This window comes from Urocampus carinirostris, chromosome 17 (assembly GCF_059441175.1).
Source record: "Urocampus carinirostris isolate Australia breed hairy pipefish chromosome 17, RoL_Ucar_1.0, whole genome shotgun sequence".
NCBI lineage: Eukaryota > Metazoa > Chordata > Actinopteri > Syngnathiformes > Syngnathidae > Urocampus > Urocampus carinirostris.
Window position 1 is genome coordinate 10,262,816 of NC_142365.1, and position 71,126 is coordinate 10,333,941.

A 71,126-nucleotide genomic window follows, 5' to 3' on the forward strand; every position below is an offset into this window, starting at 1 on the left:
AAGGAATGGGGGAATAGAACAAAAAAGAAAAAAATATCAAAATGAAAAAGTAGTGAAAAGCTGAGAAAAAAAGAAACAAAAGGAAGAGAAAAAAAGAAGGAAAAATTTAGAAAAAAGCCAGAAAAAAAAGAAAGAAATGTAGGAAAAAAGTAAATAGAGAAGAAAAAGTAACAGCTCGGAAAAAATAAACACAATGAGATTTTTTTTTTAAGGAATTTTTAAAAAAGTAAAAAAAAACACAGGAAAAAGAATACAAGTTTGTGTTGCATTCAAATAATTTCCAATTATATTAAGTGAATCTTGTGGCCAACATTGTACTTCCACTAAAAATGTGATTAAGTACAGTTCTGTATCTTACAACCGACTCAATAAGCCCCCCAAAATGTTAATATTATGCGACAAAATATATCAGGAAATAAAAAGAAATGGATATCTTGTGAAAGAATTGTAAGAACAAACGACGTTTGTAGGCCGTACAACCTTTGCAATAGTACATGAGTCAATTCATTCAAAAGAGAAAAATCATTTTGCATTGCCCGAAACTCAGCAAAATGTAACTTGATGAAGTTTTGGACATGTTTGATCATGAATTATCTTGCCACACTTGGGATTGCTGTTGCTCACTGTTGTTTCAAGCGTTGCTCACCGACTTTGTGTGAACGCTCAGACCTGTGGAAAATTAGAGGGAACATTCGTCCCTTATAATATTGACCGCTCTGCTGCGGTAAAGCAAGTCAGCAATCTCCTCTAGACTGGGCAGAGACCAGCCGATGATCTATTTTTCAATACACGTGCAAAATATCTCTTTTCCACAGTTTCTGTGCTCGAATCCCACCTCGCTGGCGTTCCAGCAACCCTCCGAAACTACAAAATGCCATTGATTTGTAAGCGCTCCACCCAATGCTAGCAAACTGAGCAGCATTTGTTCAGGAAATGAACACGCCGCTTTGTTTGGGCCAATCGGGGGCTCCCAAGGGCTGATAGCGTCACATAGACCCCCTTTGTGGATACACACACGCAACCTAAATGTAAACAGCCCCCTCCTCATTTCCAAAATTCGTCATGTTGGGCCACAAATATTTCCTGTGTGCTGCGCACATTCCTGCACACATGCATGTGGGGCTATTTTTACCCGGGGGGAAGGTGCAAAGAGCGTGGCCCTTACTTGCAGAAACACATATAAAATGCACGCATCTCCAGGGACAGTGTGAGAGGATAATGTTCAAATATTAACAAGCGGCCTTCCGAAAGTCAGTTCTGGATATGAAGTGAAGCGCAAGGCACACTTAAATGTCATGTTAAAGCTGTTTCTTTATTTTCTATTGCGCTTATCTTTCTTCATTACACTTCATTACAGAGCTGAAAACATTAAGCCAGCTTACTGCGATGATTAAAATACAACCATTACGAATGAAGCGCTCTTCAGATTGAGATCTACTTTATTGTCATTCTTGTACACGTGTATACAGAACGAAATGTCGATACATCTGACCCGCACAGTTTCCTTGAATGTACAGATATAAATAAAATGTTGTATTGAGTTGGAGTATTGAAGTACTAATAATATACTAAATAATTATAGCTATGTATAGTATTATACAGTAATGCAAAGAGTGCAAGAGGAGCAGCTAACCAGATGTGCAAAATGGGCAGTCAGGTAAACAAGTCACTATACAATAACAATAACACTGGAGTACGATAGTGCAGAGGAGAACAGATGTGCAAAGGAGTGGCTAGGTATAAGAGATATAACTCCAGCTCATCCATTCTATGGTTAATGGATCTGTCGTCAGGACCCAATTGCGTAACGTTCACCTGACACAAACCAGGACAGGAAACAGGAATGAGAACCCAATTTATTGGGCAGAAGAGGAATGCGCGCACACTCGATCCGGGGATCGATGGTCGCGGAAGTAGATTGAAAACAAACAGATCGGGCCAAAAATAAAACAGGATCAAAACACAGGCAAAAACGGAAATCCACAGCACTAGGCCTATCACACAGAGTCTAGCAGAAGTTTCGCAGACACTCTAACACCAGGCAACTCGCAAAACCGCGTTTAAGTAGTCCGGCAGCAATCTGTCAACGCGTTTCAGCTGGTGTCAGTGGGTGGGGCCAATCGGGCGCCGTGGCAACCGTGACAGAACCTGGCGCCACACGGCGGGGACCAATTGGGCGCCATGGCAACAATGACATTACCGACAGTTTTATTGAAAGAAAGAGGAAGGGTTGCGCCTACTATCTGGTGTTCGCACACACTGCAGAAGGGATCTTGGTATTAGTAATAGCTCATAACCCTCTTCGGGTCAAATTGACCCGCCACTGTATAAAAAAACTCCAAAAACCCGGAAATTATATTTTTTAACTTTAAATTTTATGTGTTTTCCTACATAGCTCCCGACAGGAGAAAAATAATGAAATGTTGTTTGATTCACATTCCCGAGTAAGCTGTACTAAATAAATAACAATGATGGTCTTTGGGCAAAATAACCCGAGAGGCATGGAGTCAAAATCAAGGTCACAGAGTGACAGAATGTGACAATGTTTTCGTTGTGTTAAAAATAGATCAGTAGCAGAAGTAAATAAGACAAATGTGGTGGTGTTTAAGTGTATTGCCGTGCCTTGGTTCCAACTCAGATAAGGAAAAAAAAAGAAAGAAAGTTTAATCATTGAAATATATGAATCCAAATCTCTTTTTCATGCATTGTTTCCCTTTACTTCAGTTGTAGAATTACAAATAAATGGGGAGGACTGTGTCCAGGGTTGGGTAGGGTTACTTTAACTTGATTACTTTCAATGACTTTTGGATTACTCCAATACCAAATATGCTAATAAAAGAAAAAATAAACTAAATATGAAAAAGATTACTAAATTTTGTGCAGGCTTGGGGAGTAACGGAACACATGGAACGGCAAAAATGATGTCGGCAAGCTGTTTGGATTTATTTTCATTTTGTTTCTGTCACATTTTATGTTAGTTTTGCCGGAGATCAAAGAGATCAAAGCCAGGAGAGAAAGCTTACCACGTGTTGTGAGTCATAATTTTATTCATATTTAGTTTCTTTTGTCTTTCATTAGCATATTTTGTATTGGAGTCATCCAAAAGTCATTGAAAGTAATCAAGTTAAAATAACCCTACCCAACCCTGACTGTGTCACATGTATTATGGTAAAGGAGAAGGAGAAGCCATTTTAATTTTGGTGTTTGAAATGCAAATCATTTGTTTGTTTTGCGGGTTTTGTGAAAGCGGGACATTTTGACCCAGATTTCTGAGGTATTTTTCGTATATTTTGTCCATTCTCGCTTTCCGTCGCCAAAGCGGAAGTGGCGTCGTAATCAACAAACCCTTTCGCGGGAACTTTTTGTCTTCTTTATTGCTCCCTGTCAAAAATTATATTTTACACATTTATTAATTTGACAAAAATGAGTTTGTGGGTTGATAAATACCGACCAACGTTGCTCGGAAAACTCGACTACCACAAAGAGCAAGCTTCGCAACTCAAAAACTTGGTGAGATCAGCGGATAGATTAGCATAAGATGGCTAAGCTAATTCAGCACGGATTTCGATCGTGTTATTGTTCCCTAAATCCTGATACTAAATCGACAGATATCTGGATTCCTAACAAATATCTAATAATTACTCTCCTTATTTATTATTACAATTTGCCTCATTAAGCGAAAATATACCACTCACAACGTGTCACCTATCTACTCACAGCGTGTCCATCCATCCATTATCTGCACCGCTTATCATCAGTAGGGTCGTGGGGGTGCTGGAGCCCATACCAGCTATCTTCGGGCAGTGGGCAGGGGGACACCTTGAACTGTTTGCCAGCCAGTCGCAGGGCACACAGAGACGGATAACTCACTCGCTCATTCACACCTAGGGACATTTTGGACTGGCCAATTAACCTGACATGCATGTTTTTGGAATGTCGGATGAAAACCACATAAGCACGGGGAGAACATGCAAACTCCACACAGGAGGTTCGATCTCATGACCTCATAACTGCCGCACACGCGCCAGCCACTGCTCCACCGTGCTGCCCTCACAGCGTGTCATGTAGAATAAAACAAAGACTATTTGTGTAACCAAGTTGTTTATTTACCAAATAAACACATTGGTAGTTTAGGATTTTCTAACTTCTTCATGATTAAAAATGACGTTTTCTACCAGTGCTCGAGACGATCCAGATTAGAGTCGAAATGAGGATGACGAGAGCTGTCTTTTTAATTTAACTTTTCCCCGTACTAAAATTGTTTAATGACGTGCAAATGATTTTAAAAATACTGGTAAAACGTATAAATTGATAGGTATATAATTGATCGGAGAAAAAAAAAAAACTAAGGGTAAAATTAAGAGTGTGTGAGTGATTTATCAAGCATTTTATACAATCTTATTTACGATATGGAATACGTGAACTAAAATCAAGACTGTATCCTTGTTTTCAGGTTCAATGTGGCGACTTCCCCCACTTGCTGATCTACGGTCCTTCCGGTGCGGGCAAGAAAACGCGCATCATGTGTCTGCTGAGAGAACTTTACGGGGCCGGCGTGGAGAAGCTTCGGATTGAGCATCAGACCATCGTGGTGAGAAGATCATGCCATCAGCTATCATTGGTGGAGGGCTTTGCGATTCACCCCTAGGACACCACTTTAAAACGTCACTTTAATGCATTACAGTCCCCAAACAAAACATAGTTTGTGAAACCGCTAAAGTTCCCCACGCCTGCTAGAAGGCCTTCATTTTGCCAACTAGAAATTATATTGTTGAAAGCCATAGCTTAGTTTTATGTCTCAGGTCTGCAAAACTGTTTGTGCAGTTCTCCAGATAGATTTCTGACCCTGACAACAAGTAATGGCTGAAAATTAATTCTTACTTTTTTTCCAACCCCAAGTAGCTTGTTTGAGACTTGTCAAAGTCTGATAAATACTCTATTTACAAAAGTTTTCTTTTTAGGCTCCCTCCAAGAAGAAGATTGAGATCAACACCATCGCCAGCAACTACCACTTGGAGGTCAACGCCAGGTATTGGCTTGGACTTTCAGATTATAGTAGATCTCTGACATTAACCTGTTCTCAAGTGAGGATGGCAAAGTGAAATCGCCATGTAGCGGGGATGGAAACCTATGGTAATGTATCGCTAATGTGTCCCGAATCCCTGGTACCCGAAAGTAAAAACCATAAAAACGTAAAAGTGAATCGTAAAAAATACTTACTTGCTAATCCAAAAGTTAATGATTAAATAACATTTTAAATGAATACACATGTTAAAGAAAATGAAATTTGATTTACCTTTGGTGTAAAGTCACTTAAGATGGTCTAGTGGAGTAATGGGTGGATGCAGAGGAGGGGGGTGAACTAGTGACTGTGGATTAAAAATGAAATTGGTTTAAAACGTTTTAGTTTTGAGGATTGTCAAGCTCCAGATTACCTTGTTTTAAGCGCCTCCCCTAAATATTTGTATTAATCCTGGTTGTCGATTGGTTATGGCCATACAACTTAACAATTAAGGGTAGCAATTTGTGTGCCTTCTTAGTATTTCTTGATAAGGTTCTTTTCAGTGGTTATAGTGTTTTTTCTTCTCCCTTTAACATCACTGTAAGCTTTTTACTTATGGTGAATAAATACGGTACAAAAAATACAGTCTTGTAAAGACTCGCAGTCTTTATGAGGCACACAGGATTCTGAACTGAAAGGCATTGTGGGAAGGAGTTTAGCCGATAGCAACTCGGCATCTCCATGATGGCGTGACACAAACGTGTAGCGGGGCACTTATTACATGGCGTCAACCAATAGCAGACCGGCATTTGAGAGATGTAACTAATTATGCGCTCAAATTCCAGGAAGTTTGATTTTTAAGTTATTCTGCATGCAAAATAATCTGTTCTTGATGCTATATAGTGGAGAAAATGCTGTTCAAAGGAGGCCAAAAACATTGAACTCACACTGTCAAGTGAAAACGCCGTAAGGCAGTGCCGACGTAACCGGGGGGTCGACCCTTCCCCATGCACTCCACCTGACACAACAATTGCTTTTCAGTGATGCAGGCAACCAGGACCGCGTGGTGATCATGGAGCTCATCAAGACCATGGCTCAGTCCCAGCAGATCCAGTCCAGCGCACAGCGGGAGTTCAAAGGTAGGCCTCGTGCGGGGCAACAATTTCAAGCCATTACAAGCACTTCACTTAAAATTTAAGCACAACATTAAAATTCTAGCATTTTCACGGATTTCAAGCATCCGTACGAGCCCTGTATTTCCTTTATGAGACGAGGCACCTCAGGCTGTCACAGGGGTAAGGTCGGGCCTAAAAAATATACATCCCAGCCTGAGCCTGACCACGAAAACCGGGGCCGGGAAAAAATTAAGTCCGTTCATCATTTGGACGGGTTGAAAATTGGGCCATAAACCTCAGCAGCAGTAGGTCCTTAAGAACCTAGCGTTGCACTTGAACTCATTAGGTGCTATAACGTATGGTTTTCAGAAGAATTGTCCCTGAGTGGGAACATCCATCTGTTATCTGGTCCGCTTATCCTCAGTAGGGTCGCGGGGATGCTGGAGCCCATCCCAGCTATCTTCGGGCAGTGGGCAGGGGACACAGGGACGGACAACTCACTCGCTCATTCACACCTAGGGACAATTTGGACCGGTCAATTAGCAAGTTAACATGCATGTTTTTGGAATGTGGGAGGAAACCGGAGTACCCGGAGGAAAACCCACGCAAGCACGGGTGAGAACATGCAAACTCCTCACAGGAGGTTCGATCTCATGACCTTAGAACTGTGCTGCACACACACTACCCACTGCGCCACCGTGCTGCCCGAGTGGGGGGGGGTTTGTTGTGAGGGTCAAACAGAGTTCCCGAATGTTTGATCTTACATTACACAGTCCAGCGTTTTTCCGAATTGCTCAGTCCACAATTAGTAGATTTGGGAGTCCACAATTGAAAGGATTTGGGAGTACAGTCAATAAACATGCCCGATTAAAGTCGCCGTCGACGATAAAGCTCCGTTGGGGTAGTGCAAGCTGATGTTTAGCAGCGGGCAGGAGATATAGCGCTATGCTAACGTTAGCATCTGGTGAAACTGTTAGCGGTGGAAAGATTGTGACCGAAATTATGTGATCACTTCTGTAGAAATGTCGGGCGCTGAAAAGTTCTTGCAATGAAATATTATTTTGCAAGTAAACTGCCTTTGTATTTATAGAAAGCATTATTTAGATATCAGAGGTATCACAAATACAAAAAAAAGCACCAACGTGAAAGTTCTGCTTGAAATGCATCCTTTCACTGAATGCCATTTTTCTCAGTTTTCTTAAAAAAAACGAGTATTTTCAAGGAACTTGGCAATGCTCAACTCTCATTTACTAAACAATCTGATAAAATGTGAGGGCCGAAGCTTTCTTTTGATGTGTCCTATGTTGGGCTGCACGATTCACCAAAATCGAATCGACATTGCGATTGCGTAATCATATGACACTGCGTTTTTTTTTTCAAGGATTTATTGACAGTAGCGCTAACAAAGCTCCCCAGAAGAGGGCGCTGTTTACTTTAGTGTAACCACTTCACAATCCTGTGAAATTCACGTAAAATCTCAAGCTAAGACGTATCAAATTTAAATCAAATGCTTTTGTTGAACCCTTTAGAGCAGGGGTGTCAAACTCATTTTAACTCCGGGGGCCACACGATAACAAACATTCTCTCGGGGGCCGGACTAGTAGATTAGAGTGAAAGAAAAAGAGAAAGAAATAAGAGCGGGAGAGATATAGAGAGGGTGGGATGAAGAAAGAGAGAGAGAGAGAGAGAGAGAGAGAGAGAAAGAATGTGAGAAATAAGAACTAGTGAGAGGGGGAAAGAAAGGGAGATGGAGAAAGAAATCCAAATGGAGAGAGAGGGAGATAATGTGAGAAACAAAAAAGATAAAAAGAGAACTAGTGAGAGAGGGGGAAAGAGAGTGAGAGAAAGAAATCCAAAGAGAAATAAAAAAGGAGAGAAAGAGATGGAAAGAAAGTAAGAGAAAAAGAGAGACAGACAGAAGGAAAGCAAGAAAAAAAGAGAGTGGGGATGAAAGAAAGAGAGAAAAAGCTAGTCAGAAAGAAGGCTGAAGAGAGAAGACACCACCTAAGAATGAAAGACATCGAGAAAAAAGGTGAGAGAGTGAGAGAACGAAAAGGAGAGAAAGAAAGTGAGAATGCAAGTGAAAGGGAAATAAAATAAAAGAGAGATAACGAGATAGAGAAAGAGAGAAAGAAATGAAGAGAGAGAAGGAAGGAAGAGAAAGAAAGAAAGGGAAATAGAAAACAACCAATAGAAAGCAAAATCAAAAAAGGGGGAGAGAGAAAGACAGAAACAGAAAGAAAGAAAGTGCAAAGCAAATAGAGAAATAAGTAGTGAGAGACAGAATGAGAAAGAAAGAAAAATAGAGAAAGACAAATTGTGAGAGAGGAGGAAAGAAAGAGAGAAAGAAATCCAAAGAGAAATAAAAAAGAGAAGGAGAGAAAAGAGAAGGCGAGAAAGAGAAGGGGAAAGTAAGAGAGAAAAAGAGAAAATGAAAAAAGTGCAAAAGAAGGTTAAAAGACAGAGAGAGAGAGAGAGAGAGAGAGATAAAGAGAGAGGGTGGGATGAAGAAAGAGAGAAAGAGAGATAGAACACAATTTTCTGTAGCCCTTCATAAATGAGTCTAATTGGCTGTCACCGACTCCTCCCATTTGAGAGAAACGTCTGACATTGAATGAATTAAGTGAGAGAGAGGCAGAGAGACAAAGAAGAACATTGACAATAAAATAAAGTCAGCGAGAAAGAGGCCTGGCCCGAACGTAATGATTGATATCTTAGGCCTGCTCGGGTCTTGGTCGTGTTCGTGGCTTAAGATCTTACCTGTACGTTGTCGTCCGGCAGTGGTTCTGCTCACCGAAGTGGACCGCTTGACCAAGGACGCCCAGCATGCTTTGCGGCGCACCATGGAAAAGTATATGGCCACCTGCCGCCTGATCCTCTGCTCTACGTCCACCTCCAAAGTCATCGGGCCCATCCGGAGCCGTTGTCTGGCAATCCGGGTCCCCCTGCCCAGCACACAAGAGGTAAAACCACAGAGGATTTTTGCCCCCCCCTCGGTAGACGATCGAGGGGGGGGGGGCATGCCCCACCGGAATTATTTTGGACAAATTTCATCTATTGCAATCAAAATTGGATTCAAGTCGAGCTAGGATATAAAATCTTTCGGTCCACTATATAAAGAGCATACTTCCTACTACAGTTTACAGTTAAGGTGTCACACCAACAGACCCCGTTTTGGCAGTGTGTCGCTTAAAAATATCCTGTATATGGAAGCTCATAAACAACTTAGGTTCACTGTTGAGACACTTAATGATAAAAACCTACAGAACAACTGTAAACAGCCAGAAACGCCAGTCAAGCATACCAAGCGATTTGATTGGGTGGGCGCAGCTATGCATACATAGCGCCGTCTGCACCGAAGGTAAATACTTGTACTCTGTTTTGCAGTATTTTGAGACATTTTTATAAAAGAGCTCTGCTTGCACCATTTTTTATACTGAAAAAAATGAAGGTCCAAATGAGCCTCAACCATCTTAAGTAATTGCGCAAGGGAAACAAGTTTTAAGCTTTCTTATTCCACTTTCATTTCAAAAGAAACGGCTCGCCTCTTCTTTACACTTCACACCAACTATATTGAATGGATGCACCAGATATTGAACGATAAAAAGGTCAAAGTTCTTAGCGCGCTGGAGATACAGTATAGAATGTTTACACACGAACTAGGAAGAGGAAGCCGGATTTCTTCTTCGGGTTGGATGCCGGGTGACCTCTCACAGCGCCACACGCCGGTAGTGGCGGAAAGAAGCACTACAGTTAGGTCCTCTACTTCGAAAAATGTGCACACAATACAAAATCTAACTTACAGGAATGTCCGGATATTTTTCGGAAAATTTTTTTTTTGGTATTTACCGTTTATTGAATGGTCGTTAGTGGGGGAGCGTTTGTACACTATTAAGTATCACTCCCGTTGCTTAGTGATAGACACTGCACCATGTTTTGGAGCCATTAATAATATTATAATATTTTTCCTGCTTCGACTAATTTTGTAAAATATCCCTTTTATCTTCGGTATTGCACTCTTTTTTTTTTTCGAACATTAAAATAAAAACAGGACAAAAACAATGGGTTAACAACAAAATAATGTTACATAACATGTTCGAAAAGGGGTAGTAAGAAGCAGACGCTTATTTTCCCTACCCCTTTATCTACCCTGTTGAATACATTTTAAAAATCCTCTTCTCCTCTTGTGTCTAATATAACAAAATCTCATGGATATACTTATTACATAGGTCAGATCAATTATAATAATAATAATAGTCACAAATTTTATACACTAATCTTCGTAATACCCATCCCTCAACGTCATAATGCCACTAATTATCAAACATCACTAGGGCACCAATGATAATAACAACAATAGAAATAAACATACCGTATTTTCCGCACTATAAGGCGCACCTAAAAGTCTTAATTATTTTCAAAAGCTGACCATGCGCCTTATAATACAATGCGCCTTATATATGGCTCAATATTAAATCGCAAGGTCTCGCAACTTACGCAACATCTGCCGACTCGATTTTCCCCCGAGCGCCAAGTAGTCCGCGGTGTATGCTGGGATTTTTATACCGGCGTTTCATTGGCTAACCAATGTGTCAATCATCATTTGAATCGATCGCTATTGGCTAAAGTTATTCGGAGCCTCAGATAGGCTGGAGGGCCGAAACAAACCCTGCAATTGGCCGAAAAAGATGTGTCAATCCTCAGTCAAATCGATCGCTATTGGCTGAAGTTATTCGGAGCCTCGGATGGCTAGAGGGCCAAAACAAACCCTGCAATTGGCCGAAAAAGATGTGTCAATCATCCGTTAAATCGATCACTATTGGCTGAAGTTATTCAGGGCCTCGGATTGGCTAGAGGGCCAAAACAAACCTTGCAATTGGCCGAAAAAGATGTGTCAATCATCCCTTAAATCGATCGCTATTGGCTGAAGTTATTCGGAGCCCCGGATAGGCTAGAGGGCCAAAACAAACCCTGCAATTGGCCGAAAAAGATGACTGAATAGCAGCTTGCTAAACTACTCCATAAAGAAACACGTTTCATTAGTCTGTATTTGTAAACATTTTACTCTCCTGGATTTACTTCACTCACGGTTGCAAGAAGACCATGATTGCGTATCATTACTGAACGTGAGAACTTCGGTGAGCTATGCGGCTTTATATTTTCCCGGTATCTTGTTTTAGAACGATCTTGATGTTTCTGTGATGAGTTGAGTGAATTAAACTCAATTCCAAGTGTTTAATGTCATATGCACAGTAAAGTTGCGAGCGAAAAAGAAAATAGAAACTAAGGAATGGTTGGCATTTCTTGAATCCCAAGACTTCAACCTTCGAATGATATTTGAAATGACGCATTTAAGTGACATCGTACGGACACCGCATCCGCACGTGTCTACGACACGTATTTGCTTCTTTGCAAGCTTTGGGAATGTTAAGGGGTAATCAGTTTGACTGAATCATCTGACTGTTTTGTCGACGTTCCCATTGTAGAGCCTTATAATCCGGTGCGCCTTATCTATGGAAGATATAGGACCAAAAACTATTTTTGGGGGGTGCGCCCTATAACCCAGTGCGCCCTATAGTGCGGAAAATACGGTAATATTTATAGTAACAGTTATGATATAATAATAGCAACAATAACAACAAAGTTAACCATAGTTTTAAACGCAGTACAGTGGAACCTTGCTAGTTTGCGGTTCCACTTTTGCGGGTTCAGAGCTTCGCGGGTCTAAAAATATACCTTACCTTCTTAATAAAAGCATTTATTGACTTGACGCCATTGAGCGCGAGCTTATGTCAACTGAGGACACTGTGTGGACACTCTTATTGTGAAGGGGAGGGGAGGCCCTGACACAATGCTTAGTCATCGCCGCTTCGCTCACCCTCCCCTCTCCTTCAACTCCTCCCACCTCACCCCCTTCTTATGTGGCGCTCAGTTTATCAAGGAGGGAACTTTTGTTCTCCTGTCTTGCGTCGTTCCTTTGCTCACTTATCGCTTCCGTCGCCCCCCACTGTTCATTGCACAAATTAGTGCGGCTACAGAGAGGATAACACACATATTAACCAATCGGCCAAAAGCCAGTAAATGGATGAAAAAGCATGCAAGCGAGCACACCATGGCGTTTGCTATCTTTGATATAATGAGATATCTGTGTTAGTTTGATTAACTTCATATTTATACATATTTTTTGGGATATTATATTCTTAATAATACAACTTTGAGATTCTGGCGGTCCTCCGTTATGGAAAACACTAAACAAAATGGAATAAATGAATCTTTGTTAGTGATTACAACGAAGTGTCTATGGTTTATAAGATTAGACTTGTCACTCTGAGATAAATATTTCATAAAAGCCGGCAATGGAGAGCAGCCAATGATTTCCTGGGCTGTGTTGATGAATTTGACTAAGGTTATGCTGTTTTTCCTGATCTCCGAGGTGTGTCAAATCCTCACGTCGGTGTGCAAGAAAGAAGGTCTCCTCCTCCCGCCCGAGCTCGCCAAACGGATCAGCGACAAGTCGGGGCGCAACCTCCGCAAAGCGCTGTTGATGTGCGAGGCCTGCAGGGTGCAGCAGTGAGTCCCAATACCGTATTCTCTTACATTAGAAGGACTTTGTCCGGAGTTATCTCTACATCAGGGATGTCAAACTTATTTGAACTTAGGGGCCACTTGGTTGGTAGAGAGAGGTAGAGAGAGAGAAGGGGAGAGGAACATGAGAAAGAGAGAAAGAGAGAAGGGAAGAGAAATGTGAGATATATAGAGCGAGGTAGAGAGGGGCCACTTGGTTGGTAGAGAGGAAGAGAGAGAGAGAGAGAGAGAGAAGGGGAGAGGAACGTGAGATAAAGAGAGAGAAGGGGAGAGGAACGTGACATAAAGAGAGAAAGAGAGAAGGGAAAAGAAATGTGAGATAAAGAGAGCGAGGTAGAGAGGGGCCACTTAGTTGGTAGAGAGGAAGAGAGAGAGAGAGAGAAGGGGAGAGGAACGTGAGATAAAGAGAGAGAGAGAGAAGGGGAGAGGAACGCGAGATAAAGAGACAGAGAGAAGGGAAGAGAAATGTGAGATAAAGAGAGCGAGGTAGAGAGGGGCCACTTAGTTGGTAGAGAGTAAGAGAAAGAGAGGTAGAGAGAGAGAGAGAGAGAGAGAGAGAGAAGAAGAGAGGGACGCGAGATAAAGAGAGAGAGAAGGGGAGAGGAACGTGAAATAAAGAGAGAGAGAAGGGAAAAGAAATGTGAGGTAAAGAGAGCGAGGTAGAGAGGGGCCACTTGGTAGAGAGGAAGAGAGAGAGAGAGGTAGAGAGAGAGAGAAGGGGAGAGGAACGTGAAATAAAGAGAGAGAGAAGGGAAAAGAAATGTGAGATAAAGAGAGCGAGGTAGAGCGAGTGAGAAAGGGGAGAGCCAAAAGTGGGAGAGAATTAGAAAAGAAAAAATGGGGAAAAAGGGGAAAAGGAAGGAGGAGGAGAGAGTAAAAGAGAAAGAAAAAAGCCAACAGAGGGCGACAAAGAGAAAAAAGACAAAGATTGAAATAGAGTGTAAGAAAGGGAGAGGAGAGACAAAATGGGCTAGTCAGAAAGAGAGGAGACAATGAGGAAAAAGAGAAAGAATATGACAGAAGAGCAACTGAGAAAGAGAGAAACATGGAGAACGTAAGAAAGACAGAAGGACAAAGTGAAACAAAAGAGACAAGACAAGAAGGAAAAAAGAGTGAGATACATCGGGTAAGAGAGAAAAAAGAAATGGAGAAAGATAAGGAGAGAAATAGAGAGGGGAGGAAGAGCGAGACAAAGTAGAATGAAAAGACACTTTGAGAAAGAAAGAATAAAGGGGGATTAAAAGAAACAGAAAGGAAGTCTGTAAAAGAGATAAAGAAGGAGAAGGAAAGCGGGTGAGAAACACAGCTTTGTGAGTGGGCTTTGTCGACATCTAGTGGACATATTCAAATACGCACCGTATTTTTCTCTTGTGCTGCACTCACTTTGACACCCCAGCTCTCCGCATTCAACAGGTACCCCTTCTCTCCGGACCAGGACGTCACCGAACCCGACTGGGAGTGCTTCCTCCGAGAAACCGCCAACACCATCGTGAGCCAGCAGACCCCACAGAGGTAGGGGGGGGGTGTGAAGGGGTTGTGAATGCTTGAAATTGCTGCCGTGTTTCTGAACAAGCATGCTTTGCTATTGGCTTTCTTTTTTCTTCGCGATTAATGCCAGTTGGCATTAGTTTGTACGGCATTGTCCTTTTTCTCAGTCCTCTTTTTTTCTTCTTTTGTTTTATCTTTTTTCTCCCTATTTGTTTATCTCTATTTTTCTTCTCTCGTTCTTTTTCTCCCTTTCTCCCCTCTTGAATGTGCTCCATTATGCTTTCTCTTCATCACTCGTTTTCTTCCTTATTTCTGTACTTTTTTTCTTCTTTTTTGTATTTGTTGCTTTCTTTCTCTATTTTTCTCTACTTTCTATTATGCTCGATTATGTTCTTGTTCTTACTGCTTTTCTTCCTCTCTCTTGGTCAAGCTTTATTTTTTTCCTTCTCACTCCTATACTCTTCTTTTTGCTATTTCTTTTTCAATCTTTTTTCTTCTTCTGTCATTCAATTTAATCCCTACTCTACTTCTTGCTATTGTACTCTCTGTACTGTGCTTTCTCTTTCTTTCTCCCCTCTTTTTCTCCTCCTTTCTTCTTTTCTCTCTACTCGTCCAACCCCTGTGAGAGTTTTTGACACCCTCCCTGGGATAGTGTGCCACGGTTCAAAAATAATTTCGGAATCAGCCACTAGAGGGCAGCAGAAACACCCAGTATAAACGATCTGGCCAAGAAGCCAAAGTCCAACGCTTTTGGTAAATGGTCTGCATTTATATGTCTTGCCCAAGGACACTGACATATAACAAGGAGGAGCCGGGAATCGAACCTGCGACCTCTCGATCCCAAGACGAGCGCTCCACCTCCTGAGCTAATGACGCTAATGCTAACGCTTTTCCCTCCCGAACCAGATTACTGGAGGTGCGAGGTCGCCTGTACGAGTTGCTGACTCACTGCATCCCCGCCGACATCATCATGAAGGTAGCGACAAGACCCAAGCGCGCGTAGAAAAACGGGGAAAGGTAAAGAAACACGTCCCGGTTCCTCGGCAGGGTTTGGTGCGGGAGCTTCTGGATAACTGCGACGGGCACCTGAAGCCGGAAGTGGCGCACATGGCCGCCTACTACGAGCATCGGCTGCAACTGGGCAACAAGGCCATCTACCACCTGGAAGCCTTCGTGGCAAAGTTTATGGCCATCTACAAGAAGTTCATGGAGGAAGGCATGGACGCCATGATGTTCTGATGGACACCGACACTCTCAGATAAGAAAGTAGACGTGCATTTCCGACAGGAAACATCAAAAGTGCGGAACATTTTACTGCTATTCTGTTTTTCTGCTAGGCTATGCTAATTCCATTCCTTCCGAAGACTCGGTTCTTTTTTACATTTGGACGGAACATACTTGAGTTGGTAGGAGTTCTGGTATCTTAATGAATGAAACTGCTTCAAATAAATGGAAAAACGCACTTAGCAGTGGATAATATTTTGATTTGCTTGGAAGTTGATGTCATTTTGGCCTAACATCAAATTTAGTTACCTTTAAAAATACCTTTAAAGCAGGGGTGTCAAACTCATTTTAACTCGGGGGGGGGCGCACGATAGACAAAACTTTTCTCGGGGGCCGGACGAGTAGATTAGAAAGAAGCGGAAAAAAAAGGAAAGAAATAAAAGAAAGAGGGAGAGAAAAAGAGAGAGAGCGTGGGACAAGGAAAGAGAGAAAAAATGTGAGAAACAAAAGAGATAAAAAGTGAGAGGGGGGAAAGGGAGAGAGAAAGAAATCCAAAGAGAGGAGCGAAAGATAGAGGGGGGAGAAAGAAGAGGAGAAAAGGAAGAGAGCTAAATGAGGTAAAAGACAGAGAGAAAAAGAAACAAAGGGAGTGAAAGAGAGAGACAGCGAGATAAAAAGAGAGGAAGAGAGAGAAGGAAAGAGAAAGAAAGTACAGCTTCTTTGTGAGAGGCACCTGACATAGTTCGACCTGCAGCTCATTTTTCTCTTGCGCTTCTCAGTGTTGTCTCGCGAGCCGGATTCAATCCCTTTGCATGCCTGATCCGGCCCGCGGGCCGCCCGTTCGACACCCCTGCTATAAAGTATCTAATTCTGGACAGAGATACAGTAGACTCCAGGGTAATGCTTCAAATATGATATTCTTTAGCCCCTCTTTACAGCTCTTACCCCAGTGATGCTAAAGGGAGAAGTAAGATCATAACAATGGAACCAAAGCTTGAGATAGTTATTTTTAATGTCTGCCCTCAGGATGATGGTGCAAGCCCCCCGCCTTAATATGAAAATTAAAGGGACACTGTATTATTAGACCATTAGATATTGCTGTATTGTGTTGTGCAAATGAAAATAAGTGCTAAAAAACAGAAGGATAACGACAAAATTACTGAGACTTTAAAGTAATCTAGACAATTCTAGCTGCAATTGTGAGAGTTGGGGCTGGATTTAGAAGTTATTATATAACCGTTAGCATAAAGTTGTTAGCATGTAGTCGATAGCAATAAGGACAGTATAAAAAAATAATAGCTATAGTAATAACTTAGTAATAACACTGTTATTACACTTTGTAATAACATTTTGAATGGGCCCTTTCGAAATGCATGGGTTCCATTCATTTCAATGTGTCACCATGGTACCAGGAGTTTCCAGGGGTGGCGCTAGTGGGTCACTGTCTTCCATCAAATTTAACCATAGGCAAATGGTAGATGTCAACGAGTGGACGACATGTTAGTACGTAGCCGTTAGCATGACTTGTTAGCTTGTAGCCACTAGCATTTAGTAGTTAACATAACTCGTTAGCATAAAGCTGTTAGCATAATTTGAGCATGGAGCCATTAAAATTTAGCTGTTAGCATAATATGTTAGCATGTATCCGTACGTCTAATTTGGTAGCACGTAGCTGTTAGCATTACTTATTAGCATGTTTCCGTTTACATGTAGTTATTAGCATCACTCGTAAGCGTGTAGCTTTTATACTGACATGTTAGCATTTAGCCATTATCATGTGACAGTTAGCATAGTTTGGTAGCATGTAGCCCTTAGCATCACTAGTAAGCGTTAAGCTGTTAGCATAACTTGTTGGAATGAAGCCTAACTCGTTGGCATGACTGGTTAGTATAAGGCGCTAGCATGTAGCCGTTAGCGTGTAGCTGTTAGCGTGACTTGCTAGCATGTAGCTTTGAACCACTATGCTTACAGCACTGATGGCAATGAGGGAGCCTGGAATCAACCTAGCACTCGTGGTATTGAGTTGGGGCTGGTGAAGCGAACAGCACTTTATTCATTTAAAAAGAAGAAAAAGGGAAGAAAGGAAGGAATAGAGAAACAAATGAAAGAAAGGGAGAGATAAGATAAAAAGAAACGATAAAAAAAGAGGGGGAAAGCAGAGAAATACATTTAAAAAATTGTCGACCTACAAGCATTTTTATGCGGTGAGTTCATGTCATTTAGCTTATTTAAATCCATAGTGTCATTTTTCTTTACCAGTATTTGGCACCAAATATTACACACTGTCTCTTTAAGTGCAGTCCACACAAATAATGCATTCATTTATTACAGATGAATTCTCTACAATGTTTTTGGGGACGGAAAACCGGATTTTGGCCCATCTTGACCCAGACCTTAGCTCCAGCGCCCCCAGGAAAATTAAGTTTAAGACCCCCGACCTAATTGAAGCACGGCAATAAATAACGCACGAAGCACATTCTTCTAAAAAGCTTCTAACGCAGGCATGTCTCATTCAGTTTGGCCCCAGGGGCCAGATCCAGACTTGCTGTTAAAATGGAGAATCTTACCTATTTATCTTTTTTTTCTCAGTACTATCATTTTCAGTGAATGCAGTTTTACACCTGAACCGACTCACCGCGCTATACAAACTCACCGCTGCCCTCTAGCGGCCGGTGAAAGTGTTTGCTTTGCGTTCATTTGAAAAGGAAATTATAACTTTTGATTGGAATGACCTAGGGGAAGGGGTGTCAAACGTGCAGCCCGTGGGCCGGATCGGGCCCGGCAAGGGTTTTAATCCAGCCTACGGGATTTTTGCTAAGAGAAAAACTAGCTGCAGTTTTAAATATGTCCATTTGATGTCACTAGAGTTAGGCCAAGCCACTTACTAAGCAACTGGAGACGTATTTCTCCCCGTCCTTTTTCTTTTTCACTCTTTCTTCTCTTCCTCTTCTTCCCTCGATTTATCTTCCTCAGTTTTCCCTCTTCTCTCTCCCTATTTCTTTTCCTTTTTTTCTTTCTCTATTTTTGTCTCTCTCACTCTTTCTCTCTTTGACTATTTTCCCTTCTTTCCCTCTCTTTCTCCTCTCTCTCACTCTTTATTTTTTTTTCATTATCTCGTTTTTCTCCTGTCTGTCGCTCCTTGTTCTCTTTCTGACTTTTTTCTCTATGTCTCTTTCTTTGGGCCTTTATGTCTCTTTCTTTTTTCACTCTCTTGGTCTGTCTTTCTCGTTGTTCCTTTTCTCTCTTTTCACTCCGTCTGTTTCTCTCTGTCGTTCTCACTATTTCTTTCTCTCTTTCTCTCTTATTCTCCCTCATTCTTTTTTTTTTTTTTTTTTCATTATCTCGATTTTCTCCAGTCTTTTTCTCTCCGTGTTCTCTGACTTTTTTCTCCATGTCTTTCTTTGGGCCTTATGTCTCTTTCTTTCTCTTTTTTTTCTCTTGGTCTTTCTTTCTTGTTGTTCCCTTTCTCTCTTTTCACTCTGTCTTTTTCTTTCTGTCGTTCTCACTATTTCTCTCTCTCTTTTCACTCTGTCTTTTTTTTTCATTATCTCGTTTTTCTCCTGTTTTTGTCTCTCCGTGTTCTTTCTTTTGGCCTTAATGTCTCTTTCTTTCTCTTTTTCACTCTCTTGGTCTTTCTTTCTCATTCCTTTTCTCTTCTCACTCTGTCTTTTTCTTTCTCTGTGTCTCTCTTTCTCTCTTATTCTCCCTTTTTTTTTTCTTTCTTTATCTTGTTTTTCTCCTGTCTTTGTCTCTCCGTGTTCTGTTTCTGACTTTTTTCTCTATGCCTCTTTCTTTGGGCCTTTCTCCCTCTTCCTTTCTCTCTTTTTCACTCTCTTGGTCTTTCTTTCTCGTTGTTCCTTTTCTCTCTTTTCACTCTGTCTTTTTTTTTCTGTCGTTCTCTTGATTTCTTTCTCTCTGTCTCTCCTTCGCTCTTATTCTCCCTTTCTCTCTCTCTTCATTTCTGCCATATGGCCTCCGAGCTAAAATGAGTTCGACACCCCTGACCTAAAGACCAAATTCATTTTCAACACACTCAAAATCACAGCAAGCCGGATTACGTCACCCGACGGGGCCGGATCCGGCCCCCGGGCCGTACGTTTAGCGTTCCCCTTCTAGTGTATCCCGAGCCGTCAATCTTCAGTACGCGTCCTGGCGCCCCCTGGTGGCGTAGTAGATAACCAGAGCGAGCGTGAGCAAGGCGGCCGAGCCCACCAGCGTCAGGAAGGCCGCCACGGGCCCTTTGAGCAAGACACGGCAGCCGGGGCAAAGGCGTTCGGGGCGGGGACAGCGTCGCGCCGGCGCCTCCTGCAGGGGGAAGCCGTTGTGAAGGATGAGGTTGCGGTAGTTGGCCAGCGAGGCCTTGGCTACCGCTTCCTGGTGGACGTGGCCGTACAGGCCGAAGCCCGGGTCTCGCAGGTCGCTCAGGGCGTAGGCAAAATAGCCTTTCAGGTTCACGCCGTCTAAAACCCAAGCTGCCGGAAAATGTGAAGGAAAAACTGATCAACAGACATGGTAAGGATAGAGCACAGGTGTCGGACAGGCGGCCCGCGGGCCAGATCGGGCCCGCTAAGGGGTTGAATCCGGCCCGCGAGACAACACTCGGAAAAGCGCAAGAGAAAAACGAGCTGCAGGTTGAAATATGTCAGCTTGATGTTGCCAAAGCCAGGTGCCTCGAACAAAGACACTGTACTCACTCTCACTCTCGCCCTCTCTCTCTCTCAACTTTTTATCTTTTGTTTCTCACCGCTCTCGCCCTCTCACGACTTTTGATCTTTTGTTTCTCACGCTCTCGCCCTCTCTCTCTCTCACGCTCACTCCCTCTTTTTCTTTCTTTGTCCCGCCTTCTCTCCTTTTCCCTCCCTCTTTCTCTTATTTCTTTATCCCTCTTTTTCTTTCTCTTTAATCTACTAGTCCGACCCCCGACAGAATTTTTGTTCTATCATGTGGCCCTTGAGTTGAAATGAGTTTGACACTTCTGGATTAGAGGTAAGATCTTGGGCCCGGACCCGAAACTTTTTTCACTCCAAATCGCGAAATCCAAACAAATCTTTCTCCTCTGTATTTAGGGAAAAGGATGCACGGCTTCCTCCCTTCACCTCCCTTACGTGATTTCTGCTCGTTCGTCAAATCCAGTTAATCCGTAAGGTTTTGTTAGGTTCGGGTTACCATACTCGTGATTCAGGTCGGGTCGGGCTAAATTATGTAGGCCAGATCTTACCTTTAGGATGTTTTTACCGCACTACTACATAAATATTAATGCAAATTGACTCATGATCCGCTTGATTAAGATCAACAACTACAGACATGGAGTCTTTTAAGCTAGCTTTACACAGCTTGATGCTCAATTCCGATTTTCGGGCTGAAATCCAATGATTTTGTTCACATTTTCAACTAAATGCGACTTCATCTTCCTGTGTGGATGCCACAACAGTCACGTATATGAAAAGGAAGACACATGACATCCCACGCAATCCACTCATGTTTGCGGAAGTACTCATGGATGTCATCAGCCGAGCACTGTCCCCACAAAATATTATTTAAATGCAAGATCTCGCTTCCCTTCCTTTGGATGCCGTCCCTGTGGTGGGGTTTGAATGTAAATATTGTTAAAACTAAATCAGGGGTCTTCAACATGGTGCCCGCTGGCAACAGGGTGCCCCCTATGGACATTTGAGGTGCCTGCCAACCTTTTCATAAAATAGACTGGGTCTATATAACCCTATTTTTAAAAATTCAACTGGTAATAACCTGGTAACAACATAATAATTACAAGTTGATATTTTTATACATTCCAGTTCATGTACTTTGTGGACCCCAAAAAATCAAATAGTGCTAACTTATTTTTAATCAAAAAATGAGAGTAAAATGAGAATGTATGAAACATAAGTATTTATTCATCGTTTGATTGATTTATTTTACAGGAAATCCAACAAACTAAATTCCAATTTATGGGTTTTATGACATGAATGAGCAAAATCTTTTAGCTAGCTATCTGGCTACCATTTTAGCTTTGTAACTTGCTATCTTTTTGCCTTTTTAGCTTTTTGGCAAGCTAGCTAGCTTGTTACATTTTTCCATTCTAGCTAGCTGAAATTTTAGCTATCAAGCCAAATTTTGGACTCCTTTCAAAATAGCCAGCTAGGTTTTTTTTTAGCTTCCTATCTGGCTATCAAGTTGGATTTTTACTCTTTGAGCTTGCTGTCTAGCTCCCTATTAGTTTTTTTACCGGTTTAACTTTTATAGCTTATTAGCAAGCTACCTTTTTAGAAACCCACCCAACTTACCGTATTTTCCGCACTATAAGGCGCACCGGGTTATAGGGCGCACCCCCAAAAAATAGTTTTTGGTCCTATATTTTCCATACATGAGGCGCACCGGGTTATAAGGCACTCCAATGGGAACGTCGACAAAACAGTCAGATAGTTCAGTCCAACTTATTACCCCCTTAACATTCCCAAAGCTTGCAAAGAAGCAAATACGTGTCGAGAACATGTGCGGATGCGGTGTCCGTACAATGTCACTCAAATGCATCGTTCCAAATATCATTCGGAAGGTTAAAGTCTTGGGATTCAAGAAATGCCAACCATTCCTTAGTTTCTATTTTCTTTTTTGCTCGCAACTTTACTCTGCATATAACAATAAACATTTGGAATTGAGTTTAATTTAAAAATAGACACTCCATTCCATCCATTATCTGCACCGCTTATCACAGAAACATCGAGTTCAGTCTGAAACAAGATACAGGGAAAATATATAGCCGGAGTAGCTCACCGAAGTCGTTGTGTTCAATAATAATGTGCAAGTATGGTCCTTTTATATCCGTGAGTGTAGTAAATCCAGGAGAGTAAAATATTTACAAATACAGAATAGTAAAAAATGATTTCTCTATGCCGTCAACCCAACGTGCTATTCACATTCATCTTTTTCGGCCAATTGCAGGCTTTGTTTCGACCCTTTAGCCTATGCGTGCCTGTAAATGATAAAAAGGATCCGCCCCCTTTACCTCCGACTAACTTTAGCCAATAGTGATCGATTCAAATGATGATTGACACATTGGTTAGGAAATGAAATGCCGGTATATAAATCCCAGCATACACCGCGGACTACTTCGCGTTCGGGGTAAAATCTATTCGGCGGCTGCTTGCTTTAGTTGCAAGACTTTGCGACTTAATATTGATCCATATATAAGGCGCACTGTATTATAAGGCGCACGGTCAGCTTTTGAAAAAAATAAAGGCTTTTAGGTGCGCCTTATAGTGCGGAAAATTGCTATTTTAAAAATTCATATCAAACTGGGTACCCTTTGCGCTTATTCGTCACAAAAAATAGATCTCTGCTTGTAAAATCTTGGAGACCCCTTCACTAGAGGATACAATAACTTTAAGAACAAACTCGAGCGACATGTTGTGAATCAGCGATGCGATGTTGGCTGTTAATATTCATCTTCCATGAATGTGTGATTTAATGACGCTGCGTGTTCGTCCGCCGTGGTTGTTGAATTACCCGCCTCCTCCCACCTGGTTGAAGGAGGAATAGTGACGTGGGATGCCTATTGACACAAAAGTCGCATTCCAAAAATCGCATATGAATCGGATTTAGGACCGCATATTAAATTGTTCTGGGTCTCACATTTGACGCTACAGACCTCCAAAATCATCGGCTCTTCTGGCGCTGAAGAAACGAAGATAAGCTAGTCGTCACGTGTTTGCATCGACTTTGACTCTCGAGTGTTATTGTTTGCTTTGCCGGCCGACGACCTCGCTGATGTCACCTTTGAGCGCCTCGTTGATGTAGTTGTACAAATAGTAGACCCTCAGGGTGTCTTTGAAGCGGGCCGGGTCCTCCTCCACCCCGTTAGCCATCACGTAGACCGCCACCTTCGGGTAGTGCTCCTTCACCTGTGAAGATCGAGTAAGGTGAGCCTGGGTGGATGCTTAGAAATCCCCCCGATTTGTCCACAGAAGCATTTTCCCACAAATGCCAAAACATAAAAATAGGTTTCTTTGTTTACCGTAAATTCCGGACTATAGAGCGCACCCGATTATAAGCCGCACCCACCACATTTCGGGAGGAAAACCGATTTTGTACATACACAAGCCGCACCTGTATATTAGCCGCATGAGCCCACGTTGAAAAGCGCAATACAAACACGAAATTAACCCATACCCGATACAGTCCAAAAAACACAGCCGGCACAATGAACGGAAAATGATACCGGTACTTAAAAATTAATGCAGACCTGCAGAGTCCGGGTGCCCGGTGAAAGTAATCCATGGGAAAAAGTGTATATTTCCAAAGGTAAGGGTGGGAAAAATATATATCCACTATTGTCGGCCGCGTCCACAAACACTTCTCACCTTTACTATACTTCCCGTCAGCCCACGTTTGCCCCTTCTTTCTCATTTGCTCGTACAAAACATATCAGAATAAGTTTCTAAAATAAAAACATTCCAAAAATATACAGTTGCAAATACATATTATACATGGTTACACATATTTACAAAGAAAGACGATACACCGAGTTTTTAAAGCTTTAATTATAATATTCTAACTTTCATCCCAAACCCTGCCTGTGAAGGGTAGCAAAACGCTACTAGCAACACGCTCGCAACACAGTAAACAGCTCTGTTAAGAAAACATACCGTACTTGTAGTAAGCACGGTAAGCCGTTCTTATCTTCCTCCAGTATGGGAAAGAGACTTTGTCATGTAGACGTCGTCCCACGCTCCCTTACTCAAAAACACGCTAGCATCACGCTGTCAAAGTAAAATTTACGTGCGGTAGCTCTGTTTCCTTCTGTGCTCGATTGCGTTTAGCTTGAAAGTTGCGTCATGTGCCTTTCTTTTTGCAATTTGCATGATGAGGATATGTCTACGCTAATTTAATTTGTGCATAAACTAAGGAGTTGCAGTCTTCCTCTGCGCATATATTCCACCGGTCTAAATCTTACCTTTTGTACTCGAGCGCCGCTGGCGGCTATTAGAAAAATTACATAAATTGGCCGCATCACTGAATAAGCCGCAGGGTTGGAAGTTTGGGAAAAAAGTAGCGGCTTATAGTCCAGAATTTACGGTAATTGGAAAAAAAAACTATTTTAAAGTCTTTGGCCCAGCTAATCTGTAAGTATAAAGCCTCTGGGAATGGTGGCAGTATGAAAAATCATCGTACAAAGGCAGGATTGTCTACACATCAAGGGAACCCCTGCTTCCTGCGCCTCACCCAGTTGAGCGCCTTCCTCAGGCCCCAGGGCACCACCGGCCGGGGAGACATGATCCACGTGGTGTCGATCATGTGCTGCACCTCCAGCTCCGAAGTGTACGTATACCTAAAGAGGAATCGAACAGTCGTCAGCCGACACGCGAGGCGGCTGAGCGTTAGCGACGTTAGCTCTCACGGGTCCTCCTTGGCGTGCGTCACCAGTTCGGTGCTGAAGTGGCTCAGGGCGAAAAAGTCATAGGTTCCCTTTACCAGCAGACGATCTTCCTCATGGAACACCGGAAGTCTGAAAGTCACATTTTTTTTAAGCAAACTTCTAAAACGTGCAAAATGTGAGAATATAGTTCGTGTTTTTTTGCATAATATCTATATATATATATGTCATTGGTATATTCCAATTAGTTTCCGAGATAATGCATTTGAACACGGGTGCGGCACGGTGGGTGAGTGTTAAGCGCATCTGCAGTACAGTTCTGAGGTCATGGGGTCAAATCCAGTTCCGGTGCGGAGTTTGCATGTTCTCCCCGTGCTTGCGTGGGTTTCCCCCCATGTTCCAAAAACATGCATGTCAGGTCCAAATTGTCCCTAGGTTTGAATAAGCGAGTGCGTTGTCTGTCCCTGTGTGCCCTGCGACTGGCTGGCAACCAGTTCAGCGTGTCCCCTGCCCACTGCCCGAAGATATCTGGGATGGGCTCCAGCGACCTTAATGGATGGATGCAATTTAAGATAGTCTGTCTTGTCTTTGACTTCCTGAACTCTGACGTCATGTGAAGAACACTTAGCAAGCCAGTCACCATATTGGTTTACATGTTAGTTAGTCGAGAAGGTTTTAAGTGTTTTAGGCCAAGTTTTGGTCGTCTTTGTTGAGAACGCCTAGGTGTTGTATTGCAGGTGGGTGCAAAAAAGACAAGAGTGCTAGCAGGGTCTAAATCAGCCAGGACACAGCAGACTAGCTGGCTGCAAGAAATGGCTAACAGGACCGTTCAGCGGAAAAACTGACTGACCAAGAACATGCAGTAAGCAGCCAGGATAACCAGAAGCAAACAACAAAAAAAAGGATTATGGCAACAAACACGAACCCAAAACAAATGAGCACAGCAGGCTAGCTAGCTAGCCGACTGCTAACAAGGCTAACCTGGTACCCTTCTGAAGTCCGTATAGTAATGGGGAAACTATCTGGACAATATGATATCAATTGCAAGACACAGCGAAAGACACAAAAGGAAAAGTCACAATCACATACCTAAAAGGAGGGAAAGGCAAAAAATACTTTGGCAAGGCACTGTACGTTTACCATATCGAGTTCTTCTGGGTTGATACGTACTCGAGCGAGTTGAGTTGCCGCAACCACGTCCTCATTCCCAGAGGATAATCTCCGTTGCCGAAGACGGGCTCGGAGAACCATCCCACCCGGAAGTCCAGAACCCTCTTGGCCGGTTCTACGTCCTCTCGACTGAACGAGAAAGCCGGTTCCACCCAGTCCATGTGCAGGGCCAGAGAAACCTGATGAGGGATAATGGACCCGTCACCGCCGGGACGTTTTCCGCCTACTCGGGTCTGGAGGTCGACTGACCTGACCGGCCTGAGTGTGCCTGAAGTCCCGATCGTAGGCCCTCCAAGCTAGCGCGTGAGCACGTAGCATCTGATGCGCTTCCTGGTAGCTAACCATCTCGTCATTGGGCTCGTTCAGCGTGATCCACATCTTCACGTGAGAGCCCAGCTCGCGGAAACACAGGCGGGCGTAGTCGGCAAAATAGTACGGAGTTTCCCTGAACGCAACGTTGGGGGGGTAGTAAAATCACAATCCCGGTTCTATCATTTTGTAGCGATTAGCATTTTTCTCAACATAGAATTGAATGTTTTCATTTCTCATTAAAATTTGCATCGTTAAACATTTAGCAATTAATGCAAGGACATTAGCATTAGCGGCCATGTCTAAAATGCTAACATTTGAATTAGTAGATAAGTTTCGTAAAACTGGGATTAGCTGCTAAATTATTTAACGATGACAAAGTGAAGCTAGCCACCAATGCGATGCTATTCCCCAATGCGGCTAACATCTCCTGTAACAACGAAATTAGCATTAGTGGCTAACAGCTGTGTCCACAATGCTAGCCCCAATGGGTAATTTTCGACCACTAGATGGCACTGGTTGTCTGGTGCGAGCGAGGGCCAGTGCCTTAGAGCACAGCGTAGCAGCAAGATGCCAAACATGGCAACGACCACTATATATGGTTTCCACGGGGTAAAATAAATTCTATGCTTTTTAATAATAAAAAATTGGTATGATAGCCCATGTATTTTTTTGTCTCGTATCCAAATCAATGTTTGAAAGTTTTTTGTACCACTAGGAGGCACCAAATATTACACACTGTCCCTTTAAGGTCCACGAGACTGGCATTAGCTGCTAAAATATTTAAGATGAACTGCTAAATTGATGCTAGTGGTCCACCAAAGCAGTGCTATTCCCTAATGCGGCTAACATCTGTGTTAGCGAAAACATGCACTAAATCCAGGAATCGGATAGAATATAAATTCAATCTTTTTTTTTTTTTTTCAGACGATCAAGATCTTGTTTTAGTCCTTTACGATGAAATATTGTTACGTTTCCCATCTCTATTTTGTCATTAGCAAACAGCGATCAGGGCGCGACGAGAGCATTGGGTTGCTACTCCCTAGGGTGGGCAATGTAGCAACAAACTTAGCATTAGTGGCTTGTTCTGTGTACATTGTTACACAGAATGACAATACAAGGAAATTATTATTATTATTATTATTAATATCTGTACACAGTGCTAGCATTAGCATTGGTAGTTAAGGTCGGTGAAACTGTCATTAGCTGCTAAATTATTTTAGTGTTTAAGTGATCCTAGTGGTTACATTGAACAGCACAGATATGCTATTCCTGAACAGGGTTGGGTAGGATTACTTTCAATGACTTTTGGATGACTCCAATACCAAATATGCTAATAAAAGACAAAAGAAACTAAATATGAATAAAATAACTAAATTTTGTGCAGGCTTGGGGAGTAACGGAACACATGGAACGGCAAAATGATGTTGGCAAGCTGTTTGGATTTATTTTCGTTTTGTTTCTGTTGTGCTAAAATGTTAATTCCCCTTATAGAGATCGAAGAGATCAAAGCCAGCAGAGAAGCTAATGTTGTGACTCATTTCATCTGCAGGTAAATTGTATCCGTTTTTATACTCATTATTGTTATTATTTCTATTTACTCATATATATAAAAAGGATGATGTTGGTTAAAATTCAGACTAAAGAAAAATATGTTGAATTAATTGTAAACGTAAAAAAAAACACTATATACTTTATATTAGTTTTCCCGGAGATCAAAGAGATTAAAGCCAGGAGAGAAAGCTTACCACGTGTTGTGAGTCATCATTTTATTCATATTTAGTTTCTTTTGTATTTTATTAGCATATTTGGTATTGGCGTAATCCAAAAGTCATTGAAAGTAATCCAGTTAAAGTAACCCTACCCAACCCTGTTCCTGAATACGGTTAACACCCGCGTTAGCGAAAATAAGCCCTACATCTTTTTAATTTGTGGTGATCACCATCTTGTATAAGCCCTTCGCGATATAATATTATTATATCTGCCACTCTTATTTTCTCGTTGGTAAACGGCAATTAGCCGTTGCGCCTCCTAGTGGCGAGTAAGCTACCTGTCGAGCCACCCGTTGGCGCTTTGTAGCATCGCAGGCAAACTGCTACGTTGGCGCGTGTGGTGCCACAGAGTGACCACGGGCGTGACGTTAGCGCGTAGCAACTGCCGGCTAAAGCAGCGGTAGTATGCTAGCAGTGTAGCATTGGGATGCTCCACGTCGCCCGTCGGGACCAAGGCTGACCAATTGAGGGAGAAGTGGAAGTGGGTCACGCCAACCTCCTTGATCTCGTCCACCTGTTGGGACGTTTAACACTCCGGCAGTGTTACATCGACACTCAAAATCGGAGCAATGAAGGACAAATTTGGGAGTATCACCTGTTGTCGGATGCTAACGTAGTCCGCGCAGTGGGCGTGTCGCTCAGGGGGCGTGGCAACATTTCCCTCCAATCGGGTCAGCTCACCGTTGTCCATGTTCCACATGTACACATTGGGGTCCGCAAATTGACTGGGAGAACTTTCCACCTGATTTGGTCACGGCACAAAAACACAATTTGTAATCGCAAAAACTACAGTCGACCGGGGATAATGGATCTTGGCCGCATGAGTGCTGTTCATTTTAGGCAATAAGAACGGAAAATAAAGCCACCCAGTTTGTACTCTTGGCCAGGGCTCTCAGCGAAAGTTGACAGGCCAGAACGACACGCCTCCTGACCAAAAGTTTCTTTACCGGTTCCCGTTTGCAGCAGTATGGGTTTGGGGATAATAGATCGCGGCTGCATAATTGCAGTTCATTCCAGAGAGAAACAAAATAACTACAGCAACAACAAAAAGGTTGCCACATGACACAAATTGGCTCTTTCTGCCTGGGGGATAATGGATCGCAGCCTTAGCTGTGTATTTAATTTTAGACGCTCCAGAACAACACGCCTCCTGACAAAAGTGTCCTATGTCGGCTCCCGCTTGCAGCAATATGGGATTGGGGATAATGGATCGTGGCTGCCTAAGTGCAGTTTATTGTAGAGAGAAATAACATAATGCTAATAAAAAGCCGCCACTCATGATACCAATTTTCTTATCGTCCTTTACTCACAGCAATAGTTGACTTGGGATAATGAATCACGGCCAAAACAGTGCATTTCTCTTTAGGCGTGCCACAATGGGACGCTTCAGCAGACCAAATCGAAGAAAATAGACTACGCCAGACACTGCTCTCAGCAATAGTCGACTGGGGATAATGGATTGCATTTTATCTTAGACGGATGAGTACAAGACACCCCGACAAAAATGCCTTCTGTCGGTTCCTGCTTGGAGCGGTATAGGCTTTGGAATAATAGATCGTAGCTGCATAAGTGCAGTTCATTGTAGAGAAATACAGTAACTGCAAAAAAAGTTACCACGTATGACACAAATTTGCTCTCTCTGCCTTGGTCAACTGGGGATAATGAACCACAGGCAAAACAGGATAGTTCACTTTAGGCGGGCCACAATGGCACCGAAACCCCCACCTTGATAAAAATGCAATAGTCAACTGGTGATAATGAATGACACCCATATTCATGCACACGCCATCTGCAGCACTATGGGTTTGGGGATAACGGAGCACGGCTGCATGAGTGCCGTACATTTTAGAAAGGAACACTCTCTGGTCCCCGCTCGCAGCAATATGTGATTAGAGATTGCGGCTGCTAAGCCCGACAAGAATGCATTTTGTGGCCTCGTTTGCAGCAATATGACATTGGAGATAATGGATCTCGCTGTTTTTTTAACTTTAATTGGGACGTGAATTTCGAACCGCCAAGAAGCAAGGGATTACCGTTTTAAAACAGAAATGAGGTTTAAAGATTCAGGTGTTCCATTAACAACGAAGGATAATGGCAATACTCGTATATGATCAAGTGCGCATAAAATGCTCGTAACTCGTTTTTGGATAGAAGTTCCTCACCAACCTGAATGGAATTCGCCGAGATGCCCCAAGAAAAGTCGCAGGGGAAAACTCCTTGGGCGGGACGGTTCTCGGGAAGCTCGGGAAAACCGTTTTTCTGGATCACGTTTCTATGGGCGGAAACCAAACGCTAACGAGATAACCACGCCCAACAGGAAACAAGGCGAAGAGTTATGATTGGAAAAGGGGTTTCCGCAAGAAAACCTGGTAAACCCGGTGGTCAGGGACAGGAAACGTAATCCGACCAGGGCAAAAATCAGCCAACCTGGGATAATGGAAGCTTAATGTTATTAGAAAACAGTATGTTTTTGAGGTGGAAAAAGAGAGGGTTGGGTTTTTAATGGGAGATGGTTGGGAGTGGTGGATGGGCTAAGAAAAGCCTGGTGGTCCACGCGGGTTATAAACTATGTTCTTTGTCTTTTTTCTCTGTTTTCCAGACTTTTTCTTCTTTTTCCATGTTTTTTTAATTGTTTCTCCCTTTGTCTCCTTTTGTTTCTTCTTCTTGATTTTTTTCTTCTTTTGTTCTGTATTTTCCTGTTTTCTTTGATTTGTTTCTGCCTTTTCTTTTTTTGCTGAGCTTTTTTGCTTCTTTTTCTTGCTTCTTGCCTCTCATTTTTTCTTGTTTTTTTCCTTTTTTAATTTCAGTATTTTTCATTTCTGTTATTACTGAAGTTTTTTTAGTATTTCTGAAGTCTGATTTTTATTGAAGTTTTTTGTAGTGTTACTGTAGTTTTTTTTTGCACTATTTTTGTCGTATTTCGGAAGTGATTTTTATGTAGTATTTCCATAGTAGTATGTTTTTAGTATTTCTGTAGTATTTTTGTTGTATTTCAAAAATAGATTTTTGTTGTATATGTGTAGTATTTTTGTAGTATTACTACAGTATTATTATTAAAGTATTTTTGTACTATCTCTGCTGTATTGTGTAGTATTTCCATATAAGAATGTTTGTTGTATATCTGAAGTATTTTTGTAGTACAGCGTTACTGTAGTTTTATTTTTGCACTATTTTATGTAGTATTTCCGTAGTATTTTTGTTGTATTTCGAAAATAGATTTTTGTTGTATATGTGTAGTATTTTTGTCTTATTACAGTAGTTATGATTACAGTATTTTTGTAGTATAACTACAGTATTATTTTTTAAGTAATTTTGTACTATCTCTGCTGTATTGTGTAGTATTTCCATATAAGAATGTTTGTTGTATATCTGTAGTATTTTTGTAGTACGGCATTACTGTAGTTTCATTTTTGCACTATTTTATGTAGTATTTCCATAGTAGTATGTTTTTAGTATTTTTGTTGTATTTCGAAAATAGATTTTTGTTGTATGTGTAGTATTTTTGTCTTATTACAGTAGTTTTATGATTACAGTATTTTTGTAGTATTACTGTAGTATTATTTTTTTTAAGTATTTTGTTGTATTTCCGTATAAGAATGTTTGTTGTATATCTAGTATTTCTGTACTACAGCATTACTGTAGTTTTATTTTTGCACTATTTTATGTAGTATTTCTATAGTAGTGTCCTTTTAGTATTTTTGGAGTACTTTTGTTGTATTTTGAAAATAGATTTTTGTTGTATATGTGTAGTATTTTTGTCTTATTATAGTAGTTTTATGATTGTATTATTTTTGTAGTATTACTATAGTATTATTTTTTTAAGTATTTTTGTAATATCTGTCGTATTTTGTAGTATTTCCATATAAGAATGTTGTATATCTGTAGTATTTCTGTAGTGTTTTTGTAGTACAGCGTTATTGTAGTTTTATTCTGACCTATTTTATGCAGTTCTTCCGTAGTAGTATGTTTTTAGTATTTCGATAATAGATTTTTGTTGTATATGTGTAGTATTTTTGTCTTATTATAGTAGTTTTATGATTGTAGTATTTTTGTAATATCTATGTCGTATTTTGTAGTATTTCCATATAAGAATGTTGTATATCTGTAGTATTTCTGTAGTGTTTTTGTAGTACAGCGTAATCGTCGTTTTATTTTGACCTATTTTATGCCGTATTTCCATAGTAGTCTGTTTTTAGTATTTCGAAAATAGATTTTTGTTGTACATGTGTAGTATTGTTGTCGTATTTTTGTCTTACTACAGTAGTTTTATTATATATATATTATTTATTATAGTATTTTTGTAGTATTATTTTTTTGAAGTATTTTTTTACTATCTCTGTTGCATTTTGGAGTATTTTCATTGAACAATATACTGTCAACCGGGGTGGCCAGTGGGGTGGGCCAACAAATTTATAGGGGGGGGGCCGTGGCCACACCTGGCCACCCCCTGGCAACGCCACTGGTAATAAGGCAAACCGAGACGGAAAGCGAAACCTGACTCGGCATATTGGGCACCTGAAAAGTCAGGCTTTACCGCTCACCTGTAGAAGGTAGCCGAAGTTTTGGGCTCCCGCTTCATGTCGGGCGTGTTGAAGTCCACGTAGTAGAGTCCCCGTCGGATGCCGTACTCACGGTGCCACTCAAAGGCGTCCATCAGCGACCAGGCCGTGTAGCCTACCACCTTCACGCCGTCCACCACCACGGCTGCGCCGACCACCACACAAAAACGTCATTCTGACCCTCGTGGCATGACCTTTTTTTGTGACACAATTACCGTATTTTCCGCTCTATAAGGCGCACCGGGTTATAGGACGCACCCCGAATAAATAGTTTTTGGTCCTATATTTGACATACATAAGGCGCACCGGATTATAAGGCGCTACAATGGGAACGTGGACAAAACAGTCAGATAGTTCAGTCCAACTTATTACCCCCTTAACATTCCGAAAGCTTGCAAAGACGCAAATACGTGTCGAGAACACGTGCGGATGCGGTGTCCGTACGATGTCACTCAAATGCATCGTTCCAAATATCATTCGGAAGGTTAAAGTCTTGGGATTCAAGAAATGCCAACCATTCCTTAGTTTCTATTTTCCTTTTTCGCTCGCAACTTTATTGTGCATATGACAATAAACAATTGGAATTGAGTTTAATTTAAAAAAAGACCCATCACAGAAACATCGACATCACTCAAACAAGATACTGGGAAAATATATAGCCGGAGTAGCTAACCGAAGTCGTTGTGTTCAATAATAATATGCAACCATGGTCCTCTTATATCCGTGAGTGTAGTAAATCCAGGAGAGTAAAATATTTACAAATACAGAATGGTAAAACATGTTTCCTCTATGCCGTAGACAACCACACTTGCTATTTACATTCATCTTTTTCGGCCAATTGCAGGCTTTGTTTTGCCGCTTTAGCCTATGCCAGCCTGTAAATGATAAAAAGGATCCGCCCCCTTTACCTCCGAATAACTTTAGCCAATAGCGATCGATTCAAATGATGATTGACACATTGGTTAGCCAATGAAACACCGGTAAATAAATCCCAGCATACATTGGGACTACTTGGCGTTCAGGGGGAAATCGAGTCGGCGGCTGCTGCATTAGTTGCAAGACTTTGCGACTTAATATTGATCCATAAATAAGGCGCACTGTATTATAAGGCGCATGGTCAGCTTTTGAAAAAAATAAAGGCTTTTAGGTGCGCCTTATAGTGCGGAAAATACGGTACATTATTTGGACCTGAACTTAAAAATGTGAGAGCCTACAGCTAGGCTTTTAACAAAGACAAGTGTGATCACATGACCCAGATTTTAGCTAACCCGCCTTGGCTTCCTGTTAGCTTAAAATGTTTCAAGGTTCTGTCCGTATTCTACAAATATACCGTAAATTCCGGACTATAAGCCGCTACTTTTTTCGAAAATGTTCAGCCCTGCGGCTTATTCAGTGAAGCGGCCAATTTATGTCATTTTTCTAACGGCCACCAGCGGCGCTCGAGTACAAAAGGTAAGATTTAGACCGGTGGAATATATGCGCCGAGGAAGACTGCATCCTCTTAGTTTACGTTCGAATTGTCGGTAAGACAAAGGTTCGTTCCGATTATGAGGAAAACGCCCTTGGTGGCGACAGTTATAAGGAGAAAGCTGAAGGTGGTTTAACGTGAATTTCGCAATTGCGATACAACTTTTTTTTAACAGCTGCGCTTTGTGCGTTGCGAGCGTGTTGCTAGTAGCGTTTTGCTACCCTTCACAGGCACGGTTTGGGATGAAAGTTAAAATATTATTATTATTAAAGCTTTGAAAACTCTCGGTGTACCGTCTTTCTTCGTAAATATGTGTAACCATGTACAATATGTATTTGCAACTGTATATTTTTGTAATGTATTTATTTTAGAAACTTATTCTGATATGTCTTGTACGAGCAAATGAGAAGGAGGGGCGGGGCAAACGCGGGCTGACGGGAAGTGGAGTAAAGGTGAGACGTGTTTGTGGACGCGGCCGACAATAGTGGATATATATTTTTCCCACCCTTACCTTTGGAAATATACACTTTTTTCCTTGGATTACTTTCAACGGGCACCCGGAGTCTGCAGGTCTGCATTAAATGTTAAGTACCGGTATCATTTTACGTTCATTTTGCCGGCTGTGTTTTTTGGACTGTATCGGGTATGGGTTAATTTCGTGTTTGTATTGCGTTTTTTCAATGTGGGCGCATGCAGCTAATATACAGGTGCGGCTTGTGTATGTATAAAATCGGTTTTCCTCCCGAAATGTGGTGGGTGCGGCTTATATTCAGGTGCGCTCTATAGTCCGGAATTTACGGTATATAAGTTCTTTTAATGTGTACACAGTAAATGGTCTGCATTTATAAAGAGCTTTTCAAGACCTCCCAAAATGCTTTACAATGTGCTTCACACTTACCCATTTACACACTTACACACCCATAGCGGCGTCAGCCATACAAGGCTCCTACCTTTTAACGTGTATTTGAAAAAACATGTGCTCAAAATGTCTTTCAGTCCGGTCTAATTCTTTATTATATGTGTACAAATGCTTTTGTTGAAATCAAAAGCAAAATCATTTCTCGGGTCTTGATTAAAAAAAAAGGTGGATGGAAAACGGTATTTCAAATGTCTATGTTTTCACGATAATTAAATTTTTGACTAGGGAATCATTGTAAAGCTCATTTCTTATACTTTTAATTGATACCGAAACCCTGAATAGGATATTTGTCTCACTATGACTCATTTTGGTCGATGGGGTCACAGTTTTTCATGTATTGCCATCGCCACCCTCTGCACCCTACAAGTCCTAGAAGTAACTATAAAGTATCTGAACTAGACGCTCTGCGGCATCCGAAAAACGGTAGATACGAAAAAATTTTCGGGTTGTCAAAACTCATCCGGACATTACTGTAGTGCTTTTTTCCGCCGCTACCCAGCATGTGGCGCTGTGAGCGCTCATCCAGTGTCCACCCTGAAGAAGAAATCCACTTCCTCTTCCTAGTTCATGAGTAAACATTCTATGGTGTATCTCCAGCGCGCTAAGAACTTTGACATTTTTATTGTTTAATATCTGGTGCATCCATTCAATATGGTTGGTGTAAAATGTAAAGAAGAGGCGAGCCGTTTCTTTTGAAATGAGAGTGGAATAAGAAAGCTTGATGCGGTTGAGAAAATGGTTGGATCGCTTTTTCTTAATCCATTTTCTACACTGGAGGAGGAATTCGCCTAACTGTTGAAGCTCATCTTCCACAAGTAAGTTAAACTCAACTTTATTTATCTTTATAGAGCATATTATTTGATGAAATGTTAATTTTTAGTACAAAACAATACAGGTAGGTTACTTATACAAGCCTTAGAGCTAAGATTCATGGCCCGAGCCCGAACCCGAACCCGAGGCAATTTCGGGCCGGGTCGGGCCTGAAATGTCAGTCATACGGTCGGGTCGGGTCGGGTTCGGTCCTGCTTTTTTTTTTTTTTTTTTTTTTTTTTTTTTTTTTTAAATTAATTAATAATTATAAATATATGTTCATTAAAAATATATACTTAAACTATGTATGGATACTAGACCAAGGAATACTTGTTATAAAATAAATAATTTGGATAAAACGGAGAAGGAGCTGTAATTGCTTTTAACGGAGCCAGAGCATGCTCTGTGCACGTGACGTGACGTGAATGCTGTCCTCTTAATAATCTTCCCCTCCGCAAATTCGCGTGATTTTGGCCTGGTATCCCCGATATGGAGTCGGACCAACAAGAAGTTAAGGATAAACTCAAGAGAGGAGAACTGACGAGGAAAACGCACTCTGGTAAGAGTTTTAATAAGCGTTTTATATAGAATACGATCGCTTTTGTCGGAAGTGTACATTGACGTTGGTGACATTTTCATCCGCGTTAAAAAACGCAATTTGCAGAATAAAATCACGCTTTATTGTTTAAATAAACGCGTTATATAGACTAGGATCTCCCAATTATTATAATTAGCTCGCTTTATTGTTTTAATAAGCGTTTTATATAGAATACGATCGGGGGGGGGGGGGGGATTTGCATAGGAGTCGGAAAAGGGCACAACACGTCAACACCCCCTCAATGATAGTGCCGCGCTAAAATCTTAAGGACGTACTACTACTGCTGCTGTGGATTATGGCCCAATGATCAAGTCGTCAAAATGACGGACGCCCTTAAATGTTTTCGCTACCTCAAAAAAAAAAAACGTCAATGACAGATTGTCGCTTAATGTAACATCTGCAGTGCAGACACAGAAATATAAAAGATGTAAATGTTTATACAGTTTTATTTAACTTAGGCCTAGATGTTGTAACAAAAGGCAGAGTTTAATTTGTTATCATAAATCACCCCTCCTTATAAATAAAATATGTAATTTCGGGCCCCCTCGGGCCGGGCCAGCAAATCCAGTTAATTAGTCGGGCTCGGTCCGGGTCGGGTTTAATACCCCTCGGGCCTGCGTCGGGCTCGGGTGCTTTTTTTGGGCCCGATCTTACCTCTAACAAGCCTTAAACATACTTATATGTTTAAACATACAAAATATAGCACTGAAGCAACTTCAACTTACGAACAATCATCCGGAACCAATCTCGTTCAGAAGTAGGGTTTCTGTATGTATATATATATATATATATATATATATATATATATATTCACGTACACTATCTAGGTGAAAATTTCATATGGCCTAATTAGAGCTTTAATCAAAAAGTTGTGACAATTTTTTTTTTGATACATACCCATTTTTTGACAAGAGCAAATACCTCAACTGTCTTTTTTGCCTGCAAACCACTTTGACTTTATTCTTAATTTATTTTTTAATTTAAAAATAATAATAATAATAATAATAATTTAAATTTTTATTTTAAATTTTTAATTTAAACGTTTAAATTTATTTTTTATTATTAATATTATTATAATATTATTTTAATATTATTAATTACTATTAATATTATTATAAAATTGTAAACATTTATTAATAGATTTAATTTAAATTTGAACGTAAAATGATACCGGTACTTATTATTATTTATTTATTTATTTATTTATAATAATAATAATCTCATCTCATTAGCTACACCGCTTATCCTCAGTAGGGTCGCGGGGGTGCTGGAGCCCATCCCAGCAATCATCGGGCAGTGGGCAGGGGACACCCTGAACTGGTTGCCAGCCAATCGCAGGGCACACAGGGACAGACAACTCATTCGCTCATTCACACCTATGGACAATTTGGACCGGCCAATTCACCTGAAATGCATGTTTTAATAATAATTAAAAAAAATAATAATAATAATTAATTAATCAGTAATTATTAATAATAATAATAAATAAATAAATATATATTTTTATAAAAAATAAATAAATTTTGACTTTGCATACAATTAACTCCACAACACTGAAGAGAAAAACACCAAAATCCCGAGAAATGCATTGAACCACACTAGGTCTATGATATATCGAAGATTAGGAATTATAAATTTAATGTACATAGCATGTTTTGTGTAGAGTATGTTGTGGGCTCCCAAATGCAATAACATAGAAATAGCAGCACAATGTCATTTTGAACAGGGGGAAAAATTGAGCTTCCAAGTGTTTACTTTTTAATGTTCTCTCATTAAAAAGTAAACACTTATTCGGCTTATTCAGTGATGCGGCCAATTTATGTCATTTTTCTAACAGCCGCCAGCGGCGCTCGAGTACAAAAGGTAAGGTTTAGACCGGTGGAATATATGCGCCGAGGAAGACTGCAACTTCTTAGCTTGTGCACAATTTAAATTAGCGTAAACTTACCCTCATCATGCAAATTGCAAAAAGAAAGGCACATGACGCAGCTTTCAAGCTAAACGCAATCGAGCAGTCCTATAAAGAAGGAAACAGATCTACTGCACGTAAACTTTACTTTGTGAGCGTGTTGCTAGCGTGTTTTTGAATAAGGGAGCGTGGGACGACGTCTATATGACAAAGTCTCTTTCCCATACTGAAGGAAGACGACTTTGGTGACATCAATTATAAGTAGGAAGATGAAGATGAATTACCGTGCTTTCTACAAGTACGTAATGATTCTTTGACAGGGCTGTTTACTGTGTTGCTAGTAGCGTTTTGCTACCCCTCACAGGCACAGTTTGGGATGAAAGTTATAATATTATTATTGAAGCTTTGAAAACTCTCTCGGTGTACCGTCTTTCTTTGTGAATATGTGTAACCATGTATAATATGTATTTGCAACTGTATATTTTTGTAATGTATTTATTTTAGAGACTTATTCTCGGGTGAACCAAAAAGAAGGGGCGAAAAACACGGGGGGCTGACGGGAAGTGGCGTAAAGGTGAGACGTGTTTGTGGATGCAGCGGACAATAGTGGATATACATTTTTCCCGCCCTTCCCTTTGGAAATATACATTTTTTTTCATTGGATTATTTTCAACGGGACCCGGACTCTGCAGGTCTGCATCAAACCTTAAGTACCGGTATCATTTTCCATTCATTTTGCCGGCCGTGGTTTTTGGACTGTGTACTTTATATTCAGTTACGATCGCGGGATTCAAAGTCAGGTTTGGGTTAATTTTGTGATTGTGACACATGTTTTAATGTGGGCGCATGCGGCTTATATACAGGTGCGGCTTGTGTAAGAACAAAAGCGGTTATCCTCTTAAAATGTGGTGGGTGCGGCTTATAATCAGATGCGCTCTATAGTCCAGAATTTACGGTACATAATATGTACCTGCAAAAACGTGATAACTGAATCTGTGGTCGCGCCACTCACATTTCAGGGCCTCGGCGATGAACCTCTTCAAGTAGTACATCTGTTTGGGGTCCTGCGTTTTTGTGCTGCTCGACACGAACCTGGAAACAAACGCTCCTTAAACCTTTACGATGACCATATTTTTCGCACTATAAGCCGCGCTGGATTATAAGGCGCACCCCTCAAAAAAGGGTTTTATGATATATTTTTCATATATAAGGCACATGGGATTGAAACTACAGTATAAGTACATTTAAAATAATTTATTTCATAGAACATGAATTATCGTTACGACATCTGGCTTTAATGAATTCATTCATTAATCAATGGTTGCTGTCCTCACTGCAAAGTAGTAGTAAGTGAAAAATATCCCGAATAATCAAATTTTTTTTTTAGTTAATGTTTATTAGGACAATGGTCTTAACCATTAGCCTTATAATGTCGCCAAAAAACTAAAAACAAAGACGAAAAAATCCCGTTAGCTTTCCAAATATACACATTTTAAGCTAAGCTAAGACATGCTAACAACAATTTAAACATGAGTATGTCACAAAACCTTCCCATAAACAAAAATCTTCATTTAAGTTATCATAAAACGTTTCATACTTATATACAATTATTTTCCAAAGCAACAAAAGAAGATTGCAATGAGAGTTGAAAAGTTGGCGTCCATCCAAGTTCTGCATTTTGTTTCGTTTTAGCAACAAACAATGACCATGTTAACCACAAGAGGGCACTCTATGTGTTTCTCAAAAGCAGAACAGTCACCGTGTGCAGTATCATTTAGTTGTAACCATGCATTTCTGATTTTATCCAGCGTATTTTCTGGTATATAATGCTCATTTTCAAATTTCTGGGTGCGCCTAATAGTCAGGAAAATACGGTAAAGCTACGTGATTTGTTTCCATGGTTATCAAGCTTTTGCTTCTCCCTTTAGCATCAGTGCAAGCCCTGGGACCCATCTCATTTTTTTTCATCTCATCTCATTTGCTGCACCGCTTATCCTCAGAAGGGTCGCGGGGGTGCTGGAGCCCATCCCAGCAATCAGTGGGCAGGGGACACCCTGAACTGGTTGCCAGCCAATCGCAGGGCACACAGGGACAGACAACTCGCTCGCTTATTCACACCTAGGGACAATTTGGACCGGCCAATCCACCTGAAATGCATGTCTTTGGAATGTGGGAGGAAACCGGAGTGCCCGGAGGAAACCCACGCAAGCACGGGGAGAACATACAAACTCCGCACAGTAACTCTGGTAGCTGGATTTGAACCCACACAGGAGGTTACCAAGACCTTAGAACTGTGTCGCACACGCGCTAACCACTGCGCCGCCGTGCTGCCCGGGACCCATAGAGGATAAATACAGTACAAATGTAATCGATTACTGCATGGCATACTCGCTATGACTTTAAGAATCACAAAGCATAAACTGCGATTGTTTTTTGTCAAGAAATGACAAATTAAATACTGCTCATAGAGCTATAACCTTATCCTCCTTGTTTTATAATCTTATCTTCTCTGTTTATCTTCTTGGGTTTTTTACCTCACTGTGAATGTGTGAAACTGGAGTGTCATGCCCAATCTCGTTGTCACAATATGTTAACCCATTTTGTAGCATTTTGTATTCTATTCTATTCATTGGCAATTGTGGCTTTTTGTTTATTATTCGCCATGTGTGTCGCTGTTTTGTCCAGCTAGCTTCCCGTTAGCGTCGGGGCTGCCGTGGGCTTTCCTGTTTTGTTTGGTCCCAGTTGGCATTCGTCGGCTGCCCACTGTGTGTTGTATAACCGGCTAACCTGGTGTTAGCGCTGGTTTTTGTGTCTCTTGGTTTATTCCTGGCTAGCTGGGTTTATCGCCGTAGCCGTTGCTGCTTTTCTTTGTTTTTTGATTAGCTTTGGTTGCGCACAGCGTGATTTTTGATTGGATAGCCTGGCGTAAGCACCAGTCTTGTCGTGTTCCTTGGCTTGTTTATTCTAGGCCTTCTTTGCGTTTGTTGGCGTAGCCTTAGTCGATTTTCGCTGTTGGTTACCGGTTATCTTGGCTGCTCACTGTGTGTTTTCGGTCCCGGTTAGCCCCCCCATTAGTTCGTGTTTCTGTTTTTTTTTTAATGGCCTGTTAGACACTTTTTGGGTTGCTAGCCCTTTGTTCTATATATTTCATGTCGACAATATATGTGTATTGTTTGTTAATTTTACATCCATTGCAGCCTTTCGAAATATTTCTTCATTTTGAGGTTTTTGAGTTTTTCCTTGCCCTCATGTTGGTTTTAGATCAGGGGATGGTGTCATAATAGTCTGTAGTTTCTAGTAGTCTGTGATCAGGGTTGGGTAGGGTTACTTTAACTGGATTACATTCAATGACTTTTGGATTACTCCAATACCAACTATTCTAATAAAAGACAAAAGAAACTAAATATGAATAAAATGATGACTCACAACACGTGGTAAGCTTTCTCTCCTGGCTTTGATCTCTTTGATCTCCGGCAAAACGAACATAAAATGCGACACAAACAAAATGAAAATAAATCCAAATGTATTCAGTTACTCCCCAAGCCTGCACAAAATTTAGTCATTTTATTCACATTCAGTTTCTTTTGTCTTTTATTAGCATATTTGGTATTGGAGTAATCCAAAAGTAATTGAAAGTAATCCAGTTAAAGTAACCCTACCCAACCCTGTTGACAATATATGTGTATTGTTTGTTAATTTTACATCCAGTGCAGCCTTTCGAAAGATTTCTTCATTTTGAGGTTTTTGAGTTTTTCCTTGCCTTCATGTAGGTTTTAGATCAGGGGATGGTGTCATAATAGTCTGTAGTTTCTAATAGTCTGTGATCTGTGCAGCCCTGTGAGACTCCTTGTTCTTAAGGGCGTCACAAATAAACATGACTTGTGCCATTACTGCATCCACCTACGACACAAAGCCAAGCCTCTCCACCAAAAATGACCAAAACCTAAAACCCTTATAACATCTCTGACTAATAAACACACAAAACAATAGGGCGACTGCTAGCGAGCTGGTGTTTCTCTGATGATGTCAAACCTCAGGATGACATCTTCAAAATGCATTATCTTGGAAAAAAATTAAGAATACACGGATAGATTACATGAAAAAAAGAAACATGTACTATTTTCACATTTTGCAAGTTTAAGAAGTCGGGAATACAGTGGAACCTCGGTTCTCGACCATAATCCGTTCCAGAACCCTGTTCGAAAACCGATTTGTTCGATCACCGAAATCGTTTTTCCCATTAAAAATAATGTAAATCGTTTTAATCGGTTCCAACACCCTGAATGTTTACCTTGAATGTTTAACGTAAACATCAAGCTAACCCAGGCTAATCGTACGTTCGCGTTATCGTAATCTTCAGTACGAAAGATTACGCTAACATGAACGTGTAAAAATATAAAAATCAGGTCGTTTACAAGTCATTTAGTGCCCGGGTCTCCACAACAAGTGGCTAGCGCTTCATTGGAAAGGGGGGCTCCGTTCCAACACCCTGAATGTTGGGCTCCGTTCCAACACCCTGAATGTTTAACGTAAACAAAGCTAACCCAGGCTAATCTTACGTTCGCATTATCTTAATCTTAACCATAAGAAAGATTACGCTCACACGAACGTGTAAAAATGAAAAAAATAAACGATAAAGAAAAGAATAATGAATAGGATTTCTTACCTTTGTGGTGGTCAGCAGAAGGCGCAGGTGGACGGTGGGGTATTCCCTAGCAAGGTGTGCTACCTTCTTCATATTTAGCTATTATGTCTTTCTTAAAGGCAATAGTTGTACGAAGAACTTTTCCTTTTTCACCTGTCCTGCTTGCACCGACCTTGTTCGAAGGCATAATTAGGGGCTAAAACACTCCGTTCACCGATATTAAAAGCGAAAGCAAAAAGATGCAAGTGCGCATGTGATAACAGTTGGTTACATAAAGAGCGATCTCCACCCGTAAGCCGCTCAGCATCGCACCCTAGCGTACGCACTCACGCATTACCGGCGTTGGAACTCCGATTTTTGGACCGAACAGCGAAGCAAGAATTTCTCGAAATTTTTGGTCGGACTCCGATTTGTTCGAACTGAGAGGCGTTCGAAAAACGAGGTTCCACTGTACCTTTAAAATATGACATTACCATCCGCTTTGCACCACGAAGATGTCAGGCCGGTCGTATTCAGTGCTGACCCAGTAGAGAAGCATCCGCAGGTCCAGATCCTCCTGCTGGCCGAACTTGAGGCTGTCGTTGACCAGCTGGAAACTGAGGGTGGCGCCGTGGGACAGCGCGAAGAAATCGGCCGTCCCCCGCAGGCGCCGGCGCTCCTCGGCACCAAAAACCGGAAGCCGGTCGCCCAGTCGCGTCTTCATGCAGGCCGGGTAGTCGCCGTTGCCGAAAAGGGGCCCCGCAAACCAGCCCAGGACGTGTTCCAGAGAGCACTGGCACTCGCGAAGGCTCTCCACCCGGGTGCGGCGGGGGCGCACCCAGTGGGACGCCAACGCCATGGATACGCGCCCGCCCTGCCCGCGCCGGTAGTTCCGGTCGTACGTGTGCCACGCTGCCGCGTGGGCCTGCGGAATCCGTGAAAAAAAATCACAATACCCGAGTTTGAAACCTTAACGGCGCTGGAAATGTTAGTCTTTGATGGACAATTGTTTCTGTGAAGGTCAGAGTAGGGTTTTGAGCCATGGGTTAGGGTTTCAAATCTGGAAAAAGGTGAGATCTTTGAAATCTCATGTATCAGTATTTACCGTAAATTCCGGACTATAAGCCGCTACTTTTTTCGAAAATGTTCAGCCCTGCGGCTTATTCAGTGAAGCGGCCAATTTATGGAATTTTTCTAACGGCCACCAGCGGCGCTGGTGTCTAAAAGGTAAAGTTAAAGAACGTTCCGATAATGAGGAAGACGCCCTTGATGGCGATAGTTATGAGGAGGAAGTTGAGGACGATCTTCCGTGAATTTCACAATTTCGGGATTCTTTATTTTAACAGGTACGTTTGATACATTGCGAGCGTGATCCTACTAGCGTGTTGGTACCTTTCAAAGGCACGGTTTGGGATGAAAGTTACATTATTATTATTAAAGCTTTGAAAACTCTCTCGGTGTACCGTCTTTCTTCGTAAATATGTGTAACCGTGTATAATATGTATTTGCAACTGTATATTTTTGTAATGTATTTATTTTAGAGATTTATTCTGTTATGTGTTCTACAGACGAATCAAAAAGAAGGGGGGGAGCAAACGCGCCGCTGATGGGAAGTGGGGTAAAGCTGAGTTACCGGTAGATCTGTCTGTTGTCGCAGCGGACAATAGTGGATATATATTTTTCCCACCCTTAACTTTGGAAATATACATTTTGTTTCCTTGGATTACTTTCAACGGGACCCGGACTTTACAAGTCTGCATCATACGTTAATTACAGGTATCATTTTCTGTTTATGATGTCAACTGTAGTTCTAGAATTGTGTACTATTTATGTAGCTGGCCTGGACAGTGTCCCGGCTCCTAGGCTTTGTAGCGTATTATGAACTGAACGATAACGGATAATGGATAATGAATAACGAAGATAGAACAATAACCCTTAAAAACCCCAACCCCAGCTGGCCTGGACAGATCTATTGACACTAACAAAGATGTTAAAAAAGTCAGAAAAAAATGTTAAAACGTCATATTGCCAGACATAACGAAATTGTGAATATGCTTGATTGCTGTTAAGATTGTCGAGAAGGGTTGTTCATACCTCACATTGTTTGTTTGCTGTTATTAGTGTCAATAAATTTGTTCAAATCAAAAAAAATAAATAAATGGAAAAATCATGGAATTTACAGCCTGGTCTGGGTTAAACTTGTGATTGTATCACAAGTATTAATGCGGGCGCACGCGGCTTATACATGGGTGCGGCTTGTATAAGTACAAAGGCGGCAAATCACCTAAAAAGCGATGGGTGCGGCTTATAATCAGGTGCGCTCTATAGTCCGGAATTTACGGTACTGTTTAGTCCAATATGGCTCTTTGAACATTTTGGGTTGCCAACCCCTGGTTTAGAATCTAGAACAGCATTTGAAGTCCTGTATAAATGATCGTTTTGACGGGTGGGCTTATAGAGCTAGAAATATTCATCTTTGATGGTTAATTGTTTCTGTAAAGAGTCATGGGTTAGTGTTTCAAATATGGAAAAATGTGGGGAAATCTTTGAAATTATGGTTTAGAACAGGAGTCAGCAACAGGCAGCTCTTTGGCGCTACCCAGTGGCTCCCTGGTGCCTTATTAAATTTGTTTGATAATGGAAAATGATAGTTTCTGCAGGAGGAAAACATGGCACAAATATTCTTGACGTTTTCAATAAATATATATACAGTATAGATATATTCAGTGTTGCCTTGCTCATAAAGCTTATATAAAGCTTTGATTTTTTTTGCGGGTACAAATATATGTATTGGGATTTGTATGTTTTTTAGTCCAATATGGCTCTTTCAACATTTTAGGTCGCCAAGTTATGTTTAAATTACAGATTCAAGTTAAAGGTGGGCTTTAAGTGAAGACTGATGGCCAATTGTTTCTGTGAAGGTCAGAGTAAGGTTTTAAGCCATGGGTTAGGGTATTAAATCTGTATAAGTGGGGAAATCTTTAAAATGATGGTTCCAAACCTTGATAAGCATTTGAAATCATGTTCAAAGTCAAAGCTGGGTTTTTGGGGAAGGATTTAAAACAAATATTGATTCCTGCGCTGTCCCTTTAATGTTTCATGACCGGGAGATTTACAATTTTAACAACTGGTCTAGGGTTTTAGAATTGCGATTTGGACTCAATCTTAGGGTTAAAGAAATTGTGAGATGATAATATTTGGGGGTTTTACAACATTGTTAGGGCTTCAACATCAGGTTATAAGTTACGGTTTCAACAATAGGTCTTGAGGTTCTATTGGGGCGATTTTAGGTTCGGTGCTTAGCGCACAGAGTGTCTAGCTGGTTAAAAAAATAATATCACTTAAAGTGATACAAGATGTAAAATTGAATTATACTAAGATTTTAATCAGGGTAAAATATTTTGCATCATATTTTAAGTACCGGTATCATTTTCTGTTCATTTTGCTGGCTGTGGTTGTTGAACTGAGTCCTTTATGCTCAGTTTCGCACTGATCGCTGCTAGGCCCTGTGGCTAGGACCTTGACTCAGCCTCTTGGCTGGGAACAAGTGTCTCGGCCTCTTGGCTTTGTAGTGTATTATGATTTGACCGTCAACAGATAATGGATAATTGATAAAGAATATAGAACAATAAACCTCTACAAAATCCCCCCGACCCCCTCCCCCCCAGTTAAAATCGCAGGACTTAGAGTAGAGTTTGGGTTAATTTTGCGATTGTATTACAAGTTTAAACGTGGGCGCACGCGGCTTATATACATGTGCGGCTTGTGTAAGAACAAAAGCGGTTATCCTCTTAAAATGTGGTGGGTGCGGCTTATAATGAGGTGCGCTCTATAGTCCGGAATTTACGGTATTCAAAGGCTGTTTTTATCAATTCAATGTTCATTTTTTAAATTGAATTATGGCACTTTTAGGCTTCCATAATAACTTATACTCTCACAATTATACACTGGAGCTTTTACAGACTCTGCTGCTACGCCACAAATGCCACTGGCCGAGTAAAAGGAGAGTGGTGAGTGAGGGATCCAAGGAATCAAATGGACTGAACCATTTAAAGGCAGTGGAGTATTTTTGACACAGCATTGTTCACATTTTGGTATTGTTTTACCTTCTAAAAATATATTTTAGCTAGCCTTTTTCATCATATTTAAGCCTTTCCTGTCTTTTATTACAGACAGAAGAGCAGATTCAGTTGAAAGACTGCTCTCACTGTCTTGCTCCACAGACAGACTGAGCATTTCTCCCCCATGCCATGAGGCTCTTTAACTCCACCCGGGGGAGTAAAAGCCCACATTAAACCCCATCCTCACATTCGCAAATTTTGCTTTATTTTTATTAGTGTCTATTTTTTGTAAGATTATTCAAATGCTCTTTATTCTACAAGATTGTTATTGTATAGTGACTTGTTTACCTGACTGCCCATTTTGCACATCTGGTTAGCTGCTCCTCTTGCACTCTTTGCACTACTGTATAATAAAATACATAGCTATAATTATTAAGTATATTATTAGTACTTCAATACTCCAACTCAATACAACATTTTATTTATATCTGTAGATTCAAGGAAACTGTGCGGGTCAGATGTATCGACATTTCGTTCTGTATACACGTGTACAAGAATGACAATAAAGTAGATCTGAATCTGAAGTTATATTGGGTATTTTTGTCTCTTATTATATTTATTTTTCAACATTAGGATACTTCTGGAAATGTGAATTTCCCTCCAGGGATGAATAAACTATCGATTAAGAAATCAGTGTTTAAAATGCGATAATTTTGGAGGGTGCTTGGGTTGTATTTGGGGGGGCTAGTTACGCCCACGGTTTGTAAAGAGGTTTTGACATCATCTGACCTTGAGTAGGATGTGGCCCACCCTGTAGGGCAGGTCGGGGTCTCCCTTCACCCCCGGGGCCACCACACCAGTGCCGTATCCGTGCCGGGCAACCACGAAGGGGTTGTCGATGGTAATCCACCAGCGCACGCGGTCGCCGAACGCCCAGAAGCAGAAGTCGGCGTAGTCCCGAAACACCTCCACCATGGCCGGGTTGCTCCAGCCGCCCAGCCGGCGCTGCAGCTCGTCGGGCAGGTCCCAGTGGTAGAGGGTGACCACGGGCTCCACGCGGGCCTCCTTGAGCCGGGCCAGCAGGCCGCGGTAGTAGCGCACCCCCGCCGGGTTGAGGCTGCCGCGCGTGCCGTTGGGGAAGATGCGCGGCCACGACAAGGAGAAGCGGTAGTGGTTGACGCCGAGCTGGCGCAGGGCGCGCACGTCGGCCGCCGCGTTATGGTAGCTGTCGCTCCCCACGTCGCCCGTCGCCATGCGGTTGCCGCCCCGCGTGAACGTGTCCCAGATGGACGGGCCCTTGCCGTCCTTGTCGAAGGCGCCCTCCACCTGGTAGGCGGCCGTGCCCACCGCCCACATGAAGCCGGGAGGGAAGGTGCCGTGCGCGAAAGCCTGATCGCCCGGGTAGGGGAGCTTTTGGAAGCGGGTCCACGTGCGGAGACCCGCACCCGGCGCGGCGGAGGCGCGCACGAGCCAGGTGGCCAGCAGCGCCCAGGCGCCGATCGCCGTACCAGAGCTGCGGTGCACCATGCCCGGAGACGCTCGGACGTTTGCCGGTGCTTCACTTCGCCCGCTCTGGTTCGTCTGCTCTGTAAATCATTTGCAGAGCAGCTGACCCCACGACCGGGGGGGCGAAAGTTTCCGGCAGCGTATGCAGAAGGCTGAATGGATCGTATTATGACGCTGTCATGTTATTGTTTGGCGCAACACAGGTGGCGTTTGAACGCACAATTGCATTAATCTAATTCAATTAGTTTGGTCGGGCCTTTCCATCAACCCACCTAGCACTGACTGACTAAACCTGGTCCAGTCCGTTTTAAACATGGCTTTATTTCAACAAAGACTAAATTTAGCCAGTTGTTTTCTCCTTTGTCTGCTGTAGAGAAGTGCTGCTGGCAAACATGTGTGGGATTTATTTCATTATACAGTGGTTCCTCGGTTCCTGTGGTTAATGGGGACCAAAACTACCCGCAATAAGTGAAAATCCGCGAAGAAGCGGCACACCTTAAAAGAATAAATAAATAAAACTATTATTTTTTGAATTATTTTTTAGACCCAGTTAATGGGGACCAAAACTACCCACAAAAAGTGAAAATCTGCGAAGTAGCGACGTCCCTTCAAAAAAAAAAAAAAAAAAAAAGCCATCAGATCTCTTTCGAGGAGTCAGTCACGAGTCAGGCGAGTGAGCCATCACGTCCCTCTCTCTCTCTCCCCCCTAACGTGAAAACCACGCAGGGAAAAAGGGGTTTAAACTTGCCCAAGGGAGCGAGCCACGCGGTGTTCCACCCCACCTAAGGTAACAACCGAGAGGAAATTTTTGCAACTGCTGTCTTGGTGATCAGGTTACATTTAATTTAAAATTTATTTATTTTAAAATCATTATTATTTTTGACCTGGTTAATGGGGACCAACACCACCTGCAAAAAGTGAAAATCTGCGAAGTAGCAACTCCCCTAAATTTTTTAAATTTTTTTAACTATTACGGCCGCGAAAATCTGAATGCGAACGTCGAAGTGCGAAGTCCCACTGTACTCTGGTGATGAAGCTGTGGTGGGCTGTCAATGCCCGCAAAGGCCTTCATTGCTGCCTTAAAATATACTTGTGATGTTAATTCATATTTTGTCCATGAATAATTATAAAATTATTCAAATTCATCCGTCAGCTTCCTTTCATCGTTTTCCCCCGGGTTGCGCTGCTTCCAGATGTGTGCTTTCAAACATAAGCATTTAACCCATCTCATTTCAACCATTGCTTGTTGCCAGGGTCAGAAATCTACCTGGACCCCTTTCACAATCAGCTGTGACAATGATGCTCTTGGTTTAGCCAATCAGGTTATAAATTAACGAGCGCCTGGTGTTAAAGATAAGACCTATTTGTTGAATCGTCTCATACGTGTTCAAACAAATGCAGGAATCAAAATGACATAAGAGGGAGTTCTTTTTATTGATACACAATTTCAACAAGAGACTCAGCGAATCAAAGATATGCGTGTGTCTTTATAGTTTTCAACATAGCACGTGTACCCGGTTAGGCCCCGTCCCTTTTCACGCCTGAAGGCGTATGCCCAGGGTTCCGTCCTTATTTGGAAGTGTTTTTAAGTTTATGCCAGTTTATGCCACCTTGCCCTTTGCCGTTATCTCGTCCTCCCTTGAGGAGGATTGTTTATACTAATTCGTCCACAGAGACCTTCGCGAGATGTAAACAACATTTCTCCCAACTGTAAGCAGGTCTTTCTACATTTCTTTCTAAATGTATGCAAATCTATTCTACAAATGCAAGTTTATTTTCTACAACACTGGTAGCGGGCTTTTGGGAATGTCAGAACTTTCGCAAACTATGACTGTGTAGGGGAAATTATGGCATAAATGTGCCTTTTATACTATATTCTATCCAATATATACTTTTACGTTTATATTTCTATAGTGCTCAATAAGTGTGTGGTTTTACAATTTCGCAAACGCCTTCAGGGTCAGGAGGATAGGTGTCCCAAGCCAAAGGAACTTTGTCTCTACAGCCTGGAAACCACTGGTGGGCTCCCGATCTGGTATCAAACAGGTGTACAGAACTCCTGTCGGCTAACCCATACAACCCAAGGACAAGAGCATAAGCTTCCCAAGCCAAAGGAACTTTGCCTCTACAATTTGGAGGCCACTGGTAATTTTCTCAAAACTCCTATCTATTTTCAGACAATGAACTGCTGTGATCTATCATTTATTGTACTCACACACCATCTCGTGACCAACAATATACACTGCATTTAAATATGTGATTCCTGTCTAAACTAATCGGATTTATTTTCCTGTGTTCATATAAACCAATCAGATGTGTAGTTTCCTTTTTGTGTTTTACAATTAATGAGCTTCCTGAAAAAGGAAGTTCGAGTTCTTCGTTCCTGAGCTGACACTGGAAGCACACACCTCCAACGGAAGGGGCTATCAAAAACCCAAGTTTCTGACTCAGTCTGTTTTTTTCTTCTTTCTATTACAATCTCAAGTTTTAACCTTGAGAGATTGGCTAGGTGGCGTAATGGAAGTATCACAATGAAAAGGTGAAGAAGAAAAATACTGTGACCACTGCTTGTCTCGCGGACATTTCCAGCCCTAAATCGAATACATTCTTATGCCAGAAATACGAGTGGTCGGGCTCGACTTTCAGCAAGAGATTCTATGGCGATAGAAAATAACTTCTCGACAGAATTGAAACACACTGAGAATTTGTACGACAGAGTAATTGAAATCTACTTGAGGAAAAAAAGGATGAATTTTGTGCATAGACAAAAATATTTGGCGAGTAGAAATTATATCCCAATACTGTAATATTGCAATCTTATGAGGTTATTATTGATTCTTTTTTATATGTGTTGAAGTTGTAACTGCAGTAACCGTTTTGTAGCTATGAAATCGTTATTGAGGGCCTGATCGATTTAGCCCACTAAAGGCCTAGGTGTGAAGAGCACAGACCACGACTAAAATACAGAGATTCTCTGGGTTTTATTGATGGACCCCGATTCTCACGGTTATGTGTTATAAGCGGTGCCAACATAAGCATTCATAAACCGAAAAGCAAGTTTGCAATCCAAGACTGATTTGTGGCAAGTAGGCCAAAACAGCTGCGGCACCACGTCCTTGACTCTGTTGCCAGGAAACCGAAACCTTTTCCTGCCTGTAAAACACACACTCGTGCACACAACGCTGGTGTGTTTACTCAGTGGCAATAAACGACCATTAACAATTTATTATTGCTCCTTTGAAAAAAAAATAGCTGAGTAAATATGGAAACCACAGACCTCTACCAAGGCATGACAACTCTACACTAAAATCTGTACAGACATTGCTCGTTTATCGCGGTTAATGGGGACAAGAACGCCCTGAAAATCCGGGAAGTAGCGTCACATCTTCATAAAAGCCCCCAAGGGGCAAAGTCAGAGATGGCGTCCTTACCAACTGAGGACATAAACGCAGTTGAATGGTCTTTTTTTTGTCTGTATATTTAAAACGAAATAGGAGGGCTTTTAGTCAAAGCGATTTAGAGAGCGGCTGGCTAGCGATTTCAGCGCTCCTTATGACGATTAAAATACAACCGTCCTAAAAGTAGCCATTTCCCCACAGGTTGGAGCTCCAGGTCATTTGTTACATGGGTAATGGATCTGGTGTTGCTGGGCCAGGCTAGGCCGTGGTAGCTTGTGAGTTATTTCATAGCCTAGCTGTAGGCACGACCCCAACACAGCTATTGCCTTCTCTCTCGACGTTGCCTCAGTCGCTTTCCGAACTGGTAATAATCCACTGAGCACCCGCTTTCTTTGCGCTCTTGGCTTTCCTCAGAGTCCGATTTAATTGGTGAATTTATTTTTACTGTGACGTGTAAAAGCTAGCAGCTGCTATGCATCACAGTTTGTTTTGGTGGGCATATTGACTTAAGCGCCTGCATCACAGTTTAACTGACAGCATTCACCAGCCTGTCACAGTCGCGCACACAGGCAGTCACGCCCACCCAACACACACACACACCTACAACCTGTCCCCATGATAGCTTTTGGTGTCTGCTGCAGAACACAATGCAGGATACGTTGATATCAATGACAATAAAGACAATTCAAATCAAAATCCACGAAGCAGTGAACCAGCGATAACCGACGCGTGAAGTAGCAAAGGATTACCGTATACCAACATTTTCATATTAAATACATTTGAGGCAACATATAATAGTAAAAAAATGGCAAACTCACCACAAATTAAAACGACAATAAAACAACCGTACACAAGCGATTGTTCATGTTTTTTTTTTTAATTCACGGTAAAAAATGTCTCATTAATGTACAAGCTGTAAACAAAAAAACATGTTTTTAAAGGAGACGGCACAAAACAGATGAATAATCTCTAGGAGAGGAGGGAGGGAGGAAGGGCGATGGGAAGAACCCTCTTTTTGTTAATAACAATAATAATATCAATAAAGTGAGCTCCCCTCTGCAGTCATAATCCAACACGACAAACAAGAACACACGAAATGCACAAAAAGACTATTTACAAGCACAAGTTTTGCCTTTTTTTTTCTTCTTTTTTGTGTTTTAAGTGAACAGCTACCTAACACACGTGGCCAACATCAAGACGGGAAGGAGGAAGCGGGATGCAGGAAGTGGTTGTTGCGCACCTGTGGGCCGAAGTAACTGGTGGCAAAAAAAGTGGAACGAGTTCATGTTGTTTTATCCAAAGATCATCTCTCGGGCTTCTTTTGCAGGCTCATCTTCTTCGGCCGGCTGCCTTTTTGCGACGCTGAACGGGGGAATTCAAAGAACAGGGTTTGGGCACCTTTTCACGGCCAAAATTCAAGCATTTTCAAACCCAATTTCGAAAATGCTCCAGTACCATTAAAAGAAGATATCCGGTGGGAATTACCTTAAATTCCAGACTATAAGCCGCTACTTTTTCCCCTAACTTTCAACCCTGCGGCTTATTCTGTGATGCGGCCAATTTATGTTAATTTTCTAACGGCGCTCGAGTGTTGCTACCATTAACTGCCCTGTCAAAGCCATATTATTATTGTTAAAGCTTTGAAAACTCTCTCGGTGTACCATCTTTCTTTGTAAATATGTGTAACCCATGTATAATATGTATTTGCAACTGTATATTTTTGTAATGTTTTTATTTTAGACACTTATTCTGATATGGTTTGCACGGATGAACGAAAAATGAGGGGCGGAACAAACGTGGGGTGCCGAGTTTAAGTGGGGACCGCTAAAGGTGAGGGACAGACAAGGGAAGAAGAGGGGGTAAAAAGTTGGCTAAAGAAAAAGGAGTTGCGTGGGTAAATGTGTTCATCTGATATATTTTTCCCACCCTTACCTTTAGAAAAATACACTTTTTTCTTTGGATTACTTTCAACGGGATCTGGACTCTGCAGGTCTGCATCAAACCTTAAGTACCGGTATTATTTTCCGTTCATTTTGCCGGCTGTGATTTTTGGACTGTGGACTTTAATGAAGGACATTTAGTTTCAATCGCGGGACTTGAAGTCGGGTTTGGGTTAATTTTGTGTTTGTGTTACATGTTTAAATGTGGGCGCATGCGGCTTATATACAGGTGCGGCTTGTGTATGTACAAAATCGGCTTTCCTCCTAAAATGTGGTGGGTGCGGCTTATAATCAGGTGCGCTCTATAGTCCGGAATTTACGGTATGTATTTTGCAGAGCCACAAATAGTATATCTCCGATAGACATATGCGATTTTTATTGAGGCATATGTTTTTTTAAAGAGCTCGAGTAAATTGCCAAAATATTTTTGAGACAAGTTACAGTGATATGTAGCTTACATTTTCAGTTGCAGGAAGTTCCTCCCATTACAATTTACCACTGAGAAACGCTACCTTAAAGGTACGGTGTGTAATATTTAACAACTCGATGTCCCTGCATGGTGTTGTGCAACCGAAAACGAATGCTAAAAAGCACATGAATGCAGACTACAGTAACTCAAAGTGACCAAAACACGACATCATTTTCCCTAACTTTTGCAGAGAAAATAAGTTAATAAAAAAGGCAATAAAAGAAAGAAGAAAGAGCTGTTAGTGCATATGTAGAGTAACGTCTTTCAAAATGCTTATCCGCCATTAGTAGAAGATGCTGGTTTGTGTCACGGCATCATGAAAATGCCAATATGCTATTGAATGAACTACCTCCCACAATGGCTTCAGAATCTCGCGTACTTTGTACAGATTGCAAGTCGGCTAAACGATATGAAAAAAATATGATGACCATGAAAACGAAGCTTGCGATTATAAAGCGATACGGGAAAAAATGGCTCACGAATAGCAACTCTTACCAAGTTATTAGAAATAAGCAGACCATAAAACCAAGGAAATTTTACGGCTTGACAAAAATATGTTTAGTTTTTAATCCGTCTCTCTGCAACCACCCGCTAACTCCACTGTGCCAGCTCAAGTCTCGGCACATCAGCTACAACAGTAAGAAAATTGTATTTTACTTCTACATATATAATTTTGTAATATTATTTAATCATATGCATGGATATTACACATGAGTAGTACTTATATTATAATATTTTGTTATTTGATGGTTAATCTGGGGTAAACCAGGGATTCTGAGCCAATTTCCTTAGGTTTCTATCCCCTTTTTACTTTGCGATCCCTACCGCCGTACGAATTGATGTTGTATCCCGGGCTCTACAGTACTTCGGTAATGTAACGTTACACAAAAAAGTAATAAAAAGAAGAATTTTTCCACCCACCTTGGGTGCGGGGTCCTCATCCTGCTCTTCTTCCTCCTCCTCCTCTTCGTTCTCAGAATCGTCTTTTGTGGCCGCCGCCTTCGCCCGACCCCCACGCCTAAAAGCAAAATAAATGAAGTCATAAACAAAATTTTTTGCACATGAGGCAATTTCGGTGGATAACTAAAAGAGCCATTTATTTGTGTCAGTCCTCTCAAATGGTTTGTGTTGCCTTACGTTGGCTTTTTAGCGGTCGGTTGAGCCGACTTGGGCGGTCGTCCTCTCCTCTTCTGCGGCGTCGAATCAGACACGTCGGAGCTGACGAGCGCAAAAACAGTCATGTCGTACAAGTTTAGGGTCATTAACAACAAACTCATTGGCAACTTGGGCTGAAAATATACTTGAATAGTGAGTGGACCAGTCACCGACTATTGAGACGAATAATTGAATGTGTTTCCCTGAAATTCAGCATGATGTATATTTAACCCCTATGACGTGTTTCAAATGGTACAATTAAAAATCCATCTTTAATTGAACACGCTGTGGATTCGTAAAAACATGAAATCAAAATGCCCTATATAAAACCAATTATGAACGGTGCTCGCTCAGTAGAGACATAAATCCATAAATAAACCAGGAGAAAAAATACTGAAAATGAAACATTTTTCAACCCTTATACCAGAGCTTGGCAATCCAAAATGTTGAAAGAGCCATATTGGACCCCAAAAACAAAAACGAAATTTGTCTAGAGCCTCAAATTTCTTTTTATGGGCCTTATAATAAATGCAACACATGCTGTGTGTTTATCTATTAGCTATATGAGCCTACTTTCAAAATGACAACGTTGGATGTAGCGCATCTTGCGTAGAACGATGTACCATGTGATTACTGTGTTATGGGATAAATCCTCAAGTTTAACTTCATTACCATCTTAATGAATTAAAGTATGTTTTATTGCCTTGATAAAAAAAAATGCAAAAACAGAAATCCAATTTTCAGGGTTTGTCAGGTTTCTTCCAATCAAATTCAAGACTTGTAAAGAGATTTTCAAGACCACATCCAATAAAATTTAAGACCAATATTAGACCTATTATGGGCAGCACGGCAGCGCAGTGGTTAGCGCAAGTGAAGCACAGTTCTGAGGTCATGAGATCGAGCCGTCCCGTGTGGAGTTTGCATGTCCTTCCCGTGCTTGTTTTTTTTCCTCCGGGCACTCTGGTTTCCACCCACGTTCCAAAAACAAGCATGTTAGGTCAATTGGCCGGTCCAAATTGTCCCTAGGTGTGAATGAGCGAGTGAGTTGTCTGTCTCTGTGTGCCCTGCGACTGTCTGGCAACCAGTTCAGGGTGTCCCCCTGCCCTCTGCCGGAAGATAGCTGGGATGGGCTCCGGCACCCCCGCGACCCTACTGAGGATAGGCAGTGCAGATAATGGATGGATAGACCTATTATGCCATATAGACGTGGGAGAAAAGTCATAAAGGACCCTGTATTCACTCCACCCCACCCCGTGCCGAAGAAGAGGGGTGGGGTGGTATTGCGTACCCGGGCGCCTGAGGTTTGGCTTGCAAGGGCCGCCGGACTGCGCTCGCACTGAGGGGGGACTGGCCCCTGGTCGTGGCCAAGCCAGCCTGGACTAAAGGTGAGACTGAGGCACCACTGTCAGGACGGACTGACCCAGGTGCTGAGGACGGGTCTGAGTAAAGGGCCCTGGATCCCACCCCCGGGAAACACCGCAGAATGCAACGCATATAGGGGGAAGGGGGTTTGTACACAGTGACCACGCAGTGGGACCGAACCAGCTTGTGATGACAAACTGCTCGCCCCGACCCTTTATGCCCACGTGAGCTCCGGGTCCTCTTGGGCTCCGGAGAACAGCTGGGCGACCTCAAGACGGAGGTCCGCACCCAACTTCCGCCACTACCCTGCTGCGCCAGAGGCCCCGCAATGCTTTCGGGCATCAGCTGGCCGACCCCGCTCACTCATTTCCTGGTACGGCCTGAAGCTAGTTATACTTTAAACCTACACTTTCCAATCCCAAAGTTACTCAGACGACGACAGCGGGTTAGAGACTCCAAGGCTCCAACGTAAGACTGCATTTTCGGAAAAACATGGAAATCTCGATTTTCCGACGGGCACATAGCATTTATCGGTCAGAGATCAATAAAGTCGGAAAAAAGGAAAATAATTTTACAACACAATGTTCCATAATTTTGTTAGTTTACTTATTATACAGTTATTAGCTCTATCACACAGATAAGACAGGGTGAATTTATTTATTGACAAAATTGAAGACCTTTATAATGCCTTAATTTGCGGTTATCAAATTGAAGACTTTTTTTTAAAGTTTAAAAGACTTTGGGGGAAACCAGTGTATTTTATGTCATTTTTATTTTAAGGATTTGATAATCAACAACAAAATGGAACGTGCACAGTGTGTCCCCTATTTGGGAAACACAAAGAGTGCAATAAAACACAGCATGCGTTTATAAAAGGCAAGAACACGATCCTGTCATAGGCACTTTTCAGTAAAGTAGCTGTTTTTATCAAGTGATTTCTGATTTTTGTCAATATAAATTTGAAATTACACTTAGGGAAATTGTTCCTGTTTTGTTGCTAAGGCCCAAGGATGGTTGCGTTGGTTTAGCATCAAAAGAGGGAGAGAGCCGGCTGCTGCCTTGTTTGACATTTGCATAGAAATCCAACTTTATGTGTATTAGTTTTATTTTATTAACTTTATCCTTTTAAAAGGCTGCAATTTTATTTTTCTGTTGACTTTTTTATTGAATTTAGAAGTGCAGGGTTACATTGTGACACTGCTCTTTAAAACTAACACAGGGAGCCTCAAACAAACAGGTTAGCTTAATGCTAACACACAGAACAAACCCATTTGGCTGAGCTAATAAAGCTAGTGTTAAGATATCAAAAGGCGTAGACAATCAAACAAAAACATCATTTCAGTGAGCACCGCTTACCTTTGAGATCGTCGAGGCGTTCGTGTCTGTCGTCCAGCTCTTGTCTTCACCTCCACGTTCTCCAATCCAGCGTCGTTGTCCTCATTGTCCTCTTCCTCCTCCTCGTCTTGCCTGTACTTGTCATCCTCTTCGTCCTCGTCCTCTGGCGGTGGTGCTGCTTTTTTACGCCCTCTCTTCCCTTTGGCAGGCGTGGTGTCTGCCGTGGCTGCCTTGGGGGGCCGCCCCCTGCGTCCTTTCTTAGGCGGGCTATTTTGCTCATCCTCAGGTCCATTGTCATCGTCCCCCCACTGGTCTTCTTGCTCCATGGCAGTGACCGCGGACTTCTTGCGTCCCCGTTTTGGTTTCACCATGTCGCTGTCATCGCTGGCTGCCAATCCCCGCTTGCGCCCACGAGGCTTCTCGCTGTCCTGGAAAGACACAAAATGTTGGGAGAAACTGAGTAGCAACATTTTAAGGGACTCTTCTCACCCTTGGCCACAACCTCTTTGACCTGTTACCCTCTTATAAATGCTACGGACTTAGAGTCTCTTTCCCAGGGTATCACCACCATAAACAAGCGTGCTAAACTGTGAAAATATATATTATATATATATATATATATATACCATAGCCATATCCCCCTAGTGGGAGGTGGCTAGAGTCCTTTCTGACTCTTTTTGGGAGATTGATTCAGAGGAGGGGATTCCCAGCCCCCTCGCTCAACCCAACTAAGGTGCTGGGAGTCATTAGGTGACCAAACCCCCCCAATTCCAACCCTTAATGCTGAACGCCAAGCAGGGAGGCAACGGGTACCAATGTTTAAGTCTTAGGTATGACTCGGCCTTGAACCTCAACCTCCCAGTCTTGGGGCGGGCGCCATACCCCCAAGGCCACCGAGCTGGTCAAATATATATGACTTGCGAATTATATGGGAATTTTTGGTGCTGCCAATGTTATTGCACTCATCTTCATTGCACTATTATTATAACTTGGCACTATGTTGTAAATATTTATGCCTATTTCTGACAGTCTTTTTTTTTTAATTCTTTATTTAATGTTTAGCCCGGAGTGCCAAGTCTAATCACGTTGCATACACTGTTTCACCACGTTGATGTAAATGACAATCAATGACTATTCTGTTATTACAGTATTGGATTGTGGTTTTAGTGATCAGAGAGATAGATGTGTTTTATGGCTACTTAGGGTTAACTTGGAAGATTTTGTGAGGCCGGGAACGGATTAATTGGTTTTCAGTTCTTTCTTATGGGGAAAATTTGTTCAAGATACAAGCTTGAATCCCGTATATTGAGGGGCCGCTGTACCTTGTCAGTGCTGTCTGCTCGCTTTCTGCCGAAGTCCTCGTTTTCGCTGTGGTCCATTTCAGTGCTGTCAAGCCTGAGGACAAAAAGCTCCAAATTATTTAAGTTCCTGTGCTTCTAAGCATATCGGGATATTAGGCGTGGCCCCCACCTGGTTTTGCCACGCTGCGGCGAGCCCGGATTGGACGAAGAATCTTCGTTACTGCCGGTCTCCATGCGGGACGCTTTGCTTTGGATCTGCTTGCCAGCCGCTGACAGCGGTTTGTTAACGGCGCCCAGGACGTTTGCAGACTTGGGCTGCGCGGAATAACGTGTTAGAATAAGTACCAAGACCGCCAACAAATTGAACTCACCTTTCCTGCCGTGAAGAACGACTTCATCTCGGGCGGGAGATAATTCTTTGTGTTGTTGAAATTCTGGGAAAAAAATAAAATCACATTTTGACACGTGACGAAGCTCTGTAAAGTTTGATTAGCAAACAAGAGCATTCTTTTTATGGTAACAACCTTATCAGGTTTGGTGAATAAGGTGGTCGGCAAGACAGGGTCTTTGGGTGACTCCAGGCTGTAGGTGGTGCTCTTGGACATGATGATGTTCATGGCCACGTCGCACACCGTGTAGAGTTTCTGCAGAGGGAAGTTTGGCCACATTTTATCAGCTGCAAATAAGAAAGTGGGAGTGAGGACGATGAGAAGCTTACCTCATTGGATTTAGAGTCCCCGGGCGATTGCGCGTCTGTTGTCTGCTTGATATTCTCCACCATCTTCCTGATGAAGGCATGACTGTTGTTCTCATTCTTGGCCATGATGATCTCCAGCACGAACCACAGAGCTCTGACAGGGAAATACAATGCCTATCACGAAATGTATAGTCTTTGTTGTCACTGATAACGTGGTGAACACTGTTTACAACAGGGGTCTCCAACCTTTGCTGAGAGCAACTTAGGTGACTAATTAGCGCAAAGGAAACCCAGTGTAATATGCATTTCTAAAACAACAGCTTATCATGTTGTTACCGTGTTATTACTAAATTTATTATGAGAAGTAAGGTTAAATAGACTCAAATCAACCACTATTTTTTATGAGAAAACCACAATGACCCAGCACTAGAAAACTACTTTCAGAAGTTCTGGGGTACCTCAGCTGTCCTTATGTGGGCACCGCGTTGGAGGCCCCTGGTCTACAAGATTATACAAGGAATTGCAGAGTAAACATGTGATAAAGAGTTAAAACAGACACATAAGATAAAAATGTTAGACTAGGAAAATTATTTACATGGTAGTGCTCGGAGACTGGCCGAACTTGTAAGTGCATCAGAGGGATAGTGCAATGACATTGACAAATATAGACATAAGAGTGATTCAAAAACAACACTACAGGGCACAAACAAACTCAAATAATTCCCATCGGGAGTTTCAATGTCTGGGGAAAAAGTCAGATAGGTTTGTTGCTTATCATTTTGAGGAGGGAAAAACTGATTTTGAACGTTTACAAAAGGGATGAAAATGTAGCAAATATTGACCAAATATGGATTGTTGTTTTCATATGGAGTCGGATTACTTTAAGGCCTAAAGTAAATAATCACCGTCAGAACATTTGACTGCTTTAACAATACTTTGTTGTTCATCAACAAAAAACACTTCTATTATTTAGGATCTAGTACTCCATTTGAATCATAAAAACAATCCTGATCAAATCTAAATGAATTTTTAAAGCACTTTTCATGAAATACGTTAGAGTGCTGTATTAATACATTCAGAGCAAGTTAAAAATAAAATCCCTTCATTTTTTCCCAACCAACAACTCAAAACACCAAATACACGCACAAAAAAATGTTAAAATAAAATAAATACAAAAATAATACTAATACAATTTATAACATAAATACAATTTGGAAAAGCACAGACTAACTACTGACTACCCCTTTTCGAACATGTTATGTGACATTATTTTGTAGTTGACTCATTGTTTTTGTCCTGTTTTTATTTTAATGTTCGAAATAAAAGTTTTCATTCATTCATTCATTCAACTATGTGAGGAATGGGACCTAAGAGGGGCTCATCCACACTGATAGGGATGGCAGCAGAGGGCCTTGGGAAGAAAATGTTTAGCTGATGTACAACAAAAACTTAAAAATGCGGAAAAAAAAGTAAAAAAAAAAAAAGTTACAGTACTGTAAATGTTTAACCTACTGGCTGGACTGTGTCCCCCCAAATCAACTCACTCTTTGATGTCTTTGAGCTGCTCGATGTCTTGCACTTTGACGTAATCAGGATCATGAGCCAGCAGGTGGATTGTGTACGGCACCACGTACTCGGGGAGCAGAGAGAACAATTTGTCTGTTTGGAACCAAAACACAGTAACAGATTACAGTAAGTAAAGATGGGCTCCATCAGGCTATACTTGACCAAGACACAACACAGGAAATGGTGCCCCCTATGATCGTAGTGATTAAGGGAAGAACCCACCCACACAACCACCTACCACTAGGGCTGCACAATTTTGAGAACAAAAAAAACCTTAATTGCGATTTTTCAGATCTGTATGGAAATTTTGATGCGATTTTTGAAAAGTGGGTTTTCTGTATTTGTTTTTTTTTTGGGCGACAACTTAATCAGACCTCGAGATGACGTCATTCCCGACTGAGAGTATACGACTAACACGTTAGCTACAAAATTTAAGTTGAATAAATGGTCATTATTTTCATTATAGAAAAGTATAACGGAATTGGAGGCCTTCTCCTTTCATAGTAAGAAAGCGATTTAGAGAGCGACTGGCTAGCTATACGTTAGCATGGGGTAACCTCGACTTCACCAAGGTCTCTGCCACTATTAAACTAAAACCATTCCGAATGCAGCGGTTTCACACAAGTTGTAGCTTCAGGTCATCAATTTCATGGGTAATGGGTCTGGTGGCGGTGAAACACAGCCTCCGCAGGGGTGGCTTAAAAGTCTTTAGCCTAGCCGTAGCAGTGGGTCAGACCTGCAGCCTCGCTATTGCTTTCTCTCCCCACGCGCCTCAGTTGATTCTCGGAAGCGCCAACAATCCATGGAGCATTCACTGGTGATTACCATATTTTTTCGCTCTTCTGGCTTTCTTTGGAGAACGATTTAATTGATGAATTTACTTTCAATCTAACAAGCTGTTAAGGCTACTAGCTATCGCGTTGCATTTTTGTTTGTTTTGGGGTTCAGTTGTGCATCCTCCCACCTGTTTGACAGCATACACCATCTTATCAGTCGCGCACACACTGCTTGCAAAAGTTTCCCTACCTTTTTTAGCTAGTGCCGTTAAAATTTTCTTCTGATTGTCCGAAGTCATGAAAACCAAAACTGACAATTCCAGTTGGCCAAACACGCCATCACTCAAATAAAAAAGGAGGGAAATACATGGATCTGTAAATCCTTGAAAAAAAAAAAACCCGCTGTGCCTTGCGATTACAATTGCATTGTGTCACATCGCAATATCAATTAGATTTTGGTTAATCGTGCAGCCCTACCCACCACCAATCAGAAGGATCGACATCCTATTTACCGCTGATGGCAGCGTGCTGCTTGAGGTACTCGCGCCGTAAATTGACATTCTTGGCCAGGCACTGGCGTGCGTGTGCACGCCGTTCCTTGACGGGATCCTTGGCGCACAGGGCGAACACAGCCATGTACTCCAAGGGTAGGCGAAGGCGGCACAGGCCCTGGTGCAGCTTCTGCGAGAAACCCTGACGGACCTGGTAGCACTCGTCCTGAGCAGCATCAAATAAGGACAAACGATCAGGTGAATGGGATGAGGAAAAAGGAACGTGAAAGAAATCTGTGGCCGTACGTTGATGACGAGTGCGCACAGTTGGTACTGCTCCAGCGTGATGATCTCGTGGTAACATGGCTCCTGGGCGAGCTTGAGCAGGGCGCAAGCGGCTGCCAAACGCAGTCTTGACATGTCGGGTTTGCTGAGATTGATGGCAAGAAAATGAGTACGCCACCTTGCTACAAAGCAGTGCTTCTTGATTTTTTTCTGTCACGTCCCCCTTCAGAAGAAGAAATGACCTTCGCCACCCCCCCCCCTTCTTTTTTTAATTGATCATATAATTTTGGTGGGGACAAAACAACGATTACTCGATATTGGTGGTGACATGTCACCTCCGCCCATGGTACATCTACGCATCTCATCATCGCGGTTGGCTTCTAATGTCTTAGTGAGTGCTTCATTTATCTGGCTTCATGCTGTCTGCTGCCAACCGTTTTAACATAGCAAGCACACTGGTATTTGCACGTCACTCTGCGTGGTCGCAGTGAAGTGCTATGTACAATTCATCAAGTCTTCCTTGTCTTAGCTTTTGTGAGGAGACTTTTGTTTGTTTCTTTAACCCATCTTTCAAGGTCTGTCTCTGTATCAGTATTTAATATTTTCTTATGGGGTCACTTGAAGGTCTGCTACATTTTTGGGTTTACACTTCATACTCAATGCTTACACTCGATGCCCTACGTGGAGGCTAAATGTAAACAAAACACTCAGCCAATGAGAACGCCACTGTGACCTTGTGTAGTGGAGGTGAAATTGCACTTTATTCAGAGAAAGTTGGATTTTTTTTTTTTTAAAGTTCCCTAAAGTCAAACGCACCCGCGTCCCTCTATTGATGGAGGCTTACGTTCCCTCAGGGGGGCATGCCCCACTACTTGAGATAACCTTGGCTACAAACCCAGACATCATACTCACCCCATCTTTCCTTGCTCGGTGAGATCACCGTCGCTGTGTAGGATGGCCGTCAGCATGCGCAGGGTGGAGTTGCCCGACTTGCTCTGGTTGTTCTTCACGCCTAGCAGCCATCTCACCATCAACTTGATGCCCTGGATCTAAAAAAAAAAAAGAAAAAAAAAGAAAAGCAAAATAGTTCTTTACTTTAAATATGGGATTTTATTAATACTTTTCAATATTTTGAATTGAATTATCTTTATTGTCATTGATATCAATGTTGTGAAACATTGTATCAAGATTAGACATGGCACTCCGAAGGTAAACAGGTAAAAAAGAAAGACCAAAAAGAAAATAAGATATGACTGTCAGGATAAATTGAAAAAAAATATTTACCAAGTGGTGCTTGGTGACTGGCTTAAGTTATAATGAAAGGGCATCATAACACAGGGTTCATATACTTTTTCATGGTCAAACTGAAGCACTTTTGAAGCCAATTAACAATAGCTCCAGTACCCGGCATCTTGGTCTCCACCGGAGCGGGCATGTCAGCATCATTTTTAAGCAAATTTATTTTTCTTCATTTAATACCTGGTTTATCAAGTCAGACTGCCGTGAAACATGCCAACAATTTCAGAATTTTACAAGCACTACCCCACTCAAAATTCAAGCACTTTTCAAACCTGGAAAACGCAACATTAAAATTCTAACACACAGATTAGTGTGCTTGTTTAGGGTGGTTATGGCCCTGGGAAAGAAACAATCTTTGAGCCGGTTTGTCCTTGTTTTATCCACTTAGTGCTAAGCTAACACAAGAATATTTTTGCAGTCTCAGATTTAAGACTAAAAGTCTTTTTTCTTTACTTAAGTAAAAACTGAGTAATAATAATTTAATAATAATTTCCTTTGTATTTTCATTCTTTGTAACAATGTACACAGAACGAAATGTCGATACACCTGACCCGTTGTAGCGAGCCGATGCAGCCGCAGCCAACAGAGGGCGCCGCCATTTTACCAATGTTATAAGTCTTAGGTATGACTCGGCCGAGGCGCGAACCAGCGACCTCCCAGTCTCAAAGCGGGCGCCTTACCATCTAGGCTACTGAGCTACTGAATCCATAAGTATGCCGACATATATAGAATTGAATTTAGTGATGTGCTGATTTAAATCAGGGCAGGAGACAATTCTGGCAAAGCCACAATGACCATATGTAGATCAAAAGATTTCACGTTATTGTACACTATGTATGGAAGAACAACAGTGTAAAACAATAAACTTATTTAAAGGTGGGGTGCGTTGTTTGAAGTGTCCATAAAGAGTTGAAAGTATAAAGTTTGTGTTAACAATGTCCTACTAAGTTCATTGAGCCTATCTGCTTAAGTCTTACTTTCAGACAAGCTGTTTGTGCCGCGGAACACATAAGGTAGGAGGAAAGGGGTGCTTGGAGAGTAACTTTATGCTCGTCGCTGCAGTATTTTAGTCTAACATGAATAGGGTGTAAGTAACAAAAGCCCTGTTTCAACTTCAATTGAAACATCACCCCAATCCCCCAAAAGATTAAAAAAAAAAAAAAAAAAATCAATTCGAGCGCCTCTAAAGAATGCACATACTTGCACGCGCAATATAATGAGCTCGATAGAGGCTGCAATGATAACACAAGCCAGAAAATGGCATGAGCAAGTAAAAAAGGTTTCAACTTTCATGCAGCATCTTGAAAGGTTTATTGTTCTGAAAAAATATCAATGTACATTTTGGAAGGCGAAAAAAGAAGAATAAGTGTGTCAGTAAGTGCTTAAGAACAGTGAGGGTTTACCTCTACAATATGTGGTTGCCGCGTCCGTAATCTAGGGCTGCAACAATGAATCAATATAATCGATAATAAAAAGTGTTGGCAACGAGTTCCATTGTCTGTTTTGACGTTGCCTTCAAAGCCTGTAGTAGCACTTCGGGCTGTCAGAGGGCGCCTCAAGACCATTGAAAAACAAAGTTAACGTATGCAACTTCCCATCTAGACAACACATTCAGCCACACGTTCACACATCCAGAAAACGAAAATGACGTAAAATGGAGTAAATAAATAAGAAAAAAGTCGATGGATGTATAGAAAAGAAATAATAGCAGTGATAATCAATTTAGTAATGATAATAGAAATAAAGGAGAAAATAATTAAGGAAAAAAGAAGGATTTTTGTCAGTAAAAAATAAGACTATAGCTTGAAAACGGGGTCAGCTTAGAGCTCATGATCATCTATTTAAAACTGCAGAGTGTCTATGTGTAGTAAAAAGGGTTGCCAGTTCTTGTGAAAGGCCTGTATGGAACCTTTAAGAGAGAATATTTTCTCAAGCTTCACATTTTGAAGAACTTCCTGAATCCATTTTGTTGTGTGTTGGAGAGTATTTATGTATCCACTTAAAGAGAATACATTTCTTTGCAAGCAGAGTGGAAAAGGAATTGACATTTTGTGCTGGTAAAAACTGGCGCAGTGGTGACGGGAGTCTAAATAGGTAAAAGAGTGGGTCTGTGTTTTTTTGGAGGCCAAGGACTTTACTTAATGTTTGAAAAATTGCAGTCCAAAGTCATCAAGTTTGGGACGAGACCAAAACATATACAAGTAATCAACCGTGACTGTTTACATCTGTTGCAGGATTCTGGCCTTTACAGTTTATTGTTAAGCTATACCACAAAAACTTATATAATAGAATATTCTGTTATTTTTTTGCCCTATTTTCTACCTGTACAAAATTTCAACATTTGAACAAAAAGGAGGAAATTCAAAATTTGAAGAAAAAAAAAACAACAAAGAAAGATAAACTAATATATATATATATATATATATATATATATATATATAAAACAGTCTATATTTCATTATTTTAAGTTTCCACAATTAGGGCCTTCTACTCACCTTAGCCATAGTTTCTGGAGAAACTTCATCATCAGGAACCCAAAGCTTGGTGGTCTTTTTGCCTGCAATCTGAACAAAGAAACTGTTTCAGATGTAATACAACGTGTTGTCTTACTATTTCTTCAGACTAAAAAGAGCTACGCAAGAATTGAAGGTCTCTTCAGTGCATATTTGCCTGGCCTCCCAAACGCATACCCTGTCGTTCATGAGTAGGTCTTTGACGATGAAGTTGGCCACTAGCGACTTGAGGGGGGCGGCAAACTGCTCCGGGGCAAGCTGGGCCAGGTGACCCAACGTGGTCAGAGGGGTGATAAGCTGCTCCAGGTTGGCCGGGTCCAGGCCTTTGTGTAGCGGCTAAGTACAACACACACACACACAACCGCTAGGTCAATTTCTCAATGCGTGGCACTCAGCAAACCAGCACATGGACTGACCTCAAAGATCTGCGCAAAGTGAGTGTCTCTGTTGGCGAACATGGCGTTGATGCAGTGGATGGCGTACTTGGCCTGGCGAGGTGGGCCTCGTTTGGCTTTCGCCTGCAGGACTGGTAGAAGGATGCTACAACGGAAAGGATGAGGAACAAATACACAACGACTCTCCACGTTATACAAAAAAATTAATTCTGTCGTGTGCTTTTCCAGGAGAGAAATTAAAATCTGGCACGTACGATTTGATGTGCGGGAAGCTCTCCTCCATCTTGCTGCCAGTGTTTTTGAAGATCTGCAGCGCGGCCTCGGCCACCTTCTCGTCGTCCATCTTCAGGCAGCCCAGCAGAGATTCAAAAGTCTCCGCAGAGTGGAAGGACACCGGATGAGTGAAGGACAACACCTGGGGGACAGAAGTGTAACTCAAATCACAAATATTATGAGCAGAAATCGTGCTTAAAAACAGAAATAAAGATGCCTACTGAAGTTAAAAACATTTTAAACCATCTTGACATACATCATAGAAGAAATAGAGTTAATGTCCCTAACCTTTTTTAATCTGAGAGCCACTTTTTGATTACCTCAAAGGGCTACCAATTTTTTTTGTGTGTGAATTTCTAAAATAACTAGCTAGCCTTTTTTATTTATTACCATGTTATAATAATAGAAGTAGGGTTGATATAGGCATATCACAGAAGGATAGCTTCTCCCTAGAGCAATCATCTATCTATCTTGGAGGGGTGTCCGACAGCAAGACAAACGCATACAATAACAAAGAAAATAAAAGGGAAAAAATAGCAAAAAACACACAAGATATTTTGGGACCATGGCCAACCCAAATGCCCAAACACCCAAACAAGTTAGGCACCTCGGCACCTAAGTTGGTCATGCTTTCATCCCTCCAGCGTCCCCCACCAGAGTAATCAACACACAATTAAACCATCAATTTTGGAACACTCGGTTTTAAGTGCACTATCTAGGTGGTGTAGTTTTTGGTTTTTCATTATTTTATTTTAGATGTGAATACTTTAAAATAAGAGGTGACAACTTTTTATTTTTCCATTTATTTTATATTGTGTATTTGGCCAACTGGAGTGCAACTCCATTTTTGTTTTAGCAACACCATGATAATAAAGGTGATTCTGATTATGACAATTCTTAGAAAATTACAATGACCCATCACTGGTTAGCTATTTTCAGAAGGATACTCAGGTGTTCTTCACGAGTAGCAGGTGACTCCTGAGATAGAGAATGCATTTATATATGAAATGTCCCATTTTCTGGGACTGAAACAAAAAATTAAAGTTACTTATTTAATTGCAAATCTGGAGGGGTTGTTCGGTAGGGTGAAGGAAGAAATTTTAAAACATTATTTTTTTTTTCAATAATAAAAAATGTGACCACATTAGAATTTCTCTAAAATCCAAATCCATGTTGGAGGGGTAAAAGATGAATGTTTCTACCAGAAAATAAAGATAAAATGCTTATGACAACTTAATAGTAGTTTGAAAAGTTAATTTCTACAGGTGAACTCATCTTTTTTTACCTTGAGCAACTCCAGTCCTGCCCTAATGGCGCTGTCTGTAGGGACTCCTTCCTCGTCGTCGTCGGCCGTTCCTTCGATGGATTTGTTGACTTGTTTGATCAGAGCGCTGACGAGAGAAGAAAGTTGACTTTTTTTTTTTTGCCCTTTTAGCCTTTTTTGCCAAAATCAGTCGGTAGCTACCTGATGGATTCTGTGTCTATGTGCACAGGAGCAATTCTCTCCAAGAGGAACTTGACCATTTCCAAGAAGGGATTGCTGGGCTGCTTGGGACTGCCTAGTTTCTTTGTGATGTCTCGCTATACAAGAAATTGAGGGAAAAAAACATGTAGTTGAGACTTAAAAAAGGGACACAAAGGCATGCATGTTGCGAGCAAGTGTAGAAGGACTCACCACGCACAACTCAGCCTGCTTGCAGGAACACGAGGGGCTGACCAGTGTCTCCAGCTGGTCTCGGATCCGCTCGTCGTCCTCCAGGACCTGAGCGAGCTTTTTGACAAAATCCTGCGCCTTGCCCGGATCGGGGAGGTTTCCTGAAAGACATACACAACGTTTATTGGATGCATAATATTAACAGTTGTCTCTTGAATTGATTGGAAACGTCTCCTTCAATGCTCCTTACTGGTAATGACCATGACTTTGGCAAAAATGGCCTTGCTGGAGGTGTCAGACTGCAAACGGCAAAACATTTTTAAAATTCAACACAGGGTGAAACACATTATAACAAATTGTCAGACTTTAAAAAGATACCTTGGGCTTTTTGACCAGGTCCAGGAGATCTTTGACGTTGTGCCTCAGTAGATTCTGACATTTCCACATTTCATTCAGGGCTCTGCAAGAAAGAAAAAGGGTTCGGATGGCAGTCGCATGAGTGATCGGTTGCTTTCGAGCCTCCCAAACTTCTCACTTGACAGCGTTGGTGTCCAAAGTGGCGTAGAGGTAGTACAGACACTTCATCCGCTCTGCCGTCTCCAAATTGTGAGGGACCATGTATTGCGCAAAGACACGCTCCACTAGTAACCTGGACAACACGGCAGTGCAGTCAGAAATGTCAACGCTGAATCTGGTTGTCAGGGTTTTCTCTATTGCTGCATCTGCTTGGAGAGCCGCTAGGCTCAGACAGTTTACCAGAGGATTTCCTCGACAAACACACACCTGTCGTCAATACTGTTCTGGTAGTAGATGTGCAGCAGCTTGTCTTTGATCCACGAGATCTGCTTGGACGCCTCACGACCGCCCTCACCCTGCAGCGAGTACTTTCTGTAGATGGACGCCAGGCCCATCATGGCCTCCTTGCGCACACGCCACTGAGAGGACGCAAATGCAAATGTGACGCACAGGATCTCTCAAAAGCCACTGCGGCTCCAAGTCGGTCGAAACCTCACCCGCTTGTCCAAGGTGCGTTCTTTGACAAAGTTGAGCAAGGCGTCATTGACCAGTGAAAGGTCTTTCTTGGCGGCGGTGACGATGGAAACGATGACGTCGTGGCGGATGGCCTCTTCTGGGTCGTGTGAACGCACCCTCAGGAAATCTGTCAGAAAAGAAGATGCGTGCATATTTTTTGGTGTGTTACGAATGAGTGATTGGACATCAGGTACCTGTGAGATCTTTGGCCAGGTCTGGGTGGTTAATGAGACAATGACTGGCAAACTTGACACACTCCAGTCTGATGGGCACGTGGATGTCGTTGAACCTGCAAAGTTGGGTGACAGTGTTCATGTAGGCACCAATTACTCTGAACAAAAACTGATTTTGGGCCTCTGGAATGTACCTGCCCAGGTAGCACTGCCACAATGGTTTATTCTGTGCCGCCAACTCAGAGTCCTTGGCGCCAAACATCTTTGCCAGCAGCTTGACCACCTGAAGTCGCTCATCGTTGTCGTTACTCTGCAAAAACGAAAGAAGTGCTTTAGTACAATGGAAAATGGAGAAAATTGTAATTTGCTGGAGATTTTTGTTGAGAATGGGGACAGCAATTAATGAACCTTCTTAATAGTCTTCTTAATGTCGATCGGAGTCAGAAATCTAATCTGGGGTTATAAATAATGGTTATATATATAAATAATGGAATCAAATAATATTCACATCTACAATAAAATG

General features: G+C 41.7%; 3 protein-coding genes across 3 annotated transcripts in view; 1 reads left to right on the forward strand and 2 right to left on the reverse strand.

The window, feature by feature from the left end:
* Nucleotides 1–3,314: 3,314 nt before the first annotated feature.
* Nucleotides 3,315–15,652, forward strand: rfc3 (replication factor C (activator 1) 3). The gene is made up of 9 exons (XM_088321027.1): nt 3,315–3,510; nt 4,454–4,591; nt 4,962–5,029; nt 6,044–6,141; nt 8,899–9,080; nt 12,551–12,687; nt 14,116–14,214; nt 15,097–15,166; nt 15,238–15,652. Exons 1-9 carry the CDS (start codon nt 3,424–3,426, stop codon nt 15,427–15,429), a joined length of 1,071 nt encoding a protein of 356 aa, XP_088177153.1. The 5' UTR covers nt 3,315–3,423; the 3' UTR covers nt 15,430–15,652.
* Nucleotides 15,653–17,709: 2,057 nt separating this feature from the next.
* Nucleotides 17,710–48,529, reverse strand: kl (klotho). The gene is made up of 13 exons (XM_088321211.1): nt 47,773–48,529; nt 43,417–43,847; nt 39,311–39,390; nt 32,577–32,739; nt 30,202–30,307; nt 28,631–28,777; nt 28,314–28,549; nt 26,204–26,399; nt 25,955–26,133; nt 24,809–24,916; nt 24,634–24,739; nt 23,186–23,312; nt 17,710–19,886 (listed from the first exon to the last, which is right to left on the reverse strand). Exons 1-13 carry the CDS (start codon nt 48,508–48,510, stop codon nt 19,552–19,554), a joined length of 2,952 nt encoding a protein of 983 aa, XP_088177337.1. The 5' UTR covers nt 48,511–48,529; the 3' UTR covers nt 17,710–19,551.
* A 4,213-nt stretch (nt 48,530–52,742) lies between these two features.
* Nucleotides 52,743–71,126, reverse strand: part of pds5b (PDS5 cohesin associated factor B) — a 35,263-nt gene continuing 16,879 nt past the window's right edge. The window contains exons 9-35 of the mRNA XM_088320793.1: nt 70,798–70,913; nt 70,625–70,719; nt 70,412–70,557; nt 70,182–70,333; nt 69,934–70,047; nt 69,777–69,858; nt 69,649–69,697; nt 69,420–69,559; nt 69,210–69,325; nt 69,030–69,135; nt 67,726–67,886; nt 67,493–67,616; nt 67,254–67,412; nt 67,059–67,127; nt 64,177–64,313; nt 63,286–63,409; nt 63,001–63,205; nt 61,691–61,805; nt 60,168–60,300; nt 59,974–60,093; nt 59,821–59,883; nt 59,619–59,764; nt 59,471–59,543; nt 58,170–58,576; nt 55,434–55,514; nt 55,218–55,314; nt 52,743–53,249 (exon numbers count right to left, since the gene is read on the reverse strand). Of these exons, the coding sequence (XP_088176919.1) occupies nt 53,217–53,249; nt 55,218–55,314; nt 55,434–55,514; nt 58,170–58,576; nt 59,471–59,543; nt 59,619–59,764; nt 59,821–59,883; nt 59,974–60,093; nt 60,168–60,300; nt 61,691–61,805; nt 63,001–63,205; nt 63,286–63,409; nt 64,177–64,313; nt 67,059–67,127; nt 67,254–67,412; nt 67,493–67,616; nt 67,726–67,886; nt 69,030–69,135; nt 69,210–69,325; nt 69,420–69,559; nt 69,649–69,697; nt 69,777–69,858; nt 69,934–70,047; nt 70,182–70,333; nt 70,412–70,557; nt 70,625–70,719; nt 70,798–70,913 (3,363 nt within the window). The 3' untranslated portion in view covers nt 52,743–53,216. The remainder of the gene's footprint in view (nt 53,250–55,217; nt 55,315–55,433; nt 55,515–58,169; nt 58,577–59,470; nt 59,544–59,618; nt 59,765–59,820; nt 59,884–59,973; nt 60,094–60,167; nt 60,301–61,690; nt 61,806–63,000; nt 63,206–63,285; nt 63,410–64,176; nt 64,314–67,058; nt 67,128–67,253; nt 67,413–67,492; nt 67,617–67,725; nt 67,887–69,029; nt 69,136–69,209; nt 69,326–69,419; nt 69,560–69,648; nt 69,698–69,776; nt 69,859–69,933; nt 70,048–70,181; nt 70,334–70,411; nt 70,558–70,624; nt 70,720–70,797; nt 70,914–71,126) is intronic.

Coding starts and splice junctions, on each gene's coding strand:
- rfc3 (XM_088321027.1), top strand. CDS start 3,424: ATGAGTTTGTGGGTTGATAAATACCGACCAACGTTGCTCGGAAAACTC. Junction 9,081..12,550: donor CCCTGCCCAGCACACAAGAG/GTAAAACCACAG, acceptor CTGATCTCCGAG/GTGTGTCAAATCCTCACGTC. Junction 14,215..15,096: donor AGCCAGCAGACCCCACAGAG/GTAGGGGGGGGG, acceptor CTCCCGAACCAG/ATTACTGGAGGTGCGAGGTC.
- kl (XM_088321211.1), bottom strand. CDS start 48,510: ATGGTGCACCGCAGCTCTGGTACGGCGATCGGCGCCTGGGCGCTGCTG. Junction 26,400..28,313: donor GCCAACGGGTGGCTCGACAG/GTAGCTTACTCG, acceptor CGTTGCGTTCAG/GGAAACTCCGTACTATTTTG. Junction 23,313..24,633: donor TGAGGAAGGCGCTCAACTGG/GTGAGGCGCAGG, acceptor CGATCTTCACAG/GTGAAGGAGCACTACCCGAA.